The following is a 72,089-nucleotide window of genomic DNA, read 5'->3' as shown; positions in this document are numbered from 1 at the left end:
AATTCTGTTTAAACAGAGGAAAACTCTTTTTTACTGGGAGGGCAGTTGAACATCGAGACAGAGAGGCTGTAGAGGTATCCAAAGCCAGGAGCATGTGCTGGCTGTTTGATGCCAGAGGAGAAGATGCTGCATCCTGCCTGGATCAGGCTCCACACTGCAGGAATACCATGGAAAACAAATCACTGGGAGTGTATTAGGTTGGAAATGCAGGATGTGGCTGAGGGTGTGTGTTCTATTGCCATCTGTCAGAGGTGAGCAGTTATCTCCTGTTCATTGGGCAGTTTTCTTTATCTCTCCCACAACCAATCCTCCCTCCAGGAGATCTCTTCTGTTGATGGCCAGTGAGTGTCCCTGCATGGCTGAGAAAATTCCATCATCCCATGGGAGAGGTTCCGCCCAGGGGGAGGAGCCAAGCATTCCTACCTGGATACAATCTGACTCCTGCAACACCACAGCAGCCTTTGTCCACTGCATTACCAGAAGAGCAGCTTTCTTCCCCACTGCATTCCCAGAGGAAGCCCAGGCCCATCTCCAGCAGCCCTGGAGCTTCAGAGGAAAACACCCTTGTGCAGGATCCCTGCTCCAGCAGAAGCACAGCTGGCACTGCAGGAGGGCTGAGCCACCATGGGATGGGACTGCTGCCACCACCCTGACCCACAGGCTGCCAGGGCCTGTTCTGACTCTGGCACTGGTTTGGTTTGTTTTTGTACTATTGCATTTCTATTTTTAATTTTCCTAGTAAAGAACTGTTGTTCCTACTCCCATATTTTTGCCTGAGAGCCCCTTAATTTCAAAATTTTAATAATTCAGAGGCAGGGAGTTTACATTTTCCATTTCAAGGAAGGTTCCTGCCTTCCTTAGCAGACACCTGTCTTTTCAAACCAAGACAGGGAGGCAAAGGCTAAAGCAAATCAAAGCGCCTCATACCTCACCCTGAAGGTGAGAACACGAGGTCTGGATGAAAGCCAAAGGGGAGGAAATTCCAAGTGACAGATATGGGGAAACCCTCGACAGAAAAATGCTGTTACTGCTGCTCACTGAGTCTCAGGACAAAGGGGAGGATTTGTTTTCTACTCTTGCTGAGTTTCAGCATTTCGGGTTTGACTTGGGATGAAGTTGATTTTTTATGGCCTCACAGCTGCTGGGAGGTTTGAAACAAGACTAAAGTGGGTATAAAATATCCCCAGTGACAGATCTGGGTGAGCACTTTGCCAGGGTATCAATAACAGCATCAAATTATGCTCAGAAATGGGAAAGATCTCATCCAACCTGTGTTGAAATCAAGGGAAAAGACTTTCTTGGACTTGGGAATGGTTTGGTCAGGCCTCAGGCATGGCAATTAAAGCAGATATTGGACAGATTTTGCTGCAGGAACCACCAGAGGGAATTGTTAATGCATTGACAGCACCACCCCACATGTGTAACCAAAAACCAGCACAAAAACCTCTAAATATTTGCTCATCTCCATCACTTGGACCAGTCTGGAAAGTCTTAGGATTAACAGATTTTGGACTATGAGGTTTTGCTCATGTAAAATAATTTTCAATATAAGGAGAAACCACCAGGAAGAATAGGAGTTGCTTTTATCATTTTTGGTTTTATAAGTTTGTTTTATCAGTAATTTTGGTCTGATTTCTCCCCATGCTGCAGGATGATGGAGCAGGAGTCTTCAGGATCTAGTCCCTGGAGTGTGGAAGGCAGCCAGGCAGAAATTGCTCCCTCAAAACCTTGGTTATAGATGCTGTTTTTTTGTTGCTGTCAGAATTCCCTGAAATAACTTCAATTTTCAATACAAGCTAGGGCACTGAGGCTGAAAAGAAGGAGATGAATTGTGGGAAGCTTTAATCAGGGTTAAGGGTTCAACTTGGACTTTTGAATGGCAATTTTAAAACATGTGAAAATCTCCTTATTTTCCCTTTTTAAAATTTTATTTTTGCACGTGAGTCTTGCTTGAATAACTCAGAACCATTCAGGTAATTGGTATCTTTCACTTCCACATTGAGATATTTTCAGATATAAACAGATAATACAGATACAAACAGATATATTCAGATCCACACCCACATGTGCCTGGGTGAAATCTCACACCAACATTTTCCCTCTCAAATAAGACACACTTTCCTTGTCTCTTTTCTGTGTGGTTTTCTGTATTTATATCAGCATTAAATGTAATTTATTACGTTTGTAGCCTTGACAGTGTGAATACATTGCCATTTATTAGGCATTGGCAAGGCATTAAAACATCTGGTTCCTAAGAAACACGGGATTTTTCTGGAGCTTTTGTTCCATTAGATGGAATTACTTTGGGAAAACCTCCAGAGAGAAACCTCTGGCTCGACAGCTTCCAGCCACATTCCTGCAAGAGCTCTTGGCATCAGCAGCAAGGTAAATTTGGGGGTTGCTCTTTCTCTACATGTAAGGGACAGCAGGGAATGAGAGGGAGGGAAACACAGGAAAAAAAAACAAACTGGGAGAGAGCTGGGATCTTATCATGCACTGCGTGAATTTTGTAGAATTCCAGGATCATTAAGGTTGGAAAGAACCTCCAAGATCATCAGTCCAACGTTTAATTGAACACCCCCATGTCCACTAAACCATGAATGGCCACATTTGTTCATTTTTTGAACACCCACCTTGTGTCAACCTAGTCCGTGGGCAATTTATCTCCAAAATTCCCTCCCAGTTGAAGCCTGACTGATGGGAAGGATCCAAGCATGTGACAGCTCCCAGCAGAGGTCAGATGTGCGAGGGAGGAAGGAAACCTGGATTTGCTACATCTGTACAAGGAGCAGCTCTAGTCCTTTGAAACAAAATGTTAATCTCCAAACCATGGGAAAGTTTTTGTTGGATGTCTGTCAGTCTCTTGTCCGACCAGCTCATTCCTTTGGAAGAATGATGGAAAACCTTGAACAAAATCCGTTCAATCCTGAAAATGCCCAAGGATGGAGATTTTGCTGCTGTGGAATTCTAGGAAGGACACTGGGGAAGGAAAAAAAGCCCATCTCAAAGTTGATGACAACAGCAGCAGACTTGGGATGAGAACTTCCAAGTGGCAACAGGTCACAGTGAAGAAAAAAGCTGACCCTAAAAAGGAGATTAACATTGAACCAATGTCAAATAAAATACTTCCGGTCAGCTCAGTGAGTCCAAGTGAAACAATCCTGTTTCAAGGAATGCTGAAATATTTTATTTTTTCCACAAAAGAAACGCTGAAGGAAAACATTTTGACAGATGCATTTCCATTTAGTGAAAGAAGGAAGAATTAATCTTCTCATCCTAATTTGGAATGAAAGCATATGGTGCAACACCTCCCCCCCCAAAATCCAAAATCCTAAAGTTCTGTGTAAGGAATGAGGGAAGTAGATGAGTAAAGTAGGTCATAACAGATCTTCTGGTATCTGGGAATCTGAAAATCTATTCCATAGCCTTGTACATTTAAATGTGCATACAGTGGCACAAAAATAACCATCTTAGTACCCAGAATTTAGTGAAGGAATTGGATGGATTCCATTGGTTTAAAAAAATCCTAATAACTAAATCAAATCCACACTCTCTTTCCCAAAGACAGCAATTTGAAAACCAGAAGAAAATTCTTCCTTAAACTCATCTATCCATCCATGGATTGTTCTCCTACCTTAGCTCTGCTGGAATTCCCTGCTGCATTCTGGGAATACCTACCTCCACCTTCATCAGTCTAATTCCTGCCATATTTGCAAGGTCCTGGATGTGATATTTCTGGATATTGATATTTCCTGCCATTGTTTGCTGGTTTTTGTCCCTTTGGAGCAGAACAAGCCTAAAGTTTGGGCCTAAAATTCCCTGTGAGATGTGGAAATCTATTGAGGATTTATGAGAAAATTGATCGACATGAGGCAGAGCCTTCTTTTGACAACAATTAAATTCCTTGGTGGATGGAGAGACCTACAGAATTCCTAGATCTCTCCTGAGGAACTGGGGATCTCCTGCCATTTTTTGTCCCATTATGTTTAAATTCACTCTGAACACCTGCCAAAAATGAGAACTTACAGGGCGACAATTGCTCAGAAAAAGTTGAAATCTAAGTGTGGAACCAGCAATATCCTCTTGATTTCCTTTGTCATCAGGAGCTGTAAAAAACTGAGGGACAAATCAGAGCATCCTCTGGCTAAAAATAGCAGGTGTGGCCAGCCTGCTTCTGCCAGACTAAGCTGAGGGCTTTGTATGAAAAAATGGACAAAATTTGGTTCTGGTTGTGAGGAGTCCATAGAGCATCCAGGGCTTGGCTTCCTGCTCCTCAGATCCAACAGGGAATTGCCCCGAGGTGAAGAAAGAGCTGACACAGGAGTTGTTGATCTGCCTCAATGATGCCTTGTGAAGGCTGACCTAGAACAGAGACTGGACAGAGCTACAGAATAAAGCAGGGATTTATTAAAAGGATCTCCTCCATGGATCCACTTTGGGCAGCACCAGAGCTCAGCCAGGGCTGCACCCAAGATGAACCAAAATGCTCCCAAAATGCACGACCACTCCCGGGGGCTCTCACTGTGATCAGCTCTGCTCCATTTGCAGATTGGAGTTCATTGTCCCATTCCAGCTTTAGCCCATGCAGTCCCATCCTGCTGGTTTTTCTCTCTCCAGCCCACGTTGTTTGTGCTCTTGGGCCTGAGATTTGGCTCATTTGTCCTTGGTGCCCAGCTGGAGAAGGAATTGTTTTGTCTCCCTACTCTGTGGAGACAGCTCACCATCCCCTGATATGAAGCCTAGACCCACACACTAAAGCAGCACAGGATCTGAAAAATAAAAAAGCTCAAACCTGAGGCATCATCAATCTAAAGAGCCTCCTGGAGGAAGGGAGGGTGGAACAGAGGGCTAGAGGACCTCTCCCATGAGGAAAGGCTGAGAGATTTGGTATTGTTCAGCCTAGAGAAGGATCTGGGGACTCCCTATTGCAGCCTTTCAATCCTTTAAGGAAGATGGGGACAGATTTTTAACCAGGGCCTGCTTAAACAGGACAAGGGGTGATGGTTTTTAGCTAAGAGAGGGTTGACTCAGAACAGATATAAGAATGTTTTGTGATAACAGTGCAGAAACACTGGCCCAGGTTTCCCAGACAGGTGGTAGATGTCCCATCCCTGGAAATATTCAAGGCCTGCTTGGACTGGGCTTGGAGCAACCTGCTCCAGTTGAAGGTGCTCATTGCAGGGGTGGGACAGGCCTAGCTTCTCTGTGCCATGGCCTCCCCTCCCTCACAGGGAAAAATTCCTTACTAAAATCCAGTCTAAACCTGATCTCTGCCAGCTTAAAGCCTTTCCCCTCGTGTTGTCACTCGAGTTCCAGTCCTTTCCAGCTTCCCTGTATCCCCTCTAGGTCCTGGAAGGTCTGAGGTCTCCACACTACCTTTTCATCTCCAGGTGGCACAGCCCCATCTCTCCCAGACTGTCTCCATTAGGGAAGGTTCTCCAGTCCTTGGTCTCCTCTGGACTTGCTCCAACAGTTCCATGTCCTTTTCCTGTCGCAGGAACCAGAACTGTCCACAATATTCCAGGATTTGTCTAGTCAGGGGCAAATGGGACTTCACAAACACAGAACCCAGTGTGTCCCCTGTTTTAGCAGTGCCTGTGGGTCACCAGGCCTCGCTCCTGGGCCTCCCAGGAAAAAGGGAAAAGCAGAAGGCACACAACAATTGCTGGAAAAGGAAGGAAAAGTCTTCCCCTATGGACTGTCCTGTTTGAGGAATGATGTTTCTATCCAGTGATGTTCACTAGGAGGGGCCTAACATCACAATCCAATAAATTTAGGAGATTAAACACTCAAGCCTGAAAGAACTCACCCTTAGGCAGAGTTATAAAACAAAGCCTACACGCACACACAAACACACACACACACACACACACATAGAAGCTTTATTTTTTATTTTCCAGGATAAAGAGCCAGTCATGGAGCCCTGTCTCCAGCTGCTGTGGTTCCAGAGGGAAGAGCCAAAAAGGCCTGGAAAGCAGATTTATCTCGTGTTACTGACGGTGGGTTGGCCTGGCTGAAGGAAGCTTTAGTTCCCCATTAGCACAAGGGATGACTGCAGGAATGTGGGCTCCCTCTGTGCTGCTGCGACTGCTTTCCATGGGAAAACGGAGGGTAAAGCATTCCAGTCCCGTGATGGTCATTGCTTCAGCTCAGATCACGTACAGCAGGTACAGCCTGGATGTGGATACACTGCACCAGGGCTTTACCGCCCATCCAGCTCCTCTGGCTCTGCTCACAATTCCTTACAAATCATTTTGCAGCTCTGGACAGGTCATTTTGGGCTCTTCAGGCCACTTGCAGAGCTCTGGAGAGGTGAGACGTTCTTATCACTTACCTGGTTTGATGGGTATCCACATAGCCGTGGAACATCTGAGCCAGTCCCATTCATCCATGGCTCTCTTTTCAGAAATTGCTTTAATTTTATGAAAAAAAAAAGGAAAATAATCTGAATTTTGAATGAATTTTGGCTTTTGAGAAGCACAATCTGTTCTTCAGAACAGACAAAGCTGTTTCTAGTTAAAAGTGGAAATGTTTTTCTGCGAGTGTCTTCTCCAAAGCCTCTCATTTGATTTTAATTTTGAACAGAAATAAAAACAAGTTCAGGGACTGTTGTGGGTCTGGTCATGTGAGAATCAATGACAATGAGCTGCTTGAATTCAGCATAAGATGAGGGTAGGGTGAAGTGGATTGGCTCCAAGCAAAATCCATTAGCACTGTAACCTGTTTGGGATCATGGCCAGCAGGATTTCTGCGTGGAATTCTCCAAGAAAACCCAAAGCACGGAGGGATCACAGCCCCTGGGCTTCTGACAAGAAATAGGTTTGGGGGAAATCCTAAAATGCACTTGATTTAATATAAAGCTGGCTCCATCCCACTTGGAACAGGAAAAAGTCCCAAGTACGTGGGTGATTGCTCCGTGTGCTGCTCAAAGCCCTGGTATTCAGGGATACTCTGGAAAAAGGCAGAGATTGATCAAAAACAAGCAGGCAGAGCCAAACAATCCTTGTTAAGAGACATGAGGAAAGGAAAAATCAGAATTATTATTGCTGGCAAGAGGCTCAATCAGGCCTGAGTGATGAAAAAGATGAATTTGGTTTTCCTAGAGCACAGGATCTCTCTCAAGGTTAAATTTTGGTGTGTCTACTAAAGTTTGGATTAAAGGAAATCTGAAATTAGGGATTTTGTATGATCATCTGCCTCTGTACACCCGTAAGTGCTTAATATGGGCAAATCTAAGTTTTATTTTGGTGCAAGACTCATAGATTCTCTTTCTCAACCACACTTTTCCTTCATAACTGTAGAAAGTTGGAAGTTAAACTGTTAAACTTGACAGTTGTTGAACTAAGGATTCAAAAACATTGCAAGAAGAATTCATAATCACTGCAGACTGCATGGACTTGGCAAAATCCATACAAATTCCTCAAGATTCCCCAGATAACATTTCTGCAATTATGAAGTCCTGTAGTTCCAACTTTATGCCATCCACTCTTCCTTGCACAGGGGATTTTGATTCCAAAACTTTTCCTTGCACAGGGAATTTTAAATCTAAAACTCTTACATGCACACAGGATTTTTTTTTCAAAACTCTGTGTTGCACAAGGGGATTTTGACTCCAAAACTTTTCCTTGCACAGGGAATTTGGTTTCCAAAACTTTTCCTTTCACAGGGGATTTTAATTCTGAAATTCTTCCTTGCACAGGGGATTTTGATTCCAAAACTCTTTCTTGCACAGGGGATTTTGATTCTGGAATTTTCCTTGCCCACCTGGCAACAAGAAGCCAAAACAGCCAAGATCCATGAGGTCAGAGCAGTATGTTACTTCCCCAGGAGATTCCTTCCAGGGATTTTTGGCAGGTTTGATTCTACCAAACAATACCAGGAGTGTTCAGGCTGAGCTGAGAAGTGGCACTGGGTTAATTCCTTTGTCCTAAAAACCTTTCCAAAATTTACCTTGTGGTGTGGTCACAGTAGCAGCACTCAGGGGCCTCCTGAGGGTTCTCCAGCACTTCCTTGAATGAGGCCAGCACTGACAAATCCGACTGTAAACCATTCCTACACTCCATATATCCTTTTAAAGACAGACACTCATCATCAAAAATGCTCCAGCCTCTGCAAGGGATCTCTGGAGCAGGTGGAAGAGCTTCATCTGGAATAACAATCCCAGGACAAGGCTTTAGCACAGGAATATTTTCCACAAGCAGATTCCCATTTCCTGATGCAGCTTGTTGGAGGTGGGATTTGACAGCTGAGTTTTGCAGGTGCACTTCCCCCATAAAGCACCTCCGTGCTTTGAAAGGTTTCTTGGCAGAATTTATAATCCAGATGTGACTTCAGGTACTCAGACCCAGACCAGGCTGGGTTATGGTGCTGAGAAACATCTGCACAAGGAGTTTTGATGAGGAAAAAGTGCTTCCAGCTCCAGGATTAATGTTTTATCCTGTCTTATCCTGTGCTCTGCCTCTTGCATGTTAATAACCATTTTAATGTGCCTTTCTGGTGGAATAACTGGGCCTTTAAGGGATGAAAGGATTTAAAGTTATTATCATTAGCCTGCAACTCTGGCAGAAGGGAAAGATGAGACTTTCTTTGGCTGTATTTGGAGCTGATTGAAATTCAGAGTGTTCCTGGGAGTTCCTGCCTTGGAGATTCCCTGTCCTGTCTAGATTTTGGTGCTTCCATGCAGGATCAAATATTCCTTAGACCTCTCAGAAGGCAGTTACAGGATAAACAGAGGCTGGCACTTATGGCGAGGCTGAAGCTAGACACGGAATATTCTCCAGAGGATGCAACAAAAGCTTAAAGAGCACTTTAAGGTGGTCCTGAAGTAGTCCCAGTTTGGTCACCTTGAGGTTTGACTCCAGGGCATAAATGTGGATGGACAATCCAGCAAATTCTGGGATCCCTCCCATGGTTTGAGAAATGTTTTCCATCAATATTTCCCTGCACAGGTAAAATTTGCAGTTGTGTTAAAGTAGTTCCTGCTTGAATGAAGACACAAGAAAACAAATTGTATCAAAATATTTGGGAATTGATTTGTTTGTCTGTTCACAAGCCATTCCCTGGTTTCTTCTGCAAGTGTGCTGTGCTAGCAGATTTTAAGGAAGACTCCAGAGCTCATGGAGTTCAGGAGCAGGAAAAAGACAGTGGAATTCTCTGTGCTGGTGATCCACCTCTTCTGGTTTATGGGCCTCTCTAGGTTTCCACATGGACTAAACCTCCCTCATCCTTTGGTGGACCTAAAAATATTTTCGTGGCTTTTGCTATTTGTTCCTTGAGTTTTCCAGATCAGAACCCATCACAGGTTGACAATCCCAGCATTGGAAAGGTTAAAAGAGTCCTCTTGACTGATCCAAAGCTTTTTGACCTCAGTCTCTGACTCAGGGAGGGCTTTGGATCAGCCCTCGACAGCTCTGTAGCTGTCACCATTCCACATCCCAGCTCTCCATCTTCTCTCCTGTTTGTTGTCCCCTCTTTCCACCCGGGCAGATGATTTCCAGGATCTTGCTTCACTGGGAGCCAGAGCCAAGCTCTGCTGGTCCTGCACTGATGAATTCCAGTGGGAGTGGCACCTCTGGACACCCTCCAGTGGAGAAGGAAGCCCCTTCCTGCCCCTGCTGTTGCTTCCCCTGGGTCTTAGGTTGGAAATGCAGGATGTGGCTGAGGTTGTGTGTTCTATTGCTATCTGTCAGAGGTGGGGCAGTTATCTCCTGTTCACTGGGCAGTTTTCTTTATCTCTCCCACAACCAATCCTCCCTCCAGGAGATCTCTTCTCTTCATGGCCAGTGAGTGTCCCTGCATGGCTGAGAAAATTCCATCATCCCATGGGGAGAAGCTCTGCCCAGGGGGAGGAGCCAATCATTCCTACCTGGATACAATCTGACCTCGGCAACACCACAGCAGCCTTTGCCCACTGCATTCCCAGAGGAGCAGCTTTCTTCCCCACTGCGTTCCCAGAGGGAGCCCAGGCCCATCTCCAGCAGCCCTGGAACTTCAGAGGAAAACTCCAGCCTTGTGCAGGATCCCTGCTCCAGCAGAAGCACAGCTGGCACTGCAGGAGGGCTGAGCCACCATGGGATGGGACTGCTGCCACCACCCTGACCCACAGGCTGCCAGGGCCTGTTCTCACTCTGGCAGTGGTGTTTTGTATTCCTGCAATTTTTTTTAATTTTTTATTTTCTTCCCCAATAAAGAGCTATTATTACTACTCCCATATCTTTGCCTGAGAGCCCCTTAATTTCAAAATTTTAATAATTCAGAGGGAGGGGTTTTGCATTTTCCATTTCAAGGAAGGTTCCTGCCTTCCTTAGCAGACACTTTTCTTTTCAAACCAAGACACTCTGGGTTACCAACCCCATAAATACCAAAAGAGAAAAGAAACCAGGAAAACCCTAAAGCAGGAAGAGAGACAATCAGTTTTTTCCATATCAGATTATTTCGATGAACCTCCATGGGAATGAAATGAATTATGTGCTCTTTTTGGGTGGGCACCTCCTTTGGGTGCCTCGTTACTCTTCCAGCTTATTAATTCCCTAATTAGAGCTCATTTCACAGTGATTTTTCCTCTCAGCTACTCATACTCTGCTTCTGGGTGGGATTTCTTTGCCTGATCCCAAGGAACTGAGCTCTTCCAGATCTTCTGGGACCATTAAATGTGCTGTGAAAGAACAATACTGGATACACCAATAAAATCATGGGTATATTACTTCAGCCATGTATTTATTACTCAAGCTATTACGATAAATTTCCACCAGCATTTTATATCTTATTTCTTATCCACCTCCCCTCCACCCAAGCCTGAACAGTTTTCTTGAAGGGATTTTTTTTCTTTAATCAAATCCTCCTTAAAGCAAAGTAACTTTATTTTTTTAAAAATTCTTCCTCAAATTTTCACCTCAATTTTCGTCACAGAGAAACTCCAAGAAATTTTCTAACCACCACTTGCCTCTGGCTGATCACTTGAAAGGGAACCTGGAAAAATTACAAAATAAAAGGTTGATCTTTGAAAAAAAATGATATTTTATTTATTGCAGCATCCAAGTTCCTTTATCTCCAAAGAATTGAGTTTTGTTTGCACATTTTTTAGGGTATTAACAGAGGAATCCCCACATCTCTGACCCAGTGGAGTGGATTTATTCTTCCTGCACCATAACCATGACCTACTTTTCCTTTTGTTTCTTTTGTTAAAGATCCAACGTTTTCCCTCAGTCTGGGAAAGATTTCTGGAATCATCCCTCCTGATCTCAATTTATCCTCCACAATCTCATGGTGCTTTCCAATATTCCAGGATAAAGAATTATCCCAACAGCAGAGTGGACTTCACAGGCCCTCCCTCACCTCTGAGTCACAGCTAGAACTGGACAAAGCCAAAATATCAAAGGAAAACCAAGGAAAATTGGGATAAAAATACTGATTTTAAAGTCAACAGCTCAGAACCGGGCAGTTAGCTCATACTCAGGGCCTAGCACTCCACAGGACCAGGCGGCTCTTCTGCTGAGCCAGCTGCTCCCAGCCCAGGACGATTTAACCCAGTTCTACAGACCAGGATTAAATCCCATATCCAGTCACAAACTCTTCTCTCTAAACCAGGATTAAATCCCATATCCAGTCACAAACTCTTTTCTCTAAACCAGGATTAGATTCCATATACAGTCACAAACTCATTTCACTAGGCCAGGATAAAATCCCTTATCCAGTCACTGTTTATATCTGGTTGATGCTAAGCAGGAACTATAATTTAAATTCTGTGATTAAAAATTCCATTTTTTTTCACTTAAAAATGCAGTCAATAAATCTCTGTAAGTTTTTTTAGCGGTTGAAAATTATTTATGTCATGATTTAGAAAAGCTTTGGAATAATCATCCAGTTCCATCTCCTTCCACCATCTCATGCTACTCCAAGTGCCCAACCTGGCCTTGGACACTTCCAGGGATCCAGGGGCAGCCACAGCTTCTCTGGGCAACCTTTTAGAAATTGCATTTAAACCCTTTATAAAACAGATATAACAATTTTATTTCTTAATTTCATCTCTTCCCTCTTTCATTACAAGAGGGTAAAAAGGACAATACATTTAAAGAAAACCAACTTCACACCAAAACAATTTACTTTTTTTACTTCCACCTATTTAAAAATCTGAAAGAAATAATTTTCTTATTAATTTAAATGTTTTAATTGGTGGGAAGCCTCTGTCAGAACAGGTCCACTGCTCTCAAAGAGCCTCAGGCACCTTCTCTTAAGAGAATCTTTCTATAATTTCCCCGGATTTTAGCTCCAACCCTATGGATTGCACCCAAAGTCTGTTGGAATCTTAGAAAGAATCCTGTGGACTTCGATGGTTCACAACTTCCATGAATGATGAAAAACTCTTCCAGATGAGAATTTCAGCTCAGCACTGCCTGAATATCCAAACTGGGAAAACTGCTGGAACGTTACTTGAGGGAAATCAAGAAAAGAAATTACTGAGCCTCAGTCCAAATTGAAATTCCCTTTGGAAAACAACAAATAAACTTTGCCATCTGGGACTGTCTCGTTTTCCACAACATTTTTATTAAAAGCAGTCGGGTGCTCCCCCTGCCTTGGACTGGTTTAAGGAAGGACAAGATGTTTATTCAAGGAGAAGATGTTTATTTAAGGTTCCTAATTTGTTTAGAGCTGGCAAATGAAATCCCTGGTTGTGCTTGAGTTCTGACCTCCTTTAAAGAATTGCTCTGTTTAAAGGAGTTTTTGACGTGGATCCACCGAAGTGTGTCCCAAAATGGGAATCATATGCCCGGAGAAACCAGAGCTTGGCACTTCCCCATGCTGGGATTTGTGAGCACAGGGATGAAACTCTCCAAACTAAAAGAAAAATGGGGGAGTAAAAGAGATTTTGCAATGTTTTTGAAAAAATTCTTCACTTGGTTGTTGATTAATGCCATAAAAAACCACCAATTAGCTGAGATATGTGTTAATCACGGGGTGTTAATAATTTTTAGCCACTTGAAGGATCAGAAGAGGAAACCAACTGTTAATTTTGTGTAGGAGAGGCCAAGGAAAACCTGTAAAAAGCAGAGAATTGGCCAAAGTCACTACTGTCACTTCTATTCCCAGAGAAAACCAGGAATAATTCCTTGGCTTTTCCCCCCGAGTAGCTGCAGGCACTGGGGTCTGGCTGTGGGTGCATTCCTGAAAATTCCCAACATCATCCCCGCTCCTTTAGGTGCTTCCATTGATGCCTTGTGAAGGCTGACCTAGAAGAGAGACTGGACAGAGCTAAAGAACAAAGCAGGGATTTATCAAAAGGATCTCCTCCATGGATCCACCTTGGGCAGCACCAGAGCCCAGCCAGAGCTGCACCCAAGATGAACCAAAATGGTCCCAAAATGCACGACCGCTCCCGGGGGCTCTCACTGTGATCAGTTCTGCTCCATTTGCACACTGGAGTTCATTGTCCCATTCCAGCTTTAGCCCATGCAGTCCCATCCTGCTGGTTTTTCTCTCTTCAGTCCACGTTGTTTGTGCTCTTGGGCCTGAGATTTGGATCATTTGTCCTTGGTGCCCAGCTGGAGAAGGAATTGTTTTGTCTCCCTGCTCTGTGCAGAGAGCTCACCATCCCTTGATATGAAGCTCAGAACTACACATGAAAGCAGCACAGGATCTGAAAAATATAAAAGCTCAAACCTGAGGCATCACCATGGCTCAGTCTGTGCTCTGTGAGATTTATAGAGTTTTCCAGCTCCCTGAGCCAGGTGTTCTGGTGGGATCCATCCCCCTGGAATTAATCTGGGGAGCAGAGAACAATCCTGATGGAGCTGGCACTCCACTGGGGGAAATGCTGGCATGACCCAAATTAACAAGGATGCAGGGAGAAACGTGGTCCCTGATAAAGAATTCTAATCAGCAGCTAAATGCGCAGAATTCCCAGGAATGGAATAACTCTCCTATGGGATTCATATTCCACCTCCAGGACGATTCCTTCATCAACTTCTTCCTTCAACATTCCTTTCTCCATCTGACCAGCCTCATGATTTAGCTGCTCTTAAAAGTTTTCTTCCAGGTCCTGGCACCACCCTAAATTATTATTCCATAGGGATTTCCAGTCATCCCTGCTTCCCAAGAAAGCAGCAAATTTCCTACAGGTTTCTGATGGGAATATTCTGTGCTTTAAATTTTTTTTTTTTTTTTTTTTTTTTTTTTGGTTTTGGTTTTGGTTTGTTTTTTTTTTTTTTTGGTGAAGCTCCTCCATTCCTCATCTATTTCTTTTTATTCAACTAATTTGAATCAGCCCTAACTTTTCCAATATTTTTTTCAACCGGATTCCTGTAAACATGCAGGTCTCAGTTACATAAGTGGAAAATTAAAATATCCCAGGAATATGAGTGGGGTTATATCAGATTTTCCCTAGATGTGAGGGTGGGTTTTGGTGACAGCAGGGTCAGTTCTCAATTTTATTGCTTTATTTTGCAGTGAAGTTTTTGAAGCAGAATGATTCTCTTTTAGCCTCATTTATTCCCTTCCTCTTCTGAGTATTTCCTTGTCATTTCACTTAAATTTCATAAAATAAATTTAGAAAACTTAAAGCCCTGTCTTTGTTCTTAGAGCTGAAGAGAACCTGTTTTGTTTTTCCAAAATGCAGATAGAACATCTTTATCAAGTCTTTTCCTTCATGTTTTATTGCATTTTTGATCAAAAATCAAAAAGTAGTGTATTTATTATAAACCCATCATCCTCATCAGCGTTAAAAGGAAAATCAACATGAGGATCAATATGATTTTCTAAGAAATTACCCCAAAAACTTGGTAAATATTCCCTACCAGACCTTCTGTGTCTTCAGTGTTATTACAGAAGAGATCTTTGCTCCTCCCCATTCCCAATCTCTCCTTAATTCTTTATTTTATTATTCCATAATCCAAGACTAAAAGAGAAGTAATTCATTTATTGTTTTGGGGATGTTTTTTGCTTGTGCAATAACTTCCTTGAGCATCCTTCTCCTTTTCCCCCAGACATCTTCTATTTAATATTCTTTGTCTTTTTCTTTTTTTCTTTTTTTTTCTTTTTTTTTTTTTTTTTTTTGAGAATCTGATTCTTAATTTTTCATGTTGGAACCCAGTGTCTTTAAATGACACTGGGAAGCTGTTTTGGCTTCAAATCTGGACTCTGAATCTGTAATTCCTTCCTGGATGAATCCACTTTCTGGGAGCACTTCATTTGCCTAATTACCATTTATTTAATTGCTGTAGAGTCACTTGCTGCAAACCAACATGAATCTTCTGTGGCCTCTCTGTGGTTTCTCCTTGTGGGGACATCCAGGATGGCCAAGGGGTGGAATCCAAAGGCATCAGAGGCCTTTGGATCACTCTGTGCCTTGGTCGTTATGACACAGAGACATTCCAGGCCCACTACCACAAATGCAGATCTGCACCTCCCACGGGGGCTCACAAAACCCCTCTCATTCCCTTTCAAACCCTTCAGAAGGTTGAAATCCAAATGGTTTTTAGGTGCTCCCTCAGAATAGAAGGGTGGTCATGAGACCCCGAGTCGTCTCTGCCCTGTGAGAAGCCTCAGATGCCACTGGGGAATTCCAGATCAGGGAATTGTGGAATCATGGAATAGGTTTGGTTGGAAGAGACCTTGAAATCATCCAGTGCCACTTCTGGATGGGCAGGGACACCTCCCACTATCCTAGGGTGCTCCAAGCCCTGTCCAGCCTGGCCTTGGGCACTTCCAAGGATCCAAGCGGCCACAGCTGCTCTGGGCACCCTGTGCCAGGGCCTCAGCACCCTTACAGGGAAGAATTTATTCCAAATATCCCATCTAACCCTGCCCTCTGTCAATTTAAACCCAAATCCCATGAAATATCAGGGTATGGCTTCATTCACCCCTCACTAGTGGAGCTGGGAAAGTGATGGATCTGATCCCTCACTCCATTGAGGTGGGATTCTCCTCACCTAATTTTCTGTAGCTAATTATCATATTCTGTATCTGAAACTGGAGCAACAGACTTACAATTAGCCCTCCAAAGAGTAATTCCAGGTTTTTTAGATAATTACATTAGTAATTTTCTTCTGGAGGTGATTGGGAGTCACCTCTTGGGGATATTTCACTTCCCAGTGGCTAAACTGAGGTGAGAAGGATTTCACTCTCCAGCTACTTTGGAAGCCCCACCCTGAAATTCCTGGATATAGCTTTCCCCATGCCTCATCTCGCAGTGGGATTCTGCTGAGTCCTACTTTTTCAGCTCAGGGGTGGTTTCACTCTTCAATAATTTTAAGGAAATAGAAGGAAAAGTTAATTTTTTGATTATTTCTGCCACTCAACTCCCTGAATTTCAACAACCCCTCTGCTATAATAAGCAAACAGCAGGCAGAAATACAGATTTATGGCAGAAATACACTTGGCTGGATCCCCTTTCCCCGAATATTCCCTAAAGCTGCGTGGTTCCTCCACTCCTCCAACCTCAATGTACATAACAAATTCCTTTTGTTTGTTTTTTGTCACTTCCAGACTGGAAGTCCATAACTAACAGCAAATGGTGGTTTGTTTTCCATGCCATGGCTGTATTATTTATGTCCTGGCTGGGTTTATAACTTTCACTCCCTCCCCGTTTCTTGAAGAAAGGCCTCTGATGGCCATTAATTTGATGATGTATCTGCAAGGAACGCGCCAGCACTTGTCTCCCAATAAATTGGAATGGACGGGAATGGGTTTGGGCCATTGCCAGATAATTGGGTTTGTGGATTTTGCTACTCGGGCTGATTTGGACAGAAGAGCTGCATTTAACATCTGTGTAAAACTAGAGCAAGAAAGGCAGGGCAGAAAAGCAGAGGGGCAATAAACAGCCACCTTTTCACCAAAAACTAAGGGATTTTTGCTGCCCTCCATGATTAATCTGCCGAGTCCCGTCTCCATGAATTGATATTTTACAGGTCTGTGGGTGACAGGTGGGTGTCACTGAAGTTGGAGATTGAGAGGGTGGAAAAGGCCATGTTGGATGGGGCTTGGAGCAAAATAAGGAACTGATTGGGTGGTAAGAGCCCTTCTGCCATCCCTGAAACTCTCCAAGGCCAGGCTGGACAGAGCTTGGAGCAGCCTGGGATAATGGAAATGGTCCCTGCCCATGGCAGGGGTGGTACTGGATCATCTTTGAGGTCCCCTCTGACCCAAAACATTCCTTGATTCCAACTGGATCTCCATTCACTCCTTCTATGGTCATAAAACATAGCTGGAAGATGAACCCACCTCATCTGTCTCTGATGTGTAGAGTAAATTATATTCCATATATAATTACTTTAACTTGTTATGGAGGGATTTTACACAACGAGGCTAAGCCTGGAATGATGTAATATTTTTGTTATATTAATTAGTGGACTTTGGAGGAAAAAAAATTGACTTTTCAGGCACAGAAGCTCTTTTTGAGTGATAGGCAGTGATAGGAGAAGCAGGAAAGGTTTTAAACTAAAAGAAGAGATTTAAATTAGATTTTAGAAGGAAATTCCTCTCTGGGAGGGTGTGAGGCCTCCAGAGAAGCTGTGGCCGGCCCTGGATCCCTGGAAGAGTCCAAGGCCATGTTGGACATTGGGGTTTGGAGCACCCAGGGATAGTGGAAGGTGCCCCTGCCCTTTTAGATCCTTCCAACCCAACTCATTTTGGGATTGTTCCAAACCTAAAGTGGATATTTTCTCCTCCCTTCCAGCTGCTGGGTTGTGACAAGGGAGGTGAGGAAGAGAAGCCAAACCATGCCCTGGTGAGTTCAGTGTCTCTGACAAAGGAGTTGGGCTGGGTTGGGTTTTATTCCTGGTTTTATAGAAAATATTTATGGACTGCAGGCTCAGGGGGGCTATAACTGATGTGCAAGAGGAGGCAAACCCAAGCCAAGAGTGAGCAGTGGACCTAAATAACCATCCTGAGCTTAGAGACAGGGAGAGGCTCCCTCTGATATCCATGGTGGGAAAATCCTTTGGGATATTGAGGCCACACTTAATTGGCCGATGAGGGAATTAATAACAAGTCCCTAAGTCCCTGTCTGCAGGAATCTCAAGATTTATTCCAGAGTGTGTTTTTTTTTTTTCCTTTACAAGACATGGAATGAGCTGTGTGTTGTAGTGTTTGTAATAAGGAAGGAGAGGGTGGAATTCATTCTAGGATGTGGGATCATTCCCAGCATTTATCAGATGGCTCATGGAACAGGATGATTTCATTGTCTGGAGTGACCAATATCCCTGTCTCCAAGTAGAAACATGCAAAAACATTTAGAGATGGAGAATTCTCTCCAGAACCTGTGGGAATAATTCCATAAAATTCATCAGGATTCGGCTCAGCACCTTCATCCTCAGTTTTTTCCTTCTTACAGAGGTAGGAATTGAATATCCATTGGGATATCTTACCAGACAGCACAAACTCAAAGGTAGGAATCACCTGCCAAGGAAGAAAATAAACCCTCATGTCATTTACTGTGCACACAAGAGAATGAAACCACATAAAAATGCTTAAATACACAAAGTTAAAGTTGAACACAAGTAAAAAGAAATTTGGCTGTCATCATTTAAAAGCTGATTCTTTTTTTTACCTGGATATGATGGCTCCTTGTTATGATTTCCCCTTGAATTATTTTGGGGTTAAACCAATGAATATTTCAATTTTCATATTCTTTTCCTTCTTCTTCTTCCTCTTCTTCCTCTTCCTCTTCCCTTTCTTCTCCTTCTCCTTCTCCTTCTCCTTCTCCTTCTCCTTCTCCTTCTCCTTCTCCTTCTCCTTCTCCTTCTCCTTCTCCTTCTCCTTCTCCTTCTCCTTCTCCTTCTCCTTCTCCTTCTCCTTCTCCTCCTTTTTTCTCTTCCCTTTTTTCCTTTTTATCTTTTTTATTTCTTCATTTTCTTTTCTAAAAAAACCTGCTTCCCTCTCTCTCAAGGCATGAGCCTCCCTTGCAAAACAAAAGCAGGAGGATCCTCCTCCAAACCTACTCCTGTTATCCAGTTTTGCCATGTTCTTAAGCAAATCCTTGCAGACCAGATTTTCCAAAAGGAGTCATCTAAACCCCCACTCTTAATTAGAAATACACTATAGTGGCTAAGAGCTGTTCTTTCTGTACCAAATCCTAAAACATAAAGGGCTTTTTGCTTCAAAAATCATCTCAGCAGGATCTTCATCCTCAACTCCAAGAGCACTTCCATGAGAAATAAGAACCTGAATAGAACAGAAAATCCAGAATTTGAGTGAAAATAGGACATAACATTTTCCACATGTTTTATTCTGTTAAAATGGGATGCTTAAGAGTGGAGTGAGGGATTTTATATAAAAATAACCCTGTGTTAGGAAGACAATTCTTGGAAGGGTTTTCATCCACCAGCACCAACACAGGGGTCTGGGTGTGTTCAGAACCAGTTTGAACACAAACCCTGTGAGGAACAGCTGAGGGAGCTGGGGGTGCTCAGCCTGGAGAAAAGGAGGCTCAGGGGTGACCTCATCACTCTCCACAGCTCCTGAAAGGTGGCTGTGCTCAGGTGGGCTTGGGCTCTTTCTCCAGGAACTGACAGAACCAGAGGACACAGTCTCAAGCTGCACCAAGGGAAGTTTAGGTTGGATATCAGGAAAAAGTTTTTCACAGAAAGGGTGATAAAGTTCTGGAATGGCTGCCCGGGGAGGTGGTGGAGTCACCATCCCTGGATGTGTTTAACAAAGCCTGGATGTGGCACTGGGTGCCAGGGTTGAGTTGAGGTGTTGGGGCCGGGTTGGACTCGATGATCTTGAAGGTCTCTTCCAACCTGGTCATTCTGGGAATTCTGTGAAAATAATTCCCTAAACAAGAACATGGAGGGACAAGGTTTAAAACTTGCCTGGGAATGAGGAGAATTTTTTCCCATGGCATTAGCAATTCCTCAGGTTCACAGATTTGTTAGAATTGATGCTGAGCTCAACAGCCCAGGAATGACATCACCCCCTGAACCCCACCCAGAGCTGGGGGAGCGGAAAGTTGGATAAATCCCGCTGGACACAGCTCCTTAGGAAACCAAGCCATCTGCCAGCCCCTTTCCTTGGGGCTGCTGTTATCTTGGACGCTCTCCTTCCTGGCTGGAGAGTGCCAGGAAGTGTTTAGTGAGTGGGTAATAATAGTTTCATGTTAATAGGAAATGGCAGCCTTGGAAGTGGCCAGACGAACTCAAACAGGACCCCACAGCTCTCGGAGCATGTGTGGGAATCCCACAAAGCTTTGAAGTGCATCCAAAGCACACAGCCCCTTTAATTCCCCTGTAATTGCCAGTGTCAATAGTCAGCAGGGATCCTTGGGTCATTTATTGTTTTAATCTGGGAGCAATAGCGTCTGACAGGGAGGGACTCAGTGGCAGCGAGAGGGGAGAGGGAGCAGAGCCCGCCTGGGAGCTGGGGGAAAATCCCTTTGTGTGCCGGGAGGGCAGGGAACACAATGTGACTCAAAGGACACCCGCAGGACACAGGGATACAGCTCCAAGGCTCATTTTGGGTTGTCTGCAGAGCTCATCCTGCTCCTTCCCCGGTGATTTGCCAAAACCCTGGTGGTGGAGCCAGAGGGGAAGGAGCTCTTGGCTTGCAAAGGAGACACTGCTTCTTTTTGTCCTCCTCCTCTTTGCTCCGTTGAAATCCCACTGAGATTCCCCCATGGATGTTCCAAAACTGCCGTTTCCTATTAGAATGACACTATTTTTACTCTCTACTAAAGCCAGGCAGGGCAGGTCAGTAGGACTCCAAGAAGCCTTTGATTATCAGAAAAGTTGCAAAATTCTTAGAGTTCCTTCCAGAAGTAAAGTACCTATTTCCACACAGAGTAAATATTCCAGCTCTCAGATGCTTGGCTCCTGGCTCCTGCCATGTATTTGGGACCCTTCCTGCCTTCCAAAGACTGGCTTCCATTTTTCTGCAGCAAACACTGACAGAAAAGAAGCTGAAACATTCTTTTAAAAAGTGGGAAGTCTTTGGGTTTGCAGCATGACTTTCCAGGAGGTTTCCATGCCTGAAGGTCACTGAAGTTGGGAAGATGCTTAGCTGATTTTTTTTAAATACTGAGCTTTACCTTGTTAATTTTAAACTTTTCTAAAAATTTTGAGGAGTGGAAGGGTCATCTTTTGCCCCCCCTCCCCCCCCCCCAAAAAAAAAGGGGGGGGGGGGTGGTGGGGTGGGGATGTATGAGCCTTGTGGGTACTTGGGAAATATGGAATGGCTTTTGTTGAGAGGGACCTTAAAGCCCATCCAGTGCCCCCCCTGCCATGGGCAGGGACACCTTCCACTACTCCAGAGTGCTCCAAGCCCTGTCCAACATGGCCTTGGACACTCACAGGGATCCAGGGGCAGCCACAGCTTCCCTGGGCACTCTGTGCCAGGGCCTCCCCACCCTCCCAGCCAGGAATTCCTTCCCAATATCCCATCCATCCCTGCCCTCTGGCATTGGGAAGCCATTCCCTGTGTCCTGTCCCTCAATCCCTTGAAAATTTTCTCTCTCCATCTTTCCTGGAGCTCCTCCAGGTCCTGGAAGGTCACACTGAGCTTACCCCAAAGCTTCTCCTCTCCAGGCTGGACATTCCCAGCTCTCCCAGCCTTTTCTCCCAGCAGAGCTGCTCCCTCCCTGGGATCATCCTGGTGCCTCCTCTGGGCTCTCTCCAGCAGCTCCAGCTCCTTCCCGTGCTGGATCCAGGACTGGGGCAGCTCTGCAGGTGGAGGGGGCCTCACCTGAGCAGGGCACAGGGGCAGAATCACCTCCCTGGACCTGCTGGCTATGAAATCCATAGAAAGAAAAGAGATCCTAAAGGCTTTTCCCATAGGGAGACAAGAAATTTAAGGAAAACAATTCTAAAAATTATCATACAAAGAAGATCAAATTACACAAACTTCTTTCTGTATCAATTTTTCTGCTTCCAGCAGAATCCAGTGCTTTGCTGGTGACTGGAAACCCTTCAGAGGATGGGAGTCACTGCCAGGGGTCAACAGAGTCCAAGGAAAGAGTCGTCCATGATTTTAGATCCCTTTACTCTTTTTTTTTTTTTTTTATTTTTTTGTTTTGGGTGGTGTCTCTTCTCCTTCATTCCCTTTCCCACAGGGAGCAGAGCGGCATTGTCCCCAAATCCTGAGGTGGCTTCCATGGCTGATGTCCACCAGCTGCTCAGTGGCTTCTCCACTCCAACCCTGTGATTTTATCCCAAAACAAGGTCAACAAGAGGGAATTAAGCTGCTTTTCCCAGCCAACACTCAGGAGCTGTTCACCGGAGTTCATCTCTCCCTTGGGCAGCTCCAAGGCAAATTCTTCTGATCTTTCAGCTGGATTTTTTTTTTAAATTTCTCTCTCTCTTTTATTTTTATTTTTAAGTGAAAGGTATCATGTTCCAAATTAAACTCTTGAAAATTTGCCAGCAGTGTTAAAAACCTGCCTAAAATATGCTGAGAAAAGGAGAAGTAAATTGGGGAAAATTGGGTTTTGAAGAGGAAAAAAAAAAGAAAAGTTCTGGAAAAAGTCTTTCCATTATATGGATATTTGTGAAACAATTTATGAGAACTCTAAACTAGTGAGAAAAATGCCTGAAAGGTGAATTTCCTTCATGCAGAACACAGGGAATCAAGGAAGACATTTCCCTAATTTAGCTATTCCTTCATGGATGAACATTTCAACAAAATTCTGCAGGCTCTGAAGTGGATATCCCAACTTTTTAAGGTGGTGAAAGGGTGAGTTCCAGGTATTGCATTGATCCTTCACTTTGTAGAAACCTCATTTGTCAGCACAGCCTTAATTCTAGGAACACCTGGGATGTCCAGGTGGATCCTTGATCCCACATCCCTCATTCCATATCCTAATTCCTGTGTCCCTTTGTATAAATTATCTGAGGCTGTGCTGAAATAAATAAATCCCAGTCAGGCATCTCCTTGCCTGGAGAGTCTCTGGAAAAAAAAACAAGCCACCCAATCATTCCCATTATTTCTATCCCTCTTCCTCATTTATTTCTTCATATTTTGGGGATAAATATTCAGTGGAAGATAGAGGGTTTGATACAGATCTTAAATAAACTCCTCTGCAACGCCATAGTTAAGACACTCCTTGGAGAGGTAAAATCTCTTCAGTCTATCCCTGCTTTGAGTTGATTTGGGAATTCCTCAGGAAAACACCTCTGGGAGAACCAGCCCCTCTCTGTCCACTTCAAGGGATTTTTAAGGATATTTAAGTAGATATGAAGGAGATATTAGGAAGGAGTTATTTTCTGCAGGAGATTGTGCTCTCATGGAACAGCAGCTGGAATTCAGACGAGATATTCCAAACTTCCCAGGGATTGTACGTGGAGGAAAAGCCCTCAATGTTCCCTGTGAGTGTGAGTATAGCAAGTGTTACGCAAAATTCCTGCTGTTTTCCTACCCAAGTTCCTTTAAAACGCTCTGCCCTGTATGGAAATGGAGATTTTAAGTCTCAAATCATCCCCTCTGATTGCAGCTCTGATATTTATTTGGGATAGAAAGTAAAAGCAAACTCAAATTAAATCAAATACTTGTAACAGGAAAAGTTGTTTTCTGAAGAGGAAAATAAACTTGGTCTGGAGAAGAAAATAAACTTTCCCAACAGGAAAACCTGAAATAATGTTCATTTTTATTTATTTTTAAATGGTTTATTTCAAACTTTCTTTAAAATATAATAAAAATCCCACTTTAGAGAGAGGTGATGAGTTGAAGGAAAACATTCACTTCATTGGAATTTCAGTTTTTCTCCATGTAAACTTTGAAAACACCAAATACAGCAGAACTTAAGCCTCCAAGAAATGTAAATCCTATATTTTAAACATACATTATAATAGGAATTCTCCTGAAGGCTTTTTTTTTTTTTTTTTTTTTAAGCAGAGGATGGCTCTGAATCTGTATGAACTCCATAAACACTGAAATTAAAATTTGGATTATTGTTCCAGCTGTGGTTTGGGAAGTCCAGCCCTTCCCCAAAGATTATATTTGGGAAAACGTAATGTTTTGGAGAGGATTAATTCCATGTCCAGCCTGTTCTGTGGGAATCCCAAAATGCTGATGGAGCCTGGATCTGGTGCAATTCAATCCCTGAATTCTCCAGTGTCATTCCCTGAATTTCACTAGGGGATGGGCAGGAAGATTCCTGGTCCACCCAAATCCAGGGGCAGGTTGTGTTCCCTGCCTTGAACCAGGAGAAGTTGGAATAAAAGCCATGGGAAGCAGATCCAAGTGGAAGCTTTTCCTGTTTACTCCTTTTGTTTCCCTTTTATTGCTCAGAAAAACATGTTCATTTGTAGGATTCAGCACCTGAACTCTGGAATATTTTATGGCCAGAGTGGTTGGGTCCTCACCTCACCAGGTTAAAAAAAATTACAATCATTTAATAATATTGAAATGAGAAAAAACAAGGGTATCATGAGATGGGACTACTCTTTATGTTGGGAAAATATCCATAGGGATGAGGAGAGGTTGGGAACTCACTGGGGAAGGCATGGAATGAATCCTCAGCAAGAAATGGCTTTAAAAATGAACCCGCTCCCATTAAACACTGAAACCTTGGGATCCATGGAAAATTCCAATCATATTCCTATATGGTCCAAACATTACCACACACAATATCCTGAATGTTTTTATGGTAATTTTCCAGGGTTTACAGTGAGTCCCAAACACTGGAAGGGTTCACGTCCAGGACAGGGAATGTGGCTGCTTTAGCACCAAACGTTGGCTGAACCAATCCATGTTCCATGAGAACTCCTATAATTCCCATAATCTCCTCCACAGGATTAAGATTTCCCCTCCAGTACCTCTATATCCTTTTATTTTGCGATGGTGATTTCACTGCATGAATAAATTCCTCAATCCTATCCCATAACCAGCCACTCTTTCTTATCCCACACTCCTGTCCCAGGGTGAACAATGGTATTCAGGTTTTTATTTAGGTTTTTCAGGGAAATTAAATAGGAAAAAAAAAAAAAAAGGTGATTGTGAAATTATTACAGGATGAGATGAACAGGGAAAATAATATTTAAAAAAAAGGAAAAAGAATGTTTGTGTTAGTAATAAAAGCAGCTGTCCTTAATTATCCAAAATTAAAACAAAATTAATAGGAAAAATGAAATGGAATAAACAAGATCTTGGAAGATGACAAAAATTCCTTTTTAAACCTTTTGCCTTATATTTTTTTTCCAAACATTTGCTTTCATTCCCTGACTAAAGATGAAAAAAGGTATTTTGGAGAGGACAGCACTTTCCATTAGAAGAATTATGTGGGTTTGCACTGAATTTCCCAGATTCCAAAGAACTCCTGGGAAGTTATTCCCAAGCAGCCACTTTTGGAGCTTTCACCTCTGATATTCCTCTGCTTCCCAGCCTTGTAGCAGCACCAGAGGAGCACTTGCCACAAATTCCTTTTCCTGCTTCTTCCCTTCACCAAGTTTGGAGTTTATTATTCCTGTAAAAAAATCTTTCTGTTAGGTTGTCCCAAGCACTGAAGAGCTGAAGTGCTGCTGCAAAATAGAACTTTTCTCTGAAAGTAGTTGGTGGTCCTTTCCTGACCCAGAAATCCAGAGTCAATAGGATATTTTATGAATTCTTTAGTGGATAAAGAGAAGAGAGACCTGGCCTGATATTTGTGACTGTGTGGAGAAAGTGAACCAGCAGGAAAAGTAACTTTGGGAACGCTGCGGGTTCAACGCTTTTTGGGATTGATCCATGACAAGAGTTTCTGCCTCAGTGCTGAGAGGTGCGTAATTTATCCATCTGGGATGGAACAATTATATCCATCTCTAGTTTGCATCCTCAGGACTCATTCAAAAGCGTCAGGGAATCATGAATAATCCAGAAGTTTCCTTACACCTCTCAGAGGAACAAGTGCATCCCCCCAGGAATTTATCTGCTGGCCAGACTGAGACGCACAGATACTTTTCCTGTGCAAGGTGCAAATGGAATGCTTTGGATTGGGATCCAAGGGATTGGATAAGGGCTGACTTTAGCTCTCCCATTTCCCAAAAAAAAAAAAAAAACAAAAACAAAAAAAAACCACAAACCCCAAAACAATAAAAACCACACCAATAAATTTGGAATAAATTGGAAGCAGCAGCAGTGAGCACGACTGTAAAATCTTGTCCAATTCTCCTTCTCTTCCTGTCTTATTCCAATTGTGCAGCTCCCGTGTGATGACCTTAAAGGCTGGAATGTTTCCTATCATCCCATTCCCACAGACTGAAGGAAAAGTGCCTTCAAGTCCTTTTGCATAGACGAGGGAAGGGGAGGGAGGGGGGCAGAGGGCAGATTTCCCATTTCCTGGCCTCATGCCTTGGCTTGGATGGGCTGGGATGGCCCCCCAGGTTAGTCCAAGCCTGGAGACGGATCAGGCCGTGCCTGTTGTGACTGGAACGCGTCAAAAGACAAGGGATCCAATCCCAGTGGTGCCGTTCCCAACCCGTGTCATCAATTAACTCATTAAAAAGTGAAGTTCAGAGCAGCGGGAGACATCAAATGAAAAGATTTGCAAACGAGTCCTCCCCACTGGGCCTTTCATGGATTTCTGGGAGGTCCTTTTGCCACTGCCTGGCTTTCCCACCATCTCCTGTCACTTCCTGTATGAACTCCATTCCCTCTGAATCCCAAAGAAAGTCCCTTTTTTCCGTCACTTCTGAGGCTTCATTGTGGCTTTGCTCCCTGCCAGAGGCAAACCTCCAGCTGCCCTCAGGAAATGTCCCAGTCTCTCCTCATTCCCTGGGCTCCTGGCCAGAGGCCTCTCTCCCTCTGGCTGCTCCCTGGCCTCCAGAAGCTTCTCCCAACTGAGCCAGCTCAGGTATTTTCAGGAAAGAAAATACAGCCTTCCACTATCCCCACCCAACCTGGCCTTGGACACTTCCAGGGATGGGGAATCCACATTTTCTCTGGAAATCTGTGCCAGGGCCTCACCAGCCTTGGCAGAAATCATAACTAGGTCTCTCTGGAGCCTTTTCTACTCCAGGCTGATCAATCCTTAACTCCAGCTGTTCCAAGTGCAATCCAGAGGAACATTGAGAGGAAAAATGAGGTACCTTCATGGCAAAAGGAAGGTGGGCAGAGAGGTACCATGGACGGAAAATGGGAAACAGGGAAAAGAAACCCCAAGGGAATGATCCAGGGGAAACCCAGCCTCTCCCAGTCTCACTTTCTCCTCCCATTTCCACCCAAGGAAGCAGTGGAAGTCTGGCTGTCGGAGGGATTTTGCACTCCTTTGGAGCAAATACTGGCAATTCTGCAGGAATTAATAATCCCAGAGTGGTATCCATGGCATCCCTGGGGCAGGATTGGGAGCTGTTTATGTCTGTTGGCTTGATCATGCCCCACTTGATGCCAAATTCTTGCCACTGACTGACTCAGGCAATAAATTTCCTTTTTTTTTTTTTTTTCTGCCAGATGTTTTTTATTTGGAATAGAACCTTCCAGGGTGTCTTTCAATCATTCCTGCTCTCCATGTTCAGTTCCTAAAGAAAATTCCTTCTGCTGAGTTTTCTGCCTCTAAACCATCCCCAAATATCCCCAATGTGGTGCGAGGATACTCTGAAATCTTGGGGATGGTTCTTTTTCTTTCACTGAGAATTTAAAAATGTAGGAAAAGGAGCCTAAAATCCAAGGACTGCAGGGTGGAGGAGCAGGAAGAGCTCTGGTATCCATGTGGAGACACAGGATCACTCTTCCTCCATGGAGACTCATAAATTAACTGGATAAAAATAAGGATTTACAAGGATCAACCACCACTTTTTATTTATGTTTTTCTGGGCCACACCAATGGAATCAGCAGAGCCAGGGTTGAATAACGATGGGACAAATTATTCCAGGGAATGGGCTCAGAAGACAAAAAAAAAAAAAGGGGGGATGGGGGTATTTTTCCATATGGATTGAAAATGTTTCCCTCTTCCTAGAAGGGAGAAACGTTGGTAATTATTTTCAGGACAAATCTGTCAGCAAAAGGGTGGAATTGTTCTTTGAAATCCATGATTGATGACCCAATAAATCTCTATCCTAAGGATTGGGAAAGGTGAAGAAAGATTTGCTGTCTAGAGACAGCTCCGATTCATCCATAAGTTATGAACTCCTGTGTGATAGTCGTGCTTGGGAATATTTTAAATCCACTAAAATTCCTGGTTGGCAGTGCCACACCTCCCCAGTCCTGGGGATTGATGGATCCTCCTGTCCCGTTTTGCTCCCCCTATGATTTTCCCAGAGTCGGTCACTTGGTTCAGTGAACTTAAAGCCTCTCCCCTTCCAGGGCTCCGGAATTTCTTCCTGGCATGGAGACAGGATTGGTCCTTGCCAGTGACTCAGAGCTGGCAGGAGGGAAGGGACTTCCTGAAAAACACATTGCACGTGTCCAGTTGGGCAAGTTATCCATGAAAACCTTTGCTGCCCGGCATCAGGGACAGAGTTGGGAATCTAGAAAGGGAAGAGGGAGGTAAATTCCAGATATTACCAGATCTGTTTCTGGAGCTAGCCTTGGTGGAGGTAAAAAAAAAAAGAAAAAATTCTTAATTCTGTTCTCCCACTGACAAAAGATGGGATAAAGAAATGGTGACATGGTAAGGAGTGGAAGGAAAAGGTTAGGAGTGGGATTGTGTCAGAAAAAAAGGATGGCTGCCATCCCATCTGGTTATGGCACTGGAAGTGGCAAGGATATCCATATATTTTAAGGGGGTTGGGGTAGGAGGTCTAAGTTGAGGTCAGTCCCCACTATCTCAGGATAAAACACTGGGAATATTCCCTTAAATATCCCTTTAACAAAGCCATGCATTCCTTAACCAGACATGGAACTCCTCTTCAGTGTCCCCAAATTCTCTGGGAATCGTTTACTTTCTACGTGTGGGTATCATTGCCATAATATTGAAGTTTCCTGCAAAATTTCTGTAAAATTTAAATTTCTCCATACCCAATTCCTCTGCCTGGCAGATTCCCAATAGAGAAGTGAATTGTGGGATGCATGGGATTTATTTTTTTAGGATATTTTTGGAATGCTGGAGTCACAGACAGGAGATAGAACAGCCTTCACTGCTGCTCTGCAAGAGACCTCTTGGAGTTTGTCCCATGCCAAGAGGTTTTCCTTCCTCCTCTCCCGCTTGGAATGCAGCTGCCCCCAGAACATTCCTAGGAAAGTCAAATATGGATTCTCCATGAAGGTATCCTGGAGCAGCTCAGTGGTGTCAAAGACCCCTAGTGACCTCTGGAATTGGGTTCCCACACTGATAAATAGCCAGGAGCTGTCTTGCCATGGATGAAAACCCCTTTGGATTCTGGCACTTGGCTTATCCTGATCCAGCTCCCTGTTTTGGCAGCAATTCCTGGGCGAGGTTGCCTTGAGGGAATCATTCCACCCCTTCCCTTGGATTCTCCAGCAGGGAAAATCCCAATGCTCAGCCAGTGTAATGTGAACCTTAATTAATGAATGATCCCAAAGCATCCTCACACTCCATGGGCACGGAATGACATGGATTGCTGGGACCAACTTGGTCCCTCACCTTCAGTGTGTTCCACAGAGCTGACTGGTGGGGAAATCAGGGAAAATCAAGGAAATAAGGAAAGCAGGTGGGAACAATCCTATTCAGGATAAGGAAACACATAAAACCATTTATAAGTGTTGAAAAATATATTCCTTTAATTTTTTTTTTAAATTTTTTTTTCCTAGGATTTGGTCCTTCTGAAATGGAAGCAGTGGAATAGAATTCCAGATTTAGGCTTGGAATTGCCCAGCCATTCACAAGTCAGTGTAAAAGTGCTGACAAATACAGCACTAACAAGTGTCAAGTTGCTCAAAAATCCCATATTCCCCAAAATGAGAGGAGACAAGGAAGGAAGTGAACCTCAGGAAGATGTTTTGGAATTGCAGCATCTCCTGGGACTCCTCATAGAATGGTGCCTCCTGTCCTTCTCCTCTCTCCCTCAGGGATAATCCAACCTGAGGGGGGAAGTTCATGGAGGAAGAAGGAAATGGGACAACAATTTTTCCATTTAATTTTCCCAATTAATTTTTCCAATTTAACTTGCTTCTCTGCTGCGAGAAAGGAAAAATAAAGTGCTGCAGCTGTGAGAGACTGGAATCAATCGGGAGACTGGGCTTGGATTTCCTTGGAAAAAAATTACAGCTGCTGTTGAGTTTCAAGCATTTCAAATGAAGATATGAGGAGACCAAATTGAATTTGAAATGGAGATCCCATAAAGGTGATAAAGAACCAAACTCCATGTGCTGAACCCTGGGTTTTACAAGGAAAAGTGGCACAGGAACCAATCTTGATGTGCTAAACCCTGGGTTTTATATGAAAAAATGGCACAGGAACAACCCTGCCATAGGTGAATCCAGCATGGAATTCTCTTAGCCACGAGCTTGCCTCCCTGCCTGAGGCTCAGACTCAATGTTTGCACAGATAAATGATAAATAAAACAGGGAAGAGCCAATTTCCAGCCCCAAAAATAAGCAACATAATCTTGTGTCCAGACATCTAAACACTCTTCCATCCCAACCCAGCAAATTCCCAGTGGGAAACAGCCTGGCTGTTGTCTGCATCCCACAAAAAAGCAATCCCAGAAATTCCATATTCCTCCTCCTACCCCAGCACCAGGAGCTGGGGTCGGAATCTCATGTTCTTGTTATTTAAAGTTGTTATATGATTCCAACACATCCAAATCCAGATCCACAATCCATGCTCTGGGAATTCATGGGAAGCTCAGAGTTTTCTCAGCTCGAGCAAGAGATTGCAGCGGAAATGACTTAACCTCCTCTTCAAAGCCAACAAATTTGGGAATCTTTCCTTCATGGACTTAAAAAAAGTCAAATATTAAAAAAAATAGAGGGAAAAGCCATATTTTCCCCCTAAAATTTGGATAAAATTTGTGGGTTTTGTTGTCATTTGGACAATAATTACCTCTAATTTCAATGACATATTTTGATATATTAATATATTTTTTATCCACTTTAATTTAAATCTTTACATCTCAATCAATGGAACTGGAAGTGTTTCAAGTATAATCAAAGTTTTTCTAAGGAGGTTAGAAAATAGAAGTTTTTGAGTTTGATTTTTACCCTAAAACAGGTCAGAATTGTCAAGGAATTCTAAAGTAATTCTAAAGGAGTGAAGTCTTGGGGTGATTTTCAACAACAACAAAAGAATTCTTGGCTTCCCTCACTATTTTTTTCGGATTTGAACCACCAAATGCATATTATGGAAGCCCAAAATTAATAATTATTTCAAGTATATTGCATTAATGATGTAATTTATTGAGATTTACTTCTTCTCTCACATAAAAATGCTTTAATGTCCAATCCCCTCCTAATGATGACAGTTAATTTTGAATTCTTATGTCCAACATTTGGTTTTGAGGGAGAAATAAAGAAAGATTTTTTAAATTGGCTGCACCATTTGTCATTTGTTCTGTTTTTTACGTCTTTTTGGATTAATTAATCTGATTTTAGAGCCTCTAAAAGAAGCAGATGAGTGCAATTAGTAATTTTGAAATAGATGTGCAAAAAATAATGTTCACTTTAAGAATATTTAGGGTACGGGACATGAATGTCTGTGAATGTTCCAGAGACTGAATAATTTTTCTTTAAATAAATTAATTTTTAAAATATATATATAATTAAAGGATGAATGAATAAGTATATAGTATTTTCAAGTTTTATTTTTTATTATTCATTTTGATTTTTCATTTTTTACTTTGATTTTCAATTTTTTTAAAATTTTTTTTTTGTTTTTATATTATATTTCTTATTTTTAATTTCATTTTTCATTTATTTTTCTTATTTTTAATTTCTGTTTTTATTTTCATTTTTTTTAATCTTCATTTTCATTTTAATATTTATTTAATTTTCATTTTTATTTTCCCCCAACCTGTGCTATGCACAAGGTCAACTTAAAGAATCCAAGGCCAGTCTTGACTCAAATCTCTGTTTTCTGGGAAGTCTAAGATTAATCCCAGAGATTGTTTGGTTCCATATCTGACATCTCTTGGCTCTTTCCTATGTGTGATGCCACAACTCCGAGTTATTTTTGGGAGTACACATCCACCTCCACACCCTGCTCCGTGTGAAAGATGGGCAGGATTAAACCCTGAGGAGATGATCTGTGAGCTTCCAGCAGAAATGGTTCATTCCCGGGTTTCCTTGGGAAAAATTCACCTCACAGCCGTGGAAAAGGAGGCATCCACTTGTCAGAAGGAATCGCAGCTCTCCTCATAAATCACTGGAGATCATCCAGCAGAGCCAGCGGGATCCGAAGAGCGTCCAAATGTGGGAATGTCATTTCCTGCTTTCAACTGATGCCTTGTGAGGGCTGACCTGGAACAGAGGCTGGACAGAGCTAAAGAATAAAGCAGGGATTTATTACAAGGATCTCCTCCATGGATCCACCTTGGGCAGCACAAGAGCCCAGCCAGGGCTGCACCCAAGATGAACCAAAATGGTCCCAAAATGCACGACCGCTCCCGGGGGCTCTCACTGTGATCAGCTCTGCTCCATTTGCACATTGGAGTTCATTGTCCCATTCCAGCTTTAGCCCATGCAGTCCCATCCTGCTTGTTTTTCTCTCTTCAGCCCACGTTGTTTGTGCTCTTGGGGCTGAGATTTGGATCATTTGTCCTTGGTGCCCAGCTAGAGAAGGAATTGTTTTGTCTCCCTGCTCTGTGCAGAGAGCTCACCATCCCCTCATGTGAAGCCCAGACCCACACACTAAAGCAGCACAGAATCTGAAAAATATAAAAGCTGAAACCTGAGGCCTCAAACCAACTGCCAGACTGGATAAGCTGAGATCTCCCCAGCGTCTGCTCTGGGCTGGAGGACACCAGGCGGGGCCTAGAGGAGATTTTGTCCTGCTCAGGAGGTTTGTGAGGGCCAAACAAGGTGTTTGGAAGCACATGGAATCATGGAATGGCTTGGAAGGGATCTGTGAGGTCATCTCATTCCAACCCCTGCCATTGGCAGTGACACCTTCCCCGGCTGCTCCTAGCCCTGTCCAATCTGGCCTTGACATCAAATGGGAAAAAAGAATTAAATCCAAGGAATGAGTGCCTTATCTCACTTCTAGATGCCTAAATTTACCGTTCTGTTCCCAAACCCTGCCGTAAGGGATCATTTTCCCTTCATTTTATCCAATCTCTTGGAAAACATCAACATTTGTCACTTCCACCTGCCCAAAATTCCACCAAGCAGCCAGAGGCACAGCTCCCCTGTGCACAATTAAATCCAGTGGTTGCTGCCAGATTTTCCTTGTCCTCATTGATCCAGCGGGAAACTTTTCTTGTGGGAATCAAATTTGGGTAGGTGTGAGCCCTCCTGAAAACCTCATGCCCTTTCCCGGGTCTTACAAGTGAAATCCTCCTGTGGAGAAAATCCTGCTGGGAAAAGCCAGTGTCCATAAAGGAGACAGAGGAGTCCTGCAACTTTACATACTTTAAAATGGTTCTCAAACTTACTTTGGGAAGAGGGATTAAAAATCAGGAAAATTTTCAACATTAAAGTCGGTAAAAAAATCAAAATTATGATACTTTTTTTCCTAAAATAAAGCTTCAAGGAGTAAGAAGCAAATTGGTTAAAAATCAGGTGCCAAAACCACAGGAGGACCCAGTAACTCTAATAAATAAATAAAATCCCTGCGAAGTTATTGCTTTTTTCCAATCAGATAAAAGTGGGAACACACAGAGGAAAAAACTGAGGCCTCATGTAAAACTTTGTCACTCCTACAAAGTGTCACCACAGAGATCTTACAAAACCAACACTCACTGAAGTGAGGATGGATCTCTGAGTCAGTGCTTCAGAGCCAGGACATGGCTGGATCAAATCCCTGTCCCTGGAGTCTGAAAAAGAAGGAAAAAAAGTTGTGAATATGCTGGAATCAGCCTCTTCCCTCCCAAACTGGGATTCACTGGGGCTTCAACACTTCAAAAATGGAATTCAGAGCTGGATGAATCCACCTGTTTCCTGGAGATGCCATCTATCCCAGTGGAATGGTTTAGTTTGTCATTATGAGGTCTGGAAAACTCAGGGAATTTTGTTTCAGCTGCTTTGGAGCCACAGGAACAAAGTGAGATCCAAAGATGAATTGCTAAGCTGGGGTTGGGATTCTTGACCATTTCCATGGGTGCCCAAAGAGCCTTAATTCCAAGGAAATCTCATCTTCAGCACATCTAAAACTGCCTACACCATGTGGCACTTCTGGAAGACAAAATGAATGGTTGCACCAAATCCCAGATTAATCCCTTGTTTTTTATCAGGGATCTGTTCCAGGGTTTGCTCCCTGTCCAAGGTCACATCAGCCCAAATTAATTTGGATGAAACTTTCAGAAATCATTGGATCTCCTGTTTTTTTCTGTCTGGAAACAACATCCAAAATCATGGACATGGAATTGTTAAGATTTTGGGATCATCAAGTCCAGCCATCAACACAAATAAACCTGGATAAAACAGAACCATCCATACCTCTCTGAGAAATCCAACCTCTGCTTTGTTACCTCTCCTGGTGTTTCAGAAGTGTTGATTTATCCCAAAAAATTCCCATAATTTCAGAATGGTTGCATACTGAAAGAGGATGGTTCCCTAAAGGGGAGATGGAATTTTTCATTTACCTGGAAACATCACCCAAATTTGTACAGGACTGTGCAAACAATCCTATCGGAAAACACACACAGCTCTTCCCACATCCAGTGGTGCCTCAGGTTTTATATTTTATGTTTTTCAGATCCTGTGCTGCTTTAGTGTGTGAGTCTGAGCTTCACATGAGGGGATGGTGAGCTTTCTTCAGAGAGCAGGGAGACAAAACAATTCCTTCTCCAGCTGGGCATCAAGGACAAATGATCCAAATCTCAGGCCCAAGAGCACAAACAACCTGGGCTGGAGAGAGAAAAACAAGCAGGATGGGACTGCATGGGCTAAAGCTGGAATGGGACAATGAACTCCAATGTGCAAATGGAGCAGAGCTGATCACAGTGAGAGCCCCCAGGAGCGGTCGTGCATTTTGGGACCATTTTGGTTCATCTTGGGTGCAGCCCTGGCTGGGCTCTGGTGCTGCCCAAGGTGGATCCATGGAGGAGATCCTTTTAATAAATCCCTGCGTTATTCTTTAACTCTGTCCAGACTGTATTCTAGGTCAGCTTTATGAAGGCATCATCAGTGCTATCATTATCCATCTTTTCCTGGAGCTGTTTTTAGACCGGAGCCTCTGAAGAGCCCAACCTGTGCCGACCTCCAGCGATTACTCACAGAGCTGTCCCAACTCCAGGGAAACAAACACAACTTAAAACCAGCTCAGAGTCCAGATCAGCCCTTGATCTTAGGAAGCATATCCATAAATTTCAGCCTATCATGGACATCTGGAACTTTTGGTTGCATCCCTGTCTGATATTTTTGATATTTATGGAATATACAGGGTTTATTTTTCTTTCAGATGGTGACCATAGCACATTTTCTCTCTTTGGGAGTGACCTCCCAGCTGGATATGCTGCAGGCAGGGGAAGACCTTTGCCTGTTGGATTTGTGAGCCATTCTCTGAAGTTTTCCATCTCATTCCAGACAGGATTTCAACCAAAAGGAGAGTTTAGTAGCACTGGCAGTTAATAATCTTTCAAATGGAGCTCAATTCCCAGTAGCTCCTTATCTTAAATTCCATAAACCATTGAAAAAAAGTGGCTCTTTATCATCTCTAAAGCAGGGCCTCAGCACTAAAGGACCTACATTTAAAATTTACAAATATAGACCTGGTTAATTACTCTTGGATTTATTAATTAAATAAACACAAGCCTTGTTCCACAGTCATCTAAAAATTTTGTGAATCTTCCCAGTGATTTCAACAGGATTTGGGTCTTGCTCTAGAACATTTGTGCATCCAGTGAAATTGTGATATTATTTAATAAACATTAAATATGATCTAATTAAAATTTAACACATTTTGTCATCATGGCCTGCATTATTCTCTAGTTCTTATTGTCATCATTAATGGGATTTCATAACAGTAATAAACTTGAGTTTCACTGATGAAATTCCAAGCTCAAGTAGCTCCTTTCCTTGTAAATCTCCTGTTCTTCCCTGTATTTTTTTGATCCTTAATCCTCTGCCCAAAGTGATGATTTTTTTGTGGTTTCTTCTGTTTATTTTCTGGCTCTTCACTCCCCCCATTTCTCTCTCTAGCAGTGACTTGATCTAAAACTTTATTTAGTCATTAATTTTCTCTCTCAATCAAGAGTGTATTTCTATTCCCCTATGGCTATAAAAAAGGATCAGGAAGGGAACACATTCATAATTGGGCTTTTCTTTGACCTAACATGAAGGGAATCTTTGGGAATTAGGTACAGCTTTCTGTGGTGCTGCTGTGGCAAAGCTGGGAATGTTGTGAAGGAATCACAGCAAAACTTTTAGGAAAAAAAAAATCCAACTTTATTCTGACAGTGATGGTGGGAGAAAGTGACATTAATCTGATTAAAAGGATTATCCCATCCTTATTTTACCGGGACACTAATTTTGACCAATCCTGTGTTTTGATTTGGGTTAAGCCACCAAAAAAAAAAATAAAAAACCCAAAAAAACAAAAAAAAACAAAAAAAACAAAAAAAAAAAAACAAAAAAAAAAGATTTGAGTGGAACCAACTTCCCGATGTTCATCCATCCTCTTTCCAAAGGGTGTGGAAATCCTCAGTGAGCCCTGATTTATATTCTGTCCAGAGCTGGAATTCTGCTCAGGAATAACCTCTTTTTTTTTTGTTTGTTTGTTTGTTTGTTTTTTAATTGATGTGTCTGCATCTAACAAGGACTAAAATAAGGAAACTCAGCTGTGTGCTAGGTGGGGGAGAAGCAGGAGAGACAGCCTGAGCAAGGGTGGGAGTAAATCCCTCAGAAAAGCCAAGTCAGGATTCTGGGATGAGTGGAAAAACCTTTGTAGCTCTTGGAAAAGACAAGTTTTGGCACTCAGAACCATCACTTTTCCCACTTTTCTGGAACACGGTGAGTTGCCCCAAGGAAAATACCTGCATCCACCAAAAAATTCTGACTCCTACCTGGCTCAACCTGCAAAAATATCTTTGTTTGTTTGTTTGTTTTTTGTTTTGTTTGGGTTTTTTTGTGGTTTTCTTCGGATTTTTTTTGGGGAGGTGTTTTTTTGTTGTTTTTGTTGTTTTGTTTGGTTTTTGGGGGTTTGGGTGGGGTTTTTTGTTTATTTTTGGGTTTTGGGATTTTTTTTTTCTTTTCCCTCATCTCTTGGCTCCCGTGGGACAAGGCCTGGGAAAGAATCGCCGCTGCTCTCAGCTATCCCGACGTTGTTCCTGGAATTGTTTCCCGGTGCCTGTCATTTGACACCGATGGTATCACGCTGTAATTACCGGCAGCTGAGGGCAGGAGGGAGCGATGCAATTCCAACAGAGCTTTCCAACTCCTGAAAGGAAAAAAAAAAAAAAAACCCAGAAAACCAAAGAATCACAACTTTCCCAGAGTTATTAGTAGGTATTATTACCTTTTATTAATGAAGCAATTAGTAATGCCATCATAGCACAGACAGAATAAGAGTTTAACTCTCATCCTCATGGGAAAAAAATGCAATAAATGATATTTACAGACAAAAAGGGGGAATGTTGCTTGAGATCACACAGGATATCTGTAACAAGATAAGAGAACTGATAATGCCAAGACTGTGGGATTGATCCCACTGTCTGGGCCATTCATTAAATTTGGACTCTGATGATCTGTCTGGATTCCTTCCAACTCAGAATATTCTGATGTGATTCATCCCAGCATATTTAGATATTCCAGATATCCTGATGTGATTTCTGTAATGGAATTAATGGAATTTACAGTGGGAGACCAACCCCTTGGATTAGTTTTTAGTGCTTAAAATCCTCACTCAGTTTCAGTTTGATCATTGTAATGATTTTTTTTAAATGTTTTTAAACACTGAAGAGTGTGGGCTTGACCTACATTACAAAGATCCCTTCCAGGTAATCCGTGGGATATCAGGAATCTCCAAATGCCAGGCTGAAAAAGTGGCATTTCCCACTTTGCATCTGCTGATCCCTAGGGAATTCTTCAGCTTTCATTCCGTTTCAGCAATGCCTTTAAAAATAGACCCTGTGGGAAGTGTGGAGGTATTTGTGGAGGTAAGGCTGAGCTTTGGGAGCGGTGACAGAGGCCAGGCAGAGGTGACCAAGGCAGCCCAGCAGGAAGTCCTGGCTAAGCCAGCCCCAGTTCCCACCTGTTCCCTGCAGTCCTTTCACAGCCACTAATAATAAAGGGTTTGTGTTTCCCTGGAGCCCTTCATCCCTCCTGATCCCAAAGCACTCCACAAATGACACCTCCAAAGGTCACAGCCACGGGGCTGGAATCCAGCCTGGCCTGGCCACAACAATGGGAAGGGAGGAGAGGCACGGCCAAGGACATCAGGGAGAGTTCCCATTTATGCTGATGCCTCAGGTTTGAGCTTTTATATTTCAGATTCTGTGCTGCTTTAGTGTGTGGGTCTGAGCTTCATGTCAGGGGATGGTGAGCTCTCTGCACAGAGCAGGGAGACAAAACAATTCCTTCTCCAGCTGGGCACCAAGGACAAATGATCCAAATCTCAGGCCCAAGAGCACAAACAACGTGGGCTGGAGAGAAAAACCAGCAGGATGGGACTGCATGGGCTAAAGCTGGAATGGGACAATGAACTCCAATGTGCCAATGGAGCAGAGCTGATCACAGTGAGAGCCCCCGGGAGCGGTTGTGCATTTTGGGAGCATTTTGGTTCATCTTGGGTGCAGCCCTGGCTGGGCTCTGGTGCTGCCCAAGGTGGATCCATGGAGGAGATCCTTTTAATAAATCCCTGCTTTATTCTTTAGTTCTGTCCAGCCTCTGTTCCAGGTCAGCCTTCACAAGGAATCAGTGTGAGAGGTGCTTTACAAAGCCCGTCCGGAGCTGGGGTTGTAAAGCAGCCCAGGGTGTTACAGGGTGCTAAAAATCCTTGGATTTAGCCCTTGGAAGAAGGAAGAGAGATGGGGAAAAAAGGTAAAAAAGGTAAACAGAGCTAATGACAGCACTTCAAATGAGTGCTGTGGTTCCAGATAAGCTGCACAGTTTCAATCTGGTGCTCGGCCTGTTAATCCATCCCCTCTAGTGCCCTTTCCCTGGATTAGTTGTGCTGTTTATCCATTGTTCCAAGGCAATGAAATGACTCACACTGTGCCTGTTCCCAGGAAATCTTGCCAGGTGAGGGAGGGTGACATTTACTGGGGGACCTGTTAATTGGAACCCACCCTAATAACACAAACAAAACAGAAATCTCCAGCTCTGCGTGGCCTGAGCTTTATCATCCCATCTCTGGGAAGCTCCGTGTGCCTGTTCCACTGGGCAGCCCCGAACAATCCCCTCTCACAGCTCCCTCAATCATGACAAGGAAAGGCCAAGGGGTTCCCGAAATGGAATATTCAATGGCTCTGGGAGGGGTCAGGGAGAGGGAAACACATTTTCCCAGGAGACAAAGCCAAGCATTTGTCCCTTAGGGAGCCACTGCACCTTTGCGTGTTGGGAAGAGCTCCATGGGAAGCCAGGGAAGGGATGCACAAATCCCATTTCCTCCATTTCCTCATAAATCCATCCCAGGATCGACCCACAGGGTGACATCGGGTGGTGGCAGCTGGAGATCTGTCAAATATGGTCCTGAGGTGCACAGGTGCTCTTGGATCTGCTGTCTCTCCCCCCTTTTCTCACTCCAGGAGAATTTATTCTCCAGGATTTCCAGGTGAAAACAGTGGGAAAATGAGGCAGTCGCTGCTCTGTGCCTGAATTAAAGCAGATCCAGGGAATTTTCTTTTGGAGGTGATTCCTTTGCTTCAATAGAAATGTTCAGTGCTACTCATCCACCCCTGAGTGTTGAGGAGTCTTTGTTTTTTCTTGTTTATCCTTGCAGGCACTTGGGAGCTGGTCCAGAGGGGGGTCAGAGGGATGGAACACCTCTTCTATGAGGAAAGCCTGAGAAAAATGGGATTGTTCAGCCTGGAGAAGTCTCCAGGGAGACCTCATTGCTGCCTTTCAGTGTTTAAAGGGAGTCCAAAGGAAGATGGGACAAATTTTTAATTGGGATTTGTTGCAATGGGACAAGGAGTGATGGTTTTAAACTAAAAAAACGTGTATTTAAATTAACATTAAGTGGGATTTTTTTTTTTTTTTTAATATTATGAAGGTGATGAAACACTGGCCCAGGTTGCCCAGAGAGGTGGTGGGTGTCCCATTCCTAGGAATATTCAAGGTCCCTTCCAAACCAAAGAATTCCATGATTCTGTGATCCATCATTTTGCCAGTTCTGTGGTCATCCTCGCTGGACTTGGGAATCCACAGTTTTCATTATTCTTCCTGCCTTATTTTCCTGTGTTCATACTAAGCAGTTCTGTCCCGATTTTATGTTTTCCTACACCAGGAACAGATGCAATTTCATTGCTATGTGTTAAATTGTTTATATATAATAGGGAATACCGTGAATGTAGCTAATCTTAATAATTACAGCCTAAAATAACTCAGGGCATGGAAGGCTGGGATGGAAGAATCCATAAATCCAATACCTATGTTGCTTATAGGACCTCTCTTTGGGGTTTTCCAATCAGGATTTTGAGCCTTAGTTTGAGTATATTTGGTGTAAAGATATTCAGGCCAAGAATTTGGTTTTAATGCGTGTAATTTTCTGCCTTGTCCAATGGAATCTTTGGGATTTCACTTTGGTTTTTTTTTTAGTGAAGTATCTGAGTCATAGATCCTCAACAAGAAATTGAGCCTTGGTTCAGAAGTGCAGAGGGAAAACACAGAGCCTGTTCCAGTGGATAAGTCCTCTCCCTGTGCATCTATGCCTGATTTTTATCTTCTTCCAAAAAGGAAATATGAATCATAGAAACAGAATGATTTTATAATCACAGAACCCCAGACTGATCTGGGTTGGAAGGGACCTTAAAACTCATCCTGTTCCACCCTTGCCATGGCCACGGACACCCTCATCTATCCCAGGCTGCTCCCAGCCCTGTCCACCCAGTGAAAACCAGGAATTACAAACACCACAGTTTTGACCCTTTGACCAACTCCATTTAAATTTCCCCCTTAGCCAATGCTGAAGATTCATTATAACTGAAAAAGTCAGGGCAGCAGAAGATCCAGTCTATTTTTTCTAGATCAATGGAAATATTTGGGTTGTCCCAGACACCACCAAAACAAAGAATTGGAAGCAAAGGGAATGTGGCTGACAAGGAATGGGATTGTACAGAAATATACAGAGCAAGATGAAAGGGACAGCCAAAAATTGAATCAAGAAAGGACTCCCAGAGTGTTGCAGAAGGCTTAAAACAATCCCTTTTGCCACAGTAGGGGAAAATAAATAGAAAATAAAAGAATAATAATTCTTAAAAGTCCCCCTCTGCCATCTGGTAGGGAATTACAAAACATACCAATGCTAAAAGCCAACCTCCATCTCCAGTTCCACTTCTCTTCGCAGCCAAAACCACAGGGCAGCAAATAAAAGCCAGACCCCAAAGCCAAAGGCTTCTTTTATGGAGCCATCAGATCGCTGGGAGTTGCCTGTGTCCTACCTGCTGGAATGTGCTGGTGTCCCTGCTCCATCCCTGTGTCCTCACCTGATTCCTGAGCTCCAGATGTACCTTAGGAGGGACAGCCAAGGGAAAATGAGGGAATTCATCCCAGACACAAGTGGGCAGGGGATAACAATCTTTCTGGAATGAAAATAAGACATTTTCTGTGGTCAGCAAAACCCCTGCCATGGCTGGGACTGGTCTGAATCCATCACAGCCCAGCAAGGGGAAAAAAGGGATAAATCTTTGTGGATAAACCCCCTTCCTTTAAGCAGTGCTTCCCAAAGTGCCAGAGGTGCTTCCCTAAACGTCCTGAAGGAGCAGACCAGGGATTGCGGAGTGTTCATTCCTGGGAGGTGTGGGGGTCATTGGAGCCACAGGGCTGGAGGGAATATCTATGAGACCCCCTGGATTCCGCAGGAGGGAAGGGACAACTTCATTCCTGGGAGGTGGGAAACTCCAACTTGGGCCAGTGCAGCTGATCCCCCAGGAGTCCCTTTGCACACGGGTATTTGGGAAGGGCTCAGTCACACAAACTCCTTTGTTTGTAGTGTTTTGGGTGCATCCCTGCCTCACCTGGGGGTGTCTGCTCCAGGAAAGGCCCTGATCTCCTCCGTGTCCTCCATCTGCCAGGTGTCCTGCAGCCCCAGGGGATCTCCAGGAATAGTGGATGCTGATGTTGATGCTGGTGAATCATCCCTCTGGAGAGCAGAGGTATCCAGGGGCTCATCCAGCTGTCTAAGCACGGATGTCTGCTGGAATTTGAGCTGTCTGAAATGATCTTACTTTGCCTTTAGCTGCAGCTCCAGCAAGGCACAGGCCCCTTGGAGTTGTGGTGTCACATCTGGCAGAGTGCTGCAGATGTGTCAGAGCCCTCAAACATCTCGCTTGGCTCGAGGTGCCTGGAGGTGTGCAACTAAGTCGAGCTTAAAATTCCTTCTCTGCAGATGTTTGATCTGCCCTGGGCTCAGAGCCTGGAGCTGGAAGTGTGGGGGTCTAAATTAAACCCTCTGCTGGTAGCCTGGACAGGCTCAGCCTTTGTGTCCAAGGAGAGAGGATTTATCCCCCAGGATTTCAGGGCAGTGCCCAGTTTGCTGAGTCTCCTAAATTTAGGTTCAACATGTAGGAATCTCCTCATGGCAACCAGAACCAATGCAGCTCTAACTGCCTGAAATTTGGGATCTGGTTCAGAGCGAAATCAACTCCAAGGCACCCAAATGAGGCTGAATGTGACACAGGAGCCTTGGGAGATCTGGAGAGAAGGTTTCAGGGAGAACTCAGAGCCCCTTGCAGGGCCTGAAGGGGCTCCAGGAGAGCTGGAGAGGGAATGGGGACAAGGGATGGAGGGACAGGACACAGGGAATGGCTCCCACTGCCAGAGGGCAGGAATGGATGGGATATTGGGAAGGAATTCCGGGCTGGGAGGGTGGGGAGAGGCTGGGATGGAATTCCCAAAGAATCTGTGGCTGCCTCATCCTTGGAAGTGTCCAAGGCCAGGTTGGACAGGGCTTGGAACAACCTGGGATAGTGGGAGTGTCCCTGCCCATGGCAGGGCATGGAACTAAATGACCTCTAAGTCCCTTCCAATCCAACCCATTCCATGATTCTATGAAAAGTCTGAGGGTTCCTGGGATCAGATATAATTCCAAAGCCATTCCAGGATGGTTTGGACATCCTGAGTAATGGCTCCTTCTCCCCCTTCACTGGAAAGGACAGGAGGAGTCCAGATGGACCCTTTGACATCAGGTGGATCCCACTTGGCCGCCTGGTTTGGGACGTGGATGGAAAAGCTGTGAGACCATGGAAGGGGGAATTTGAGATCCTGCTGATCCAGGTCACGCCAGCCTGGCCATCCCCTAAAAGCTATGGATGGAGTGGCCAGGGCTTGGCATTTGGGAAACAAAGGGAAGGAATTGGCTCCTCCACACCTGAAATGTAAACGGAACAAACCCATTGTGTGAAGAAGTTCACAGGCAATTTGCCAAAACAAATAAACACAAAGTTGTGGCTTTTTTTCTCCCTACTTCTTAATGCTGTAGGGAGCAAGACAGGAATATATTCCAGTTGCCACTTAGGGAGGAAATTTGTAGAATTTTTATTTTATTTTATTTTATTTTATTTTATTTTAATTTAATTTTTATTTTTATTCTTATTCTATTATTATTTTATTTTATTTTATTTTTATTTCAGTTTCAAAATGGGAGATGTTTCAAGTTCGGGAACACCAGTTTGGAATATCCTAAGCCACTAAATCAGACCTCTAAGTAAAATTATTTAATTTTTGTCATTTTGCTTGATCCTAAGCAGGAATTTATTTCCATAGGTCCTGTATAAATTCTGAGACCTTTTGCTGCTCTTCCTTCCAAGCTCCCAGGCCAATAAATCATATTCTGATATAAATTTTGATGTCTGAGTGTGATTTCTGTTCCTACCACTCAATCACCTAAAGATCAAGAGAAAAAACTCCAGTGAAGCTTCCACATGGACAGGCATGTTGGGATTTGGTTTCATGCCTCAGCAGAAGAGTTTTTCCAGAATATTCCTTTCCTATGGACTCAGGCAGAGAACTCCAATCCCAGAGTTTCCAGCACTGCACCCTACAAGTTTTCCTTGGAGGCTTCCCAGTCTCGACCAAACAAATTTCTCACTGTGTGAGAACTGATGAAACTCCAGCCAAATGTGGGAAGTTGCACCCCAGTCCTTGGATTAAATGGAGATGTTTTTCAGGGATGCGCTGATGAACAAATGTCTTTCGAGGCTGGCGAGGTTGTGTAGTCAAACATCACTTACCCTCTTGTTTATGGGTAAAAAAACCCTCTTTTGGTGGAGACGCACCAGCAGCTCTGTGGCATGGGCACGTTCTGGTGCCAGTAACACCAGCCGAGGAGTTGGCATCCCATTCCCACATCCCAGGGATTCTTTTGGCTGCTGGTGGAAGGAAAGCAGCCTTGCAGGCACGAGGGGATGGATCAGGAGCTCTGTGCCGTGCGTTTTGTGAGTGATTCCCTGTGCAAGTGAGGGGACGTGTCACACGTGTCTGCCTCATGCTCTGCAAGGAGCCAGCAATTGTGGCTGCTCTAACAAAGCACACAGAGAAAAGAAAGGATTCATTAGAGAGACAATAAATATATATTTTTTATTCTGTGACATCTGTGATGGGGATGGCTGGCATATAGCACAATTTTTTTTTTTCCCCCCCAAGATGTTCTTATGGGCTAACAGTAATTTCACAAATAAAATGCTGTGTAGGCAAAATGCCAGAATGGCCATGTTTGCAGGGTCAGTGACAAGGGACTCGTGTAGAGTCCCCAGAATAAGATGGGAGAGTCATACCTTACTATCCAAAGTATTCCTTAAAGATAATTAGCAACAGGTTATCTATGTCTGTTTATCAGGGTGTGTGATTATATAAGTAGCACATAAAAGGTGAAATGCAAAGGTAAAAACAGAAGAAGGAAACTCACTGATGTGACAAGGGAAGAAGTTCTGCAGAGCTTTTCCTGAGGGAAAAAGAAGCTCTGGCTTTTTTCCCCCAAACTTTGACAGGAAGGGAAGGTTTGGAGAAGGAGAAGGTCTGGAGAAAGAGAAGGTCTAGCACCAGTGACAGAGTCTGAATGAAGTAAAAGGTGCCCAAGCAACTCTTTTCTTCCCAGAATAAATAAGGATTTTTAAAATCACAGAATTGCACAATGGTTTGGGCTGGAAAGGACCTTAAAGCTCATCAACCCCTGCCATGGGCAGGGGCACCTCCCACTATCCCACTTTGCTCCAAGCCCCATCCAGCCTGGTCTTGGACACTTCCAGGGATGAGGAATCCACAACTTTTTATTTGCATCGAAATTCCAGAATCTATGAGGGTGCCTGTGTTTGTGTGTCAGGAAGGAGGAAAAGTGATCAGGGCAGGGGTGAGGGAAGGAGATGGCGGGAGATGGAAAAACTTTGGCTCGTGGAAAATCTAAAGGATCCCTTGCCCCCACTGCAGCATTCCTTCCCAAAATGTGGCCAAGCAGCCCGGGAGGGTGGGATAATTGAAAAGCAAGAGTGGGATGGTCTTTAGATGGGGTTTTAATCTTTCCACAAAAACTCATAAATCCTGAATGGCCCTCCTGAGGCCCCATTTTATTGCCACAAATTCCCATTGAATCCCTGGGAGAAGTAGCTCACACATTAAAGCTCCTTGTGAGTCCAAGTAAAAACAAATTCCTTCAGCCACCTCCTCACAGCTGCCAGGAACCCCCATTTCCCCAGCAATTCCCACTTTTTCTTCTCCAGGCCAGGGCATTTCATTTGCCAGGAGAGCCAGTGGCTCCACCAAAACTGAGGGTGGGATTTGTGACCTCCTTCCTGCAGCCTTTATAGTTAATAATGATATATAACTTGTTATTTCTAAAATAAATTCCCATTTTCCGAAGTTTTCGAGTTCTCTGGATGCACATATCCACAAAATTATTTGATTTTCCTACTAAAATGGGATTATAAGTTTGGAAAAGTCCTCCAAGATCATTCATTCCAAGCTCCAACCAAATTCCACCATGCCCATAAACCACATCCCCAAGTGAAATGCTGATATTTCAGCCCCCTGCCCATTCCTGCTTCCTCCAGGATAAAGAAATTTTGGATATCTGAACCCTTGGGATTATGTTTTGTATTTATTCCTGTCATTTCTTTTTTTTTTTTTTAGTGACTGGAAAGGATGATTTGATTAAGGTGACCTCTAATTAAGAGAAAATCCAGCTGAGGCCAGGACCTCTCCCACATGAAAAGGAACTAAGAAAGTTGGGATAAATTGTCCCTCAGTTCTTTGTGTGCCATGTTAAACAATCCTGTCTTGTAGTAGTAATAATAATAGTAATAATAATAATAATAATAATAATAATAATAATAAATAGCTATAGACGTGCGACTTGAATATGAAAAATCACATTCCAAATATACATTAAAAGGATCTGGCAGCTTGGTGGGTCCCTGAACTCTTTTTCTCCCTATAAAATCCATCTTTGTTGCTCGTCTACAGATCCCAGGAAAATCTTCCTGCATAATCAGGGACCGCTGGGAATATTCCATTCTCACCCACTCCCTACAGGTGAAATTATCAGTGGATAAGAAGAACAGAGGGGGCTTTCACCAGCAGAAGTTTTTGATACCTGGAAGTCAAGACAGAAATTAAATTGGTTGTTCTTATTAATAGATAAGATCCACATTATCAGTATGAGTGTTGCTGTTACTGTCCATGGAATTGTGGAATTCCAGAATAGTTTGGGTTGGAAGAGACCTTCAGTCATCCCATCCATCCCTTGCCATGGGCAGGGACACCTTCCACTGTCCCAGACTGCTCCAGCCTGGCCTTGGGCACTGCCAGGGATCCACGGGCAGCCACAGCTGCTCTGGGAATTCCATTCCAGGGCCTCCCCACCCTCCCAGCTAGGAATTCCTTCCCAATATCCCATCCATTCCTTCCCTCCTACAGCCTAAGGCCAATTCCCCTTGTCCTGCCACCACAAGCCCTTGGGAAAAGTCCCTCTCCAGCTTCTCTGTGAAGTGACAGCAGCTCCATTTGGGCCACTGAGTCAAAGTCATGATTTCCTTGGAGCTCTAATCCAAGCCCGGATTCCCTTGGTAGCAGTAGATCCCAAGTGCCAGTAGAAACCTGAGGGGTTCCCAGATATCCATGGGACTTACACAGAAAAGGATTTTTGGGAGAATAGGGATTCCCAGACATCCATGGGACTTACACAGAAAAGGATTTTTGGGAGAATAGGGATTTCCAGGATATCCATGGGACCTATAGAACAAAGGACCTTTGGGAGAACTCTTTGTTTGGGAAAAGGGGATTCACAGACATCCATGGATCTCACACAACAAGGGACCCTTGGGAGAACAGGGATTCCCAAGTATCCATAGGGTTTACATAAAAAAGGACCCCTGGGAGAACAGGGACTCCCAAACATCCATGGGATTTAGAGGACAAACTCCCTTTGGGAGAAGGACATTCCCAGACACCCATAGGGCTTATATGACAAAAGGATTTTAGGCAGATTGGAGCAGCAGCTGAAGGCCAGGTGAAATCCCCCAGGCCATCCACATGCAAATCCCAAAATTCCACTTTCTTTACCTCTGAGCTGAATTCCTGGCTTTAGCTGGAGCTAATCCTACCCCATATGAAGCATAAAAAATCCAATCCTTCCAAGTATTCCTGATCCAATCAGACCCAGGATCTATTCTTAGCCTGGCCTTTGAGCAAATTGCTCTGGTTTCATTCCGGTTTATTGATAATCTGGGCCCCCTGTGAGCGAAACAAATTTGACTCAAGGACCTTTGCAATCCACAAAGGTCATCTTTAATCTGGACTTGATAAATCCATATTTTAGAGTAGGCACATTCCTGATGTTATAAGGGAAGGAAGGAGAAAATAGGATAAGAAAGAGAAAATGACCAAGTGGAGCTCAGGAAAACAGGTGGAGGCAAATGGAAATGTCAGGCAGAGAGCCAAGGGTAGAAGGGATGGAAGGACAGCCTGGAAAAGTGAAGAGATGATCCGTGCTAAAGGGACAACATTCCACGGGGATATGAGGAAATCAGCTGGGATGTGAGGAAATCAGCTTCCTGCCAGCCCAGGGAATGTGGGCTAAGGGCTTTCAAAGCTGCTGATTTGGAGCAAGGAAGAGCAGTAAGAAGAGAGGAGTCATATGAGGGTTAAATAATATTGGGGATTTCTGGGATTAAAAAATAATGTTCGGAGGTTTTGCAGTCAAAAAAAAAAAAAGACAAATGAAAAGAAATGAAAGAGGGAAAAAAAAAAGAAAAAAATGGACCGGGAATGGTGAAATCAAATTTGGTTACACAGCAATAAATTGCCCCAAAAATCAATTAAAATGGGCAAATAATTCAAGGCAGTTTCTGTTCCCTTTCATTTTCATGCCAAAATTATCAATTCTATGCACAGTCCCTGTGGAATGGTTTTCATTATTCATTTTTCAATCCAAAGAAACTGAAGGGAGGAACGTGCCTGGGATTGGGGAATCTGATTCGATGGCCACAACCTCAGACCAACAAAACTCAGTTTCATTCATTAAGGAAATTTCAGATTTGATGAAAAAGCTCTTTGACTTTGGACTTCATCATCTGTTTATTATTTGAGGAATGGGTTTTCAGTAGGAAGAAAAGTGCAAGTGTTTTCCCTCTGGGATTGGTGCCTCTCCCTTCCAGTGACCAGACTTTTGTTTTTTTTAAAGTCCAGGGAAAAATAAACAGAAGGGAAACCTGATACCACTTCCCTAATCTGGAGACAGTAGCACAGAAGGAAAATAAACCAAACTCCCTGCCCACCGAGGATGGGAAAAGAGACCTTGGCCTTCAACTTCAGTCAGAAAAAGTCCATTTGCAAATTGGGAGTGGAATTTTCTGTTTGAATTTTTAATGATAAAAGTAATGAAGGGGTAGAGTGGAGGGTCAAGAGCTGTCTGTGGGTATTTATTGATTTACCAGTGTTAATTGAGCTGTTCTCTTCTCGGGAGACAAAGGAAATCTCGAGATTCCAGTTTTCTGGGATATTTTAATTTGCATTTTAACCCTCAAGGAAGGTCAGGAGAGCAAACTCTGCCTCACGCTCATCTCTTGATTGAGGCCACAAGAGGCAGCTGTCCAAGAGCCATCACCAAATAAAGATCTTTGCAACTGCAATTCCTGGGAGACTTTCGGAGCTCAGGAGCTTGGAGGGCTTTCCAAAGGAATTTGGAGGTGACCTGGAAAGAAATTGCCACTTAATTTAGGAGGATGACATCATTAATGACAGAATGTGTAACAAAAGGCAGGAGGAGGCTCTTGCAAAACCTCCTGGCCTTAAACTGAGTTGGAAATGATATCATTTTCTAATTAATTTTTGTTTTTTTTTAAATTAATCATAGCCAGGATGTTAATTAATAGAAGAATGTGGTAGTCTTAAATAATTTTTAGCCATACAGCTCAGTATTTTGACACAGATTTTATTGGGAAAATCACTGAAAATTTAAGTTTTTCTAAAAAAAAAAAAATTTCTAAAAAAAAAATTTAAGTCTTTCTAAACAGACCCTGAGGTGCTTCAATGAGCAAGGCCAGGGAGAAGGAAATGGATTGCTGGAATTGGATACAAGGAGCGCAGGATTTATGGTTCACAAGGACATTTTGCAGGAAGCAGAAAATAAAGGAGTAGGTAAAAAAACTCAATATATTTGTGTCCCTACCAGAGGAAAAAGATCCTGCAAAGATTAAAATTATGGACTAATTAGCATGAACACCAAGAAATCAATAACCAATAAAGGTAAATTAAAAAAAAATAATTAATTTAAGATAATTTTGTAATTTAGAACCAATGAACATTAATTTCTTTAGTAAAACTTAATAACCAGGTAATAACCAATAGCCAGTAAAGGTTAATTTTTTAAAAATTAATTCATTAATTAAATAGAATGATGTAATTTAGAGCAAATGAACATTAATTTCTTTAGTAAAAAATAATAACCAATAATAAAAACCAATTAATAACCAATAGCCAGTAAAGGTTAATTTTTTAAAAATTAATTCATTAATTAAATAGAATGATGTAATTTAGAGCAAATGAACATTAATTTCTTTAGTAAAAAATAATAACCAATAATAAAAACCAATTAATAACCAATAGCCAGTAAAGGTCAATTAAAAAAAAAGAATTAAGAGAACTGTGCAATTTAGAGCAAATGAACATTAATTTCTTTAGTAAAAATGCAGAATTAATGAAATAGTTTTGTATCAGTGTCCACATGGAGGGTGGAATTCTGTTTGCCACATAAATGGGATTTCACAACTCATGGAAAGGCAACTTTGTCCTGTTCCTGCCCTGCTGTGACCACAAACAGCTTCAGCTCAGGACAAACATAAACACCTCGGGTGACATCACATCCTCTGAAACTGGAGAGATCCTTGGAGCAACAGGAGCTGAAGGGAAAAAAAGAAAGAGGCTGCAATAATATGGAAAAATTGGGAATGACAATCTCCAGGAGGATGCTGGGGTGTAAAATGAGGCAGAACAAAATCAGAGCTGGCTGCCAGCCAGGGAATTTTGTATATTTCCAAAAAGTCTGGGGAGTCCTACACCTTTTATCTTTTTTTTCCCCCCATTCCCACATAAGCATCCTGGGAGATTCGCAGGGGATTTTGGTAACTCCCGACCTCGCTGCGTCTGTTTGAAACCAGAGCTGGCAAAGATAGAGACACAGAACTTCTCGAGGTCATCCAGACCTGGCTTTCTCCTCGTGTTCCAAAGGGTCCAGCAGTGGGAAAGGATTTCATCTGGACTTGAAAATCTTGTCTTTATTCAGTTATAACATTTTGGGACCCTGGGAAGTTGGTTTTCTCCCATTTTATCTGAAATATTTCTGTCCAGGTCTGTAAAGATATTTCTGTGGGTAAATGATTCCACCTTACCCAGAAATATTTTAATTTTTTATACACAAAGACTTGAACTTCTGGAGGGGAGAGAGAAATCAAATTGCACTATTCAAAAAAATGAAATTAAATTGATCCTATAAAAGAAGGGACAAGGAAAGAGGAGAACCTCAGGCGATTCCAACTTGAAAGAATTTGATTCATCAAGATCATTAACATTGGTAAAATGAAGTGGAGAAAATTATGGGAATATTTTTCACACCTTATTCACATTTATGGACTGATAAAATAATAGGAAGGAAGGCTGAAAAGGAATTCTGGGGATCATCTGATCCATCCCTTTTGACCTTTGAGCATGAATTGTACATTTGGCCCAACTGACCAGGGAGAACCAGCACAAGAAATAGAATTTTAATGTTTTGTGAAGTGTGAAAACTCAAAGTCACCACACCCAGGTTGCCACAAATCTTGATGCAGCATCCCAGAAATTATGGCTTTGACTTCCACTATTTTATCCATATTATTTGGATAATTTTATTTTCCTTCTTATTTGGAGCTTTCACAAAAAATACTTTCAAGCCTTTATGCAGCACATGAATCTTATGTCTTAAAAAAATAATGAATCTAGGAAGAGAACTTAATGAAAAAATATCAATTATCCTTTGGATTTTCTCAGGTTTAGGTGAACTGAAATGATAACAAGGGAACAAAATACAAATAAGCCCCTCCTAGATAGGCAGAGAAAAAGAAATGGTGTTTGAAGCAGAACGAGGCGTGGGGAGATGAAAAATGACAGCAGGAAAACGAAGGCTGATGATTAGGAGATATTTCCTGAAAAACCACAGTCACCAGATGACTGTGACTTTCCCAAGGGAAAGGGTGGGAAATCTCTTCCTTTTGGCTTTTAATGTTGGCTAAAGCCCTGAGGGACAATTCCACAGAACACACTGTTGTTGGTGCTGATGCCTCAGGTTTGAGCTTTTATATTTTCAGGTCCTGTGCTGCTTTAGTGTGTGGGTCTGGGCTTCATATCAGGGGATGGTGAGCTCTCTGCACAGAGCAGGGAGACAAAACAATTCCTTCTCCAGCTGGGCACCAAGGACAAATGATCCAAACCTCAGGCCCAAGAGCACAAACAACGTGGGCTGAAGAGAGAAAAACAAGCAGGATGGGACTGCATGGGCTAAAGCTGGAATGGGACAATGAACTGCAATGTGCCAATGGAGCAGAACTGATCACAGTGAGAGCCCCCAGGAGCGCTCGTGCATTTTGGGACCATTTTGGCTCATCTTGAGTGCAGCCCTGGCTGGGCTCTTGTGCTGCCCAGGGTGGATCCATGGAGGAGATCCTTTTAATAAATCCCTGCTTTATTCTTTAGTTCTGTCCACTCTCTGTTCTAGGTCAGCCTTCTCAAGAGATCAGTGCCAGCTCAGGTTATCACTCCTGGCCTGAGAATTATTGCCCTGATGCCTTAAGGAGCTGAAAGAGAGGCTAGACAGAGTTAAGGGGAATAAAGGGGATATTTATTGAGGTGCCTTCAAAGGCCACACCCTGGCAGTGCCCGGATGGCTCCAAGATGGAAGCAAAAGAGGGCTTGGTCACAAGATTTTTATAAGTTTTAGTCCGTTTGCAGATAGGAGTTAACTGTCCAGTTAATATTTTCAAATTATGAAGTTTCATCCTCTTTGCTCACTTGCCTGCCTTCCTCTTTTCCCGTTGTTTGTGCTTTGGGCCTGAAGTTTGAAGAGATTGTCCTTGAGTCTCTAGCTAGAACAGGATTGTTTTGTCATCACCACCCTGTGAAAAGATCCTAGTAACACTTAATATAAAGTTAAAAGCTTTAAAAAAAAAAATATATATATGAATTTATATTATATCTATTAAACACTATATATTATTATAATATATATATAATATACATATTTATACACCAAAACAGAACAGAAAAATTTAAAACCCAAGGTGTCAGGCCCAGACAATGTTCTGTGTTGAATTTTCTATTTCAGCAATGATTTCCCCAGCTTGCATAAGAGCATTTCAGCAGCTCCAGCCACCTAATCCTCCAAACACGTTTTTCCAAATGTTTGGCTATTAAAATCCACACAGTAAGATTCTGGCTGGATGAAATGAAGGTTCCAGTCCAGCAGATGCTTTGCTGGGGCAGTGTTTTGACACTTTAACCTGCTTTAATGCCAATGATAATGACAGTAATAATCACTTTGCTATTTAATTTTTCAATCATTTTATCTCCCTGAGAGAAACTGAAGGTTATTAAGACACCGAACCTCACATAAAGGCCTCTTCCAGCCTGCATTTTGCATTTTATTCATATTTTCTCTTTCCAAACCTCTGCTTCCCTTTCCCTGGGAAATACCACACTTTTCTAAAGGTCAGCTGGAGAAAATAAAAGGCTTTTTATTAAATGCAAACCGTGTGGATTTTCACTTGTGCTGCATAAGAATTTGCCTGTCACTATGAAGTGGAATTAAATATTTTATAAGGTAAAAGAAGTTAATATTTTTCTGCTGGTGAACAGCAAATGTGTCCTGCAGCAGGTTCGTGGGCTGGGAGTGCTCTTAAAAGGCTCTGCTGATTTTAAATTAAATTCCTGACTTTAATTTCTTTTCTGACTTGTTTTTCTTCACTATTTTGGGAATACAGTGGGAATCCCATCCAGGTGGTGACCACGCTGTCCTTGGAGTTACAAATTTCCATAATTAGAAATATTCCCGGTGCCCAACACTTTACAGAGGGAGTTATATCTTCTTTGAGATATTTATAAATTCAGAGTCCTGCTTTTTAGTATTTCATGAAGAAATAGCCAGCTTTAAGCGAGTTTCATTTATGTTTAAGCCCATAATGCTCTACATATATTTTTGAGGCTGTTTAACCAAATTTTGGCCAAAAATTCTTCACAAAACAGGAGGAAGAAGCCCATGGAATAAAGGCTGGAACTAAAACCTGTGAAAATTTGTGCTCAGGATTTATTCTTCCCATGCATCTGCTCCTCCTTCCTGACCCACCCTCAAATGTCAGCTTGCCCTGGCCTCCCAGGCTGAACCCTGCCCTGGTTTTGGTCTTTATTTTGGGGGATTTTGGTGAATTTTTGTGGTTAAAATGCTGCAGGCTGAAGGAACTAAGAGCATGTTGGTATCCAGCTCCTAATTAATGGGAATGTTAATCCAGCACCTCCAGAGAGGAGAGACTTGAGCTGCAAAAATAGAAACCAGTTTGTGCCTCAGTTTAGGAAAGGAGCTGGTTCTGCTTTCCTTAATTCCATGGGGATGCTGCTCCTCCTCAGGAAAAGGAGAGTTGGATTTGTGTTACTCCTGAAGTGAAATTCTCAATTTGAATATTTTCTCTGGATGAGGCACTAAAAAAGCTCATTCCTGGCACCAGTGACAGTAAAGGGAATCATAAAATAATAGAATAATTTGAATTATAAGGGACCTGAACGATCATAGAAAAATTTGAATTATAAGGGACCTTAATGATCAAAAAAAAATGTTTAATTACAAGGGACCTTAATGATCATCTAAATGTTGTTAAACCCTGTAACAATTGCGGTGGCAAAAAAAGTAATTTTTTTATCTACTCAGCTCTTCCTCTGAAGAAATTTTATCTCATCTCTATCCATGCAGTTAATTAGCTCTGCCTCCTAATTAGTTAAAAGTAAGTTCCAGTTGAAATTTATCAGCAAGACATTAGATAATAGAGATAAAATCTTAATTTCCAGTCTCCTGCCATCCAAAAATAGGTGAAAAGAGTCCGGATGTCCACGAGGGCCTTGCTGAGGGTTAAACTGGACACCTTCAGATGCAACAAAAAATTTCCTGAATGGACTAGAATTCTTTTGGTCTTTGGATTCCATCCAGGATTTCTCCCAATTTTTCAGCTCCTGTTAAATTTTACCCTGTCCTACAAAGTGTTTCCAGCTCCTGCCAAGGTGGGGCTGATTTCAGAAACTTTGAGCTTTAAAGAATTTCATTATTTAGGTGTTGGAGCCCTGTCTGCTGAGAATTTCAGACTTTCTGTGCTGACAGGCACTGACCCCCAGGAGAACACTGCATTGACCTGAGGCCATGGAGAACCTTCCAAAATGGAATGACAGAACTGGGATTGTGGGGGTGGAGTTTGGATAGAAGTGTGTGATATCACAGGGTGGGAAACTCAGAGTTTAAGAGTTTAGAATACAGGAATAGATATGAAGCAAGATGGAGGTTTTGGGGTGGAGGCTGGGCCTTCTCCTTCTCCTTCTCCTTCTCCTTCTCCTTCTCCTTCTCCTTCTCCTTCTCCTTCTCCTTCTCCTTCTCCTTCTCCTTCTCCTTCTCCTTCTCCTTCTTCTTCTCCTTCTTCTTCTTCTTCTCCTTCTCCCTGGGTTTGGGTGGTTTTGTGTAATTGGATAAAAAATTCCCCATTGCGGGCATGGGTGGTTGGTTATTGGGTTAAAAGTAAAAATAATTCAGGTGTCATTTCTTAATTGGACAGCTGATCCTTGAAAGGCCTTGTAGAGAGAGAGATGGGGCTCCATGTTTAGTTTGTTGGAGTGAAGGGCTGCAGAACTCAGGGTTTGTGGGACTGTGACATAGAAAAGAGCTGATAAACATCTGAGTGCCAACAAAAAATTCCATCTCAAATACTTTCAAACCTGACCCTCACCCAGGCAGAAAAAGATAAAAATGTGATAGAAAGGGTTATCAGCTCACCCAGCCTGCTGGAGGGAGGTGTTAATTCCTAAATTCTGTGAATGTACAAAAGACAAAAATTGCTGTTCCCAGAAGGTTTTCCTTTATTTCAAACTCTGTAAGGACTCTGGTATCAGATTTTAAATATCTTAAGTAATTAGCCATGCTGACTTGGTCTCTCCTGCACATTTTTGTGGATGGTTCTGCTTTCCAGAGGATTGACAAAAGTCTGCTGAGTGTAAATGGGATTTATCCCATCAGGAATGGAAGGATTTTGCCATAATCCATAGTTCCCACCCCATTTTCTCTGCACTCCCCTGCAGCTCTGGCCAACCTTTCGATTTTCATGAATTCCCATTTATAGCATCAGTTTTATCCATCCACTGGTTCATCTCCATTCCTCTTAAACTGAAGGGGTGTTTGGTTTATAAACTTTATAAGGACAATTTTAGGACATTCCACAATGTCAGAGAATTAAAATTACCATGTCTTTAGAATGTTCCAAGGACAAGGCAAAACGAGATCCAGATATTTTGCTGATAAAAGAGAATAAAATTCCCTCAAAATGGAGGCCAGGAAAGTACAAAGGTGGCAACTATTTAGGAATGTTTATTTCAGGAATTAAGTTTAATAGCCCAGAACCTCCCCACTGCAACTAAAGGAAAGTTCATGTTCACAGGTATGGAAAATAGAGATTTTCCCTGCGGTAATGCCATAAAAAAAAGGAGACTTTTTACTCCTCAGATGCCATTTTATTCCCTATGGATTTGTGGTTTGGGGATTTTTTTTAGCACCTCAGAACAAGGGTAAAAAGTTGCTCTTCCTTCACACTAAAAACTTGGTCTGGGCTGGTTTTGCTGTCCTTTGAATAATCTCCTTGCCATTAAAGGCATCCAAATCCAACCTTAAGCAGTCACAAAAAACGGAGTCTGAAAATTAATAGGACCGGGGGCCCCTGTGGGACCTCCCCCTCTTACCTAAATATCGTTATCTTTTATTTATGGCCCCTCAGAACCTGCAAGGCCTGAGGGATATTTTGCCCGTGTTTATCCTACACGCTCCGTGTGTTGTTTTTTAAATCCTGTCATGTCCCATATAATTGTAAGCTGTCTCCTGAGAATCCAGGCTCTGTTTTCATACAATTTCCCATTATTTTTGCTCAGGGTATGCACTGATACCTTTTTATTTTTCCTTTCCAAACTAACAGCATAAACAAAATAAACCCTGCCCTGAGCAGCACTTTGTTGGCATCTTCTCCTAAAGTCACACTAGGAATAACTTTATTTTTCGAGCCTGGATAAAGCAAAAGGTTGTTTGTAGAGAAAGGAGTCAGCACTTTATATTTTATGCCTCATGAATGTTTTTTTTCTGCTGGAATTTGGGATAGCTGTGATCAGAGAGTTGCTTCTTTTAAAGGTTGGGGTTCAGTTTTTCACTTCAGGCAGAAGGGTCTGGCTCGGGACATTTTCCTTGTGTCACTACAAAGGTCTCCTCTTGGATTCAGGTGGGATATTAGGAGAAAATTCTTCCCTGAACAAAGAGATTCCAGGGAAGTGGTGGAATCATCATCCTTGGAAGTGTCCAAAAACCAGGTGGATGTGACCCTTCACACCACAGGTTTGTGGGCATGGTGGGATCTGGTCAAAGGTTGGACTTGGTGACTTTGTGCATTTTTCCAACCTTAATTATCCTACAATTCTATGATTCCACTTCCTAAGTCATAATTCCTTCCTCCAAAATATCCTCCAGCTACCTTCCCTCTCAAATGACATTGAATTTTCAGGAAAATCTCCCAAATCACACGCAGGGATTGATCCCACCCTGCTGCAGCCACCCACACCCGTTCAGCTGCACTGATCAAACCTCATCGATGCTACTAATTATCAATAAAAACTTTAAAAACTTGGCATTAATTGCCACTAACTCCTGCTCATGAAGAAGCCCTGATATGCACAGAGATAATTCTTGACATCTTAATCTGCCAAGCAAATCCCACCCCTGCGTTGGAGCTGCCCTGCTCAGATCCCACATAGGAATTTACAAGCAGAAGTAGAGTGAGATGAATTTCACACCCACTGAATAAATTGTAGTCAGATTTAATAAAAGCCCACTTAATTATGTGTTTTATTTTGGCTTCCAGTGGCTCCCTGCAGACATCTGGGCCAGCTCCTCATCTGGTGTAAATGAATAATGCTGCACTGGTTGTAATTAGAGGCTGACTTATTTAGGACAGCTGAAATTTGGGCTCTAAATAAAAATATTTCTGCTTCAGCTGAGGTGAGAAAATGAGAAAATTCCATGCTTGGTTCTCTCTCTAAAATACAGGGTTTTAAATTTCTGTTGTTTTGTACAGAAATCAGTCCCTAAGCTTGGTATAAATCAAACTTTGTTGGAGAGGTTTAAAGATGGCAAATGGATTAGGAAAATCACCTTTCTAAATTAGAAAAATTTCTTTCCTAAAATCCTGTTCTTCTCTCTTCATGACTGGGTTATAAACTCAGTGGAACTTCTAAAGCTAGAATATTGATAAGATGGGAAGAGGAAAAATGGCCCAAAAACTGAATTTGTAAGGAAAAAATTTCTCTGATCCTGAAAGAAACATAATTTAAAAATCCCTTTAGAAGGATATTGATGTGAAAACACAATTCCATCTATCTTCCTGACTCCCCTCACATTCATTCAGGATTGCATTCTTCAGAACTTTGGAGAAGACTGGGAAGATTCTTCTGCTCCCAGACACAGGTGGGTGCATGTTCAAGGATTCCCAGGAAACCTGGAGCTGGGATTTGAGCTGGTCCAGCCACTCCTGGTCCAGCCTTAAACCACCCCCAGCAGCTGCTGGTCTTGGCTCTGGAGCTGTGAGAATTTGCCTGGACAAGAAGAGATGGAGCATGTTGGAACCCTGGCTGCTGAGAATTTCAGACTTTCTGTGCTGCCAGGCACTGACCCCCAGGAGAACACTGCACTTGACCTGAGGCCATGGAAAAGCTTCCAAAATGGAATGACAGAACTGGGATTGTGGGGGTGGAGTTTGAATAGAAGCGTGTGATAGCACAGGGTGGGAAACTCAGAGTCTAAGGGTTTAGAATACAGGAATAGATATAAAGCAAGATGGAAGTTTTAGTGGGGAGGCTGGGCCTTCTTCATCGCCCTCTCCGTCACCTTCTCCGTCACCTTCTCCGTCACCTTCTCCTTCTCCTTCTCCTTCTTCTTCTTCACCTTCTTCTCCATGGGTTTGGGGGGGTTTTGTGTAATTGGATTAAAAAGTCCCCATTGTGGGCACGGGTGGTTGGTTATTGGATTAAAAGTAAAAATAATTCAGGTGTCATTTCTTAATTGGACAGTTGATCCTTGAAAGGCCTTGTAGAGAGAGAGATGGGGCTCCATGTTTAGTTTGTTGGAGTGAAGGGCTGCAGAACTCAGGGTTTGTGAGGCTGTGACAGAGATAAGAACTGATAAACATCTGAGTCCCAACATGAAATTCCATCTGGCACATTTAATCCTGACCTTGGCAGAAAAGAAGCAAAGAATCCACAGGAGAAGGAAGCAGTGAGGGGAGGAAAATTAGGAGAAAATAGAGATCCATGATGCTATTTTGTTTTTCATCTGAGGGACAGGCCCGTAGCTCACAGAACAATCATTAAATGTAGCCAGGTTTGGGGGTGTCAGGAGCTGTGGTCACTCCTGGAATCAGAGCCAGGATGCGGGAAATAGATTTGTAGAGAATTTTTAAAGTTTGATAGAAGGTTTACATGGCACGTATTTGTATGTAAACTTTGTGATAAAAAATGTTGATTTAGCAATGTTATGGAATAAGATTGATATTGTTGAGAGAGAAATGGAATTCAAAATAAGTTTTAAAGAATGGTTTTGTAAGTAAGATTAGATATTTTAGAAAAATAGAACTATGAAAGGTGTATTGTAGGATTTATGAGAAGTAGTTTTAGATGTTTGGTCTTAAAGTATTCATAACATGGTGTAGTTAAAGTTAATAAGTTAAGATATACTTATATTGTAATTAGGAAGTAGTTGGCTTCTGATTGTGATGGAGTGAATTATAACATCTGTGTTGTCTCACCCTTCACATGAGACTGAAAATGGAATTAAAGTTTTTAACATGCCTCTCAGTTGTCCCCGTTCTGGGTCAGAAAAAAAGCCCAATCTGACACCAGGACACAATGCTGGCACAGGGATTTATTGTTTCCTGAGCTTGCGGGCTTGATGTAATTAAAGTGTCACCGGAATCAGCGCGGCAGCTCTGTGTCATTGAGCCGCAGCTCCATGTTCACCGGCACGCTGCAGAGAAAATTTAGGATTTCGAGGGGTTCAGATGCTTGGGGTGGTTTGACAGCTCGCTCTCCTCAGCCTCACGCTGCTGAGCCTAATCTTTCCTGGAGGACTGGCGTGAGATCCGTGTTTCCTGACAGGAGATAATCCACTGGCGTCACCAGGATGGGGGACGGCGTTCCCAGAATGAGCAGGTACAAGAGGTGTTGCCTTGGAATCAAAAAAGAGCCCATCCCTTCCAGCACCCTATCTCCCACGTGCTGCTTCTCAGGACTGGGTTTTCCCTGCAATTCAGAGGCCAGAACAAAATAATAATTAATGAGTGTCAATAATTCACTGGGATCCTGGGGGATAATGAATGATTGATGTGTGGATGGCTGTTACGATAAAAAGACAATTAGAGGTCACAGGTAATATAAATCTCACCTGATTTTTTAGTTAGATCTTAAAACCTCAGAGCACCTTAGACTCTCCTTTCTAATCACTTCAAAACTCAACACAATAAATCATTTTATTCCAAGGTATGTATCCAAAAAAGCCTGGATTATTTGGCTTTTCTCAGGAGTGTTTTTCCTCATGGATGTAAATGATGATTACCTGAAACTTTGTGATCTTCCTTCCATGCAATTAAAGATAGGTGAGCTCCATCCCACCTCTTCTTCCCTTGAATCCAACAAAATTTGGATTCAATCAGGCTGTTGTGGGCCTAGGCCTTGTGTGTTAAAGTGGATAAGGATTCTCTGGACGGGGAAGGATCAGTGCCCAAGGGGTGACAAACCCCCCTCCTCTGCCTGTGCTGAAGGGAATTGCAGCTGACCCCACTTCCACCTCTTTCCGGCACAGCTGGAATCCCTCTGGGAAGAGAAATTGTATCCTGGCCTACCACTGTCGCTCACCAGCACCCCTGAAAGCCTCCTGCATGTCCCCACACCCTGCCAGCCCTCCCTGGACAACATCTTGTCCCAAAATCCCTTGGCCACTGCAGAAACCTGAGTTTGGAGAGCCCTGAGGGGACTCTGAGTCCATGAACGGTGACAACATCATCAATTTTGGGGCCTGTGAGGGAGCAGGAACTGCCTGTACTTGAGGAGCAGCCTGGGAGCAGCCCAGCCACCCTTAGAGTGCAGTGACTTTTAGCCTGGGGACATTCTAGGTGCGTTCCAAAGGCCACTGCTGTCAGCAGGAAAAGACCTTTTGATTTCCATGCGCTTTGGACGAGACCCAGCAGGAGCAGTGAGTGAAGTCAGGGCCGTTCTTTCTCACACGGCTGAAGCTTCGAAATCTCTGGTATTTGCTGAGCAGCAGTGAGTGTGGGTCAGGAAGGCAGCTGAGCTTTCCTTTCCTCTCAAACTGTTTGTCTTGCTTTGCAGCCTAAAGCAATAGAGTAATTCCATGACAAAACTCAGGGCTGGAGAAGCTGATGGAGCAAAAATCGTGACCAATAGAAAACTCACAAAGGCTCCTCCAAGCTGAAGAATTTAATTTCTATTGCCTGGCATAATTCAGGCCCTGTCATTCATTGATTTGAAATGTTCTAGTCAGGTTGGGCTGGGTGGGTTTTGATTGTTTTTCTTATCATCATCTCAAACCTTGCATTTATCCTTCGAAAATCAGCAGTGGCCACAGAGCTCAGAGCCCTGAGGGCAGGATCTGGGCTTTGCTATTCTGGATTCCTGAGAGCAGGATAGCCAGGAAGGATGGTCCCAGGGATCCATTTGGTGTAGGGATGTTGTGTTTAGATCTGGTTGTGCTGTGCCCTTGAAGAAGGTGAGTTAATATCCCACTGAATCTCATATTCCCACCAAGCCTTTGGAGCACTAAAATGGTATATGGCCTCCCAGTTTCCATCTCAGCCCAGAGCTGAACTTCTCAGTAGACCCAGTAATCCCACTGGAGAGATGTTGGATTGGGAGAAACATCCCTATTCCTTCATTACCACCCAAATTTTGGGATATGGTGTGAAGAGCCACACTGGTTGAACTGAGCACACAGTGACTCCTGCCAGGAGCCACCAGTGCTGCCTAAAGAATTTTTCCCTTCTTTTAGGAACAGCTGGAGTGACTCCTGAAGAATGTCGTGTCCTTCTCCACTGTTACCTCTGCGTGAAGTTCTCTGGAATGTGGACTTGGAAGCCCTCATGGAACCAAAAGGGACAGAGAGGAGATAACTGGGACAGCATGAAATTGGTCCCACTGGTGAGTGACACCAACAGCCAACTTCAGAAGAGTGCTTGGAGTGCCAGTAAGCTCAGTCTGGAAATAAAGATCCCTGGACTGTCACTGTGGATTCCAACTGAAATCATGTTTGGAGTCATGGCAAGTACAGGGGATGCTCAGCACAGCAGGAAAGAACCACTCGGGAAGGAGAAGGAATTCTTCTGCCCAGCTGGATCCAGAGCAGAGCCAATAAAAGAGTCTGCGCATTGTCCTGGTCTCTGTGTATCCTCAAGGGGACATGAAAAAGCAGAGTCCTTGTCACACTGGGAGCTGGAAAGGTAAAATCAGAGAATCCCAAATAGGTTTGGGTTGGAGGGACCTTAAGGATCACCTCATACCAACCCTGCCACAGGCAGGGTCACCTTCCACTATCCCAGGTTTCTCCAAGCCCCATCCAACCTGGCCTTGGACACTTCCAGGGATCTAGGGGCAGCCACAGCTGCTCTGGGAAAACTGTTCCAAGGTGACTGTGGCTCTGCTGACCCAACAAGATCTGCCAAAGTGTGCCCAGAAAGGGGCAAGTTGAGCACCCCAGGAGGTAAAAGATGGTCACGTCTGATTTTGTGACACGGGGAAGGTGTGATTGAAGCTCTGTAGAACAGATGAAACTTTGCAAATCAAACTCATCACTCATACAATAAATTAAATTGATTAACTGACTTCTCTCCACGCATGCAGACACATAAAGTGACTGTCCCTCTTTCAGATTTTCTACGCCATAGCAGTAAAATCCTAAACAAAACAGACCACAAGACCCCATCTCTTACAGAGCAGTGACAGTTTTGCCTGATGCCACAAGAAATATCCAAAGATTCTCCATCTGGAATTTATACCATGCATAGGACCTGCAAGAACCTGAGGAACCCTGACCTTCTGGGGTTTCCTGCACTGTTTCCTCCAGACTGGAGAGGTCTGACTGGATTGGGAAACCTTCTGGGATGAGGAATTGGGCACGTGGAATGTTCTAAGCCACCCCAAAAAGTTCTTGAGCAATAGCACCAGTCAGAGCAGGAGCCATCACAATTTTCTGCTTATTTTTGTCATTTTTTTCTGCAGCTTGCCATGACTTCTAAAGACCCAATTTTAATGCAATCCCTCTGAGCAAGTCTTGCTTGATGAGAAATAGGAGATTAATCAAATTTCTTACTTTTTTTTTTTTAATCTAAGTTTTTCAAAGATGGATGTGCAGGCTTGTAATCAGGAAACTAAATTCCTAAAAAAATCCGTATATTTCTGTATAGAAAAAAATATATGCACATAAGTACAGGGATGGTTCTAATAGATATACTTAAAAAAGGAAACTGCTCTGACCACACCTTTTATCAGGGATATTTTTTGTTTTGCTGGGATAGTTGAGCTGCTGCCCTGGGACAGTTTGCACACAACTCCTGTCTCATGCTTTGCCTGCCTGATGTTGGTGTACTTGGCATTTTGCTTTCCCAAGCAAATATTTTCACTTGTGGATGATTTCCAACTGCTGGAAACAAGAGGGGTGGGAATAAATATCTTTATCAGACTCCTGGAAAAGGGAGAAACCAACCTGGGGTGTTCCAGCCCAGGTTGGACAGGGCTTGCAGCCCCTGGGATAGTGGAAGGTATCCCTGCCCATGGCAGGGGGTGGAACTGGATGATTTTTAAGGTCTTTTCCAACCCAAACCATTAGGATTCTCAGATTCTAAGATGCTTCCTGAGCTAAATAGAGACAATCCTATCCCAGAGCTCTACAGTTAACATTTTTTTGCAACTACCCCTTTCTTTATCCTGAATGTAGACATTTACTGACAGCGATTGCAATGGCTCAGTGATGATTTACACCAGTGGAAGTTTTGCTCTGGAGTCACGTGGGGTTTCCTAATTTTATTAGGATTTTGTTGATGTTTTTCAGTGATACAGAAAGAAAATTCATCTCCAAGCCAGCAACAAGAATTTGCCATAGTGAACATGGAAAAGAGGATGGAACAGCTGAGAGGAGGGGGAATAAAGCACATTTTAAACTTTTAAATTAAAATAAAAACCAAACAAAACAACCCAGCTGGATGACAGAGGGTAAAAAAGAGAAAAAGGAGAGGGGAAAGAACACAAACTCAGCAAAGTTCCAGTGTCCTCTGAAGACTGCTGATGCTCAGAGATTGAGAGAGCCCAGATTTCATCTCCTGGCAGCTCAGCCAAGCCGGACAATCCCCAGGGATCAGCTCCAGCTCCAGAGGTGAGTAGCCAGGGGTTTATCCCAAAGGCCACTGGGATGCTGGCATCCTTTCAGCAGGAAAGATGGTAAAATAGGAACACTTTTAAAAGCTCACAGAGCCATAAATCCGAGCTCTAGCACAGGCCCAGCACTGATAGAGACAGATGTGTGAGGAGCTCTTTTATGCACACACAAGCAAACAGGGAAGGGGCCAAAAAGGAAGGAATCTTTCCAGACTCAGCCATTTGAAGCCTACGGCTCCCATAAATCTCCCAAGCAGAGGGTTCAGGCCGGATCTTCACTGCTGAATTTTTGCTTCTTGCCTTACATTAAAGTAATTAATATCTGGCCTAAATAGATTTAGGAAAATGAGTGAAAAATAGGTGGGGGGGAAAGGGAAATTTTGCATGTTGTTTTAATGCAGGTGCCAGAGTGAGTGACAGTCAATATCCAAGTGGAACGTGGGTCTCTCCTTCCTTTCCATGCTCCTCCAGATTTTTTTTGAAAAAATGTCAGGAAAGGCTTCTGCTCTGCTTTCCTAAACAGAGGAACTTAATCTTATACAAAACTGAGCCTACTTTAGGGCTATTTTTAATCCCTTATCCAATTTGAACCAAATTTGACATCTGAGATGTGAGGATCTGGAAAATTAAAGATGAAAATATCTGTTTGGAGAGCAGCTGCTTTTAGAAAAAGAAGCTGCACCTCTTTACAGGTACAGATAAAAAGCTTTCCTTTAGAGAAGAGCTGCAAAAATCCTGTGTTTTTTTGAGCACCAAAAATTTAGGATATGGCTCTGGAGGAAGTCTAATAACGTTCCTGTAGATCAGCCCCTCAGGATCAGCTGTTCTTTGCTTGATCAGCATCTTCTCATGCTTTAAAATCTCACACAAACCCTCCTGGCTGCTTTGGAATCGCAGGGATGCCTTCCACTATCCCAGGTGGATCCAAGCCCTGCCCAACCTGGACTTGGACACTTCCAGGGATTGAGCAGCCACTGCTTCTCTGGAAAATCCACTCCAGTCCCTCCCCACCCTCACAGCCAAGAATTTCTTCCCAAAATCAGATCTAAACTTACCGTATTCCATCTTAAATCTGCTCCCCATGACTATCCCAAGAGAATCCATTCACTTTGGTAGAGCAGCCTGGGATTTTATGTGAGGCGAGAAATTAAAAATAAATTTAAAACTCAATTTATTGACATCATCAGAACCTGCTTGACCAGCTCTGTCTGTGCTGCTCACAAGTGTTGAACAGAGGGTTTTTCATGGATTTCAGCTAAAACAAACCCAAAGAAGTCAAAGAACTCAACTCTTACTCCCGGGAGCTCTTCATGAGTGGCAAAAGTCTTTGAGGAGCAGTCACTAGAGAGCACCAAACATCCACACTCCCTCCAGGTGGCTCCTGTGCCATGGGAATTACTGATGTGGGAAAAGGTTGGGACTTCCCAACCTATTTTATCTCCATTTACCTCCACATACCTCCCTAGGCCTGGGGTCCAGCATTCCAAAGGGATTTTCCTGGCTGTTTTTTGGTGGGAGTTGTTTGGGTGTGATGGAGAAAAAGACCAAAAAGTAACATGGTTTAAGGAAATATTTATGGGAGACTTAGGTCCTCGTGCCACAGAATTGCTGGCAATTAAGAGAAACAAAGGAAATTAAAGATTTCTTTTTTTTCCGGAGTGCATTTGGGTCTTGTCTCAGGTGAAGACTCCTCAGGGACCTGCTTACCTCAACCCTCAGCTCCTCAGCAATCTCAGCTCATTCATTCCCACCCATGAAGTTCCTCTGCAGCTTAACCAATGCATGATTTTAAGGAATTTTCTATCTTAAGCTTTCATGGCATTTTTGGGTCTTTTCTCAGTTTTTTCATCATTGCCACCTGCGTGGAAAGGGAAATGGTTGTTTAAAGCACCTGTGAAGTCATAAAGCAGCTGTGAAATGAAATATTTGGAAACCAGTGAGCCTCAACCCTGCTCTTCTCATGGTCTTGCTTTCAGTACTTTTTTTGTGTCATGTTTTACCACTCATTACCAGCATCACAGAATTTAATTGCATCAATTTTATTCAGCAGAGCAAAGGAGCTTGGCTTCAACCTTATTTAGGAAATAAAATTCCTGTGGGATACCTCATCTCATTTTGAAATCTATGGCTTGGGGGTGTTGCAGAAGGGTCCACGAGGGTTGCTTATCCCAATTCTTTCTGTCCCTGTGCAGGAACACATCTTCCCCTTTCCCAGTCCTTTTTACTACAGAAATTGTTCCTTGGGCCTACCTGTGGACAAGATAAAGAATTCCACTGATATTCTCCAGAATTGGAATGCTTTGGGTTGGAAGGGACATTGAAGATCAACTCATTCCACTACAGGGACACCTTCCACTATCCCAGGTTGCTCCAATCCCTGTCCAGCCTGGCCTTGGACACTTTCAGGGATCCAGGGGCAGCCACAGCTGCTCTGGGAAAGCTGTGCCAGGGCCTTGAGCCCAAGCACTCCAAGATGAGCTTTGTAGGGCACCACAGAAATGCTCAGCACTAAAATCTGTGCTGGACGTGATGACAAAGAAGCAGCTTCCCACAATCACAAAAAAATATCACAGAATCATGACACAAGTGACAGAATAACAACAAAGGTCACAGTATCATGGCACAGGTCACAAAGTGTCACTTAATTGCCTCAGTTTCCCCATTTGTGAGGTGGAAGCCGCCATCCTTCAAAACCCACTTTCCCAAAAGAGAACAGGATGGATTTAGGGTCGGAATCTTCGGGGGATAGAAAGGAAGAAGAGCTTTTAATTATCAAAACCCAGGAGCAGCCCCATGTACCAAGCTGGTCCCTCCTCCTTGCCTAGGAAAAGGCAAATTTCCTGCATTTCCACCTGGGAAGATGCTCTTTGGATTCACTTCTGCCTTCAGTACAAGACGTTGAATCATGGAGTGATTTAGATTGGAAATAACCTTTAAGATAATCAAATCCAACCATGAGCCCAGCACTGCCAACTCCACCAGACTCTGGTTAATCAATAGGAAAAAAATTTAAAAATAAGGACTTAAAATAATTTAAAAATATAAAAGCGCTAAACCAAATTAAATTTATTTTACACCAGCAGTCCTTGCAAAAGAAAAAAGATCCAAACTGAAGATAAATAGGTTACCCTAGAAGGTTAAAAAGTGTTTTTGATAGGATGAAGGCAGAATTATTAAAGGTTTTAAAGTAGAAGGATTAAAAACCAAGCACTTGGATTGGTCTGGAACTTTCAGTTTAACTATTTTTGCTTATCTAAAATTAAAGACATTTTATAGGCGGGATACCAAGCCCTATGAAAAATCCCAAAGTTTTCCTCTCAAAATGTGAAAATGAGCAGTTTTGAAACACCTTTCCCTTTTTCTTGGCTGAAAAAAATTGCTGAACTGGAAATTAATTCCACAACTACATTTTGTTCCTCCACATCTTAAAGACGGAATTTTACCAAATTCCTTTAGACCAAAAAACTGGGGCCGTGTTCCTGATTTTTTTCAATATCTGTCTATTCCATCGGTTTGGGTAGGGATAAAATTCCCATTGTTTTGTGGAGATGTGTTGTATGTGCACAGCATAATTTTTTTTTATTTACTGAAGGCTTGTTGTAAACCAAGAAAATGTGAAATATTTTAGAGAAATCTTAATTTTTTTCTGTCATTTCCCAGTGATTTGCATGAGCTCTGAGAGATTCCATAGGTCTGAGTAGGACTTTTAAGTCTGATTTAACATTCTGCAACTGAAATATTTCTAAACTTGTGCAAATCTTTACCACACACCCACGAGAAAAGATCCATTTTTCCCTTAAAAAAAAGACTCAATTTCTCCCTAAAAAAAGGATTCAATTTATCCGTAGAAGAGAGAAAGGAGCAGAAAAATGAGGTTCTGCTTTCTCCCTAGAAGAAGAAGATTCCATTACTCATTCACTAATTAAATATGTGTGTTTGGAAATAAAAATAAATAAGTAAATGAATAAATAAATAAACCTTTCCTTCTCCCAAACCTTAATCAGAACAGAATTTTTCTTGCCTTCCCTGTGGTTTCTGGTTTGTCCCAGGATCAAAGAGCAGTGACCATTAATAAGGAAAATAAAAACCCAAAACATCTGCCTGCCCAGTATTTACAGAACAACCCAAACTGGGCAAAAAAAAAAAAAAAAAACCAATCCAGAGGCTGAACAACTCCACGTTAGCACGGAATCATGGAGTGGGTGAGGCAGGAAGGGACCTCTGGTGTTAGAGGGTTTCCTTCTTTTTCTGCCAGGGTCAGGATTGAAGTGCTTGAGATGGAATTTCTTGCTGGGACTCAGATGTTTATCAGTTCTTGTCTATGTCACAGTCTCACAAACCCTGAGTTCTGCAGCCCTTCAACAAACTAAACATGGAGCCCCATCTCTCTCTCTCAAGGCCTTTTAAGGATCAACTGTCCAATTAGGAAATGACACCTGAATTATTTTTACTTTTAATCCAATAACCAACCACCTATGGCTGCAATGGGGAATTTTTTATCCAATTACACAAAACCACCCAAATCCATGGAGAAGGAGGTGAAGAAGGTGAAGGTGAAGAAGAAGAAGAAGAAGAAGAAGAAGAAGAAGAAGAAGAAGAAGAAGAAGAAGAAGAAGAAGAAGAAGAAGAAGAAGAAGAAGAAGAAGAAGAAGAGGGACCAGCCTCTGCCCCAAAACCTCCATCTTGCTTTATATCTATTCCTGTATTCTAAACCCTTAAACTCTGAGTTTCCTACCCTGTGATATCACACACTTCCATTCAAACTCCACACCCACAATCCCAGTTCTGTCATTCCATTTTGGAAGCTTCTCCACGGCCTCAGGTCATTGCAGTGTTCTCCTGGGGGTCAGTGCCTGGCAGCAGAGAAAGTCTAAAATTCTCAGCAGACAGGGCTCCAGCACTCTGGAGATCATCTTGTCCAGCTCCCTGGCTTGAGCAGTTATTTGGGAAGTGCTTTTTAATTCCACCCTACTGAGGTCCTCAGGGAAATCCCGTTTTTCCATGGATTTCCATTAACTTTGAAGCTAAAGGAGCCACATCCTTAAGAGTAAGTCAGGAATCAGCTGGTTAAAGCTTCAAACTCATTTAATCAGATTTTTTTTGTTGTTGTTGTTTTTAAGCTGTGTGGAATGAAATCTTTTGGAATAATATCTCTGATATTCCTTGGGAAAAATGATCTTTCTCCTCTACTACATCTCCAGACAAGAGCCACTAATTGATCATAGGGTTTTCCTATAAAATCATCCTAGAGGAGATGGGATTGTCCAACCTGAAGAAGAGAAGGCTCCAGAGAGACCTCAGAGCCCCTTCAGACCCTAAATGGGTTCCAAGAGATCTGGAGAGGGACTTGGGGCAAGGGATGGAGGGACAGGACACATGGAATGGCTTTAAGCTGGAGGAGGGTGGGTTTAGATGGGATATTGGGAAGTGGCTCCTTTTTATAAGGGCTAGCAAGGTGTTCTTCATGACCTGGTAAGGTTTTCAAGGACATCAGTTCTCTCTGCACATGGAATTGAAAAGGAAGATCCTTCAAGGAATCCCTGACTTGACCCTTATCCACTGCTGGACTTCTCCTAATGAAATTCATGGAATTCTCCTTACCTCTTGTCATTTCTCCTCATGAAATTCATGGAATTCTCCCTACCTCTTTGTCATAGAGGCCTGGGAATCCTGTTGAAGATTAAAACAAGGAAGAGGTTGGGTATCTCAGTCTTATTTGTGGCAGCTCTTTCTAAATTACCCATCCCACCCAGAAACAGGCATACATTTTCCTTGGCCACCCTTTTATTTTTAATTTATTACAATTATTAAAAGCTCTGGATACCCTTGAAAGTGTCAACTCTACTTTAGCCAGTTTTTCCTCACACCATCCATCCATGTCCAGTGTTTCATGCTCTGCAGAAATGAGATAAAATCTTGTTTTTCTTTATCCCAGCTCTCAAAAGTGACTCATTAATGTTCTCCTGTGGCTTCAGGTCTTGACAAAAATAAATCAAACTAACAAAGAGCAATTTTCCATCCTCGCCCTCTGTCTTTCCTTCTCTGCCTGCTTTTATTTGCTTTTTTTCCTTGGATAAACTATTTGGAAAACATTGCAAGAACACTTAATTTGGATGACATGAAAGCAAATTTGCCTGGCTGGTTAAGGGATGTTTTCCCTTCAGGAACACACGAACAAATTTGGGGATAATTTTCCAATCAAAAGACAGAATGTTTGAACTAAAGGGAGACTTTGCCCCAGCCTGGATTCCAGGGACAATGTTGTTCCCAGATGTTGATGGGAATGGAGCTGTTTAGGACACAGAGGCAGTAGCTGAGCACAGGGAATGAGAAAACCTCCAGGTTTCAGCCCTTCAGAGTTTCAAACTTTCATGTCTCATAATTTCAGAATTTATATTTGGTGACACCTTCCAGAGGAAATCTGAAATCCATTTTATTGAGAAATGCTGGTCCTGTATAAACTGTGTTTTTGCTCTTCATGGCTGCAGTGTGGGAGCAAGGAGATGAAAATCCTTGGGATCATCACTAACCAAAGGAATTGTTCTCCTGTTTGTAGGGAATGTCACAGTTTTGGAACACTTGAATGACCTTATGCTTTGCACATTTCATCTCCTCTCCGTCCTATGGCTGGAATTTACAGATTAAAATAATGGGAATATGGGAACAACCAGGAGAGCCAGACTGGTGTTCATCCTGAGAAAAAGGAGCCTCAGAGCAAATAAAGTTCTCCAGGAAGGAATTTTGTGAATTTTCCTCTTCATTTTTTGGAAGATGAGAGTTTTGACCAACAGGAATGTACAGGTTGATATTAATATAAAATATAATATAAAAAAGGGAGGTTGTGCAAGAATTAGGTGTTGGGTCAGGCATTGGGGTGGAGTTCCCTTTATGGGATCCTGTGGGATTTCTCATTTCACCCTTCCCAGCATCCCAAAGCCCGCTCCACACACCAGCACTTTCCCAAACCCTGCAGACAAATTGCTTGATTATTTTTGATCCCCAAAGGACTGTGTGGACCTGGAAAACAGGAGTTAAATGTTTTTAAAATAAAAGTTAAGTGCATGGAGCTGTGCCAGGGATGGATTAGGTTGGATATCAGGAAAAAGTTCTTCCCCCAGAGGGTGCTGGGCACTGCTCAGGCTCCCCAGGGTATGGGCACATTCCCAAGGCTGCCAGAGCTCCAGGAGCCTTTGGATAGGATGAGATTTTTGGGATTGTTCTGTGCAGGGCCAGGAGCTGGAATCCTTGTGGATTCCTTCCAGCTCAGGATATTTTCAGGGGTCACCGGAGATGCAGAAAACCAGGAAGATCTTAGGAAAAAATTTTACTGGATAAGTTAGAAAAGGTAATAAAACCAATGCTCTGCTCCCATCCCTTATTACCTTATTACAGCTCTTTTCATTCCTGCCCCAGTTCCAGATATCCTCTGGTTCTGGGATGGGGAATCAGGAATAGATATGGTTATTAAATCTTCTGTTGGCAGCCAGTCTGTGCTGGACATTCCTCATTTCTCTGAATTTCAGAGTCACAACTACCTCTCACTCACCTTCCCACATCATCTATCAGGTCCCATGCATCATATGGTGCATATTTGGGATATTCTTCCCAAAAATATTCTTGCATAATGATGCAACCACTGGTAATCCTGGGGCTGTGACTCCCTTTTCCCTGCTCAGTTCCTCCTTTCACAGGAATGTCCCTTTCAGAAAATCACAGAATCATTAAATTGGAAAAGATCTCTCAGATCATCAAGTCCAAGCTATGATTCTATGGTTCCATGGCAATTTCCAGAGATCCTGGATTT

At 42.9% G+C, this 72,089-nt stretch overlaps 2 long non-coding RNA genes across 3 annotated transcripts; one reads left to right on the top strand and one right to left on the bottom strand.

Moving 5' to 3' along the window:
- Positions 1 to 59,748: 59,748 nt before the first annotated feature.
- Positions 59,749 to 60,962, bottom strand: LOC137485681 (uncharacterized). Its single transcript, XR_011005429.1, has 2 exons — positions 60,851 to 60,962; positions 59,749 to 60,145 (listed from the first exon to the last, which is right to left on the bottom strand). It is a non-coding gene; the product is annotated as an uncharacterized lncRNA (long non-coding RNA).
- An 81-nt stretch (positions 60,963 to 61,043) lies between these two features.
- Positions 61,044 to 66,125, top strand: LOC137485615 (uncharacterized). 2 transcript variants are annotated; one of them, XR_011005412.1, is made up of 4 exons: positions 61,044 to 61,165; positions 61,908 to 62,056; positions 63,963 to 64,283; positions 65,945 to 66,125. It is a non-coding gene; the product is annotated as an uncharacterized lncRNA (long non-coding RNA). The 2 variants fall into 2 exon arrangements; XR_011005403.1 differs by lacking the exon at positions 61,044 to 61,165 and having other exon boundaries at positions 61,170 to 62,056.
- Positions 66,126 to 72,089: the final 5,964 nt, after the last annotated feature.

The sequence above is a fragment of the Anomalospiza imberbis genome, chromosome 1 (genome assembly GCF_031753505.1).
Source record: "Anomalospiza imberbis isolate Cuckoo-Finch-1a 21T00152 chromosome 1, ASM3175350v1, whole genome shotgun sequence".
Taxonomy (NCBI): Eukaryota; Metazoa; Chordata; class Aves; order Passeriformes; family Viduidae; genus Anomalospiza; species Anomalospiza imberbis.
This window is presented reverse-complemented; position numbering and strand designations above follow the sequence as displayed.